Below are 72089 nucleotides of genomic sequence, written 5' to 3' on the forward strand. Positions count from 1 at the left end.
TCCCCATCTCATTCTGTCTGGCCTAACAGTCAGCTTTACTATAGTTTGGATGGTTCCGTGGTCCCCATCACATTCTGTCTGGCCTAACAGTCAGCTGTCCTATAGTTTGGATGGTTGCCCAGTCCCCACCCCTTTCTGTCTTGCCTAACAGTCAGCTATACTACAGTTTGGATGGTTCCCCAGTCCTCATCTCATTCTGTCTGGCCTAACAGTCAGCTTTACTATAGGTAGGTTGGTTGCCCAGTCCCCATCTCATTCTGTCTGGCATAACAGTCAGCTTTACTATAGTTTGGATGGTTCCCCAGTCCCCATCTCATTCTGTCTGGCCTAACAGTCAGCTTTACTATAGTTTGGATGGTTCCCCAGTCCCCATCTCATTCTGTCTGGCCTAACAGTCAGCTTTACTATAGTTTGGATGGTTCCCCAGTCCCCATCTCATTCTGTCTGGCCTAACAGTCAGCTGTCCTATAGTTTGGATGGTTGCCCAGTCCCCACCCCTTTCTGTCTTGCCTAACAGTCAGCTATACTACAGTTTGGATGGTTCCCCAGTCCTCATCTCATTCTGTCTGGCCTAACAGTCAGCTTTACTATAGTTTGGATGGTTCCGTGGTCCCCATCTCATTCTGTCTGGCCTAACAGTCAGCTGTCCTATAGTTTGGATGGTTACCCAGTCCCCACCCCTTTCTGTCTTGCCTAACAGTCAGCTATACTATAGTTTGGATGGTTCCCCAGTCCTCATCTCATTCTGTCTGGCCTAACAGTCAGCTTTACTATATTTTGGATGGTTCCCCAGTCCCCATCTCATTCTGTCTGGCATAACAGTCAGCTTTACTATAGTTTGGATGGTTCCCCAGTCCCCATCTCTTTCTGTCTGGCCTAACAGTCAGCTTTACTATAGTTTGGATGGTTCCCCAGTCCCCATCTCATTCTGTCTGGCCTAACAGTCAGCTTAAATATAGTTTGGATGGTTGCCCAGTCCCCGCCCTTTCTGTCTGGCCTAACAGTCAGCTGTACTATAGTTTGGATGGATCCCCAGTCCCCATCTCATTATGTCTGGCCTAACAGTCAGCTTTACTATATTTTGTTTGGTTCCCCAGTCCCCATCTCATTCTGTCTGGCATAACAGTCAGCTTTACTATAGTTTGGATGGTTCCCCAGTCCCCATCTCATTCTGTTCCGGCCTAACAGTAATCTTTACTATAGATTAAATGGTTCCCCAGTCCCCATCTCATTCTGTCGGGCCTAACAGTCAGCTTTACTATAGTTTGGATGGTTCCCCATTCCCCAACTCATTCTGTCGGGCCTAACAGTCAGCTTTACTATAGTTTGGATGGTTCCCCAGTCCCCATCTCATTCTGTCTGGCATAACAGTCAGCTTTACTATAGTTTGGATGGTTCCCCTGTCCCAATCTCATTCTGTCTGGCCTAACAGTCAGCTTTACTATAGTTTTGATGGTTCCCCAGTCCCCATCTCATTCTGTCCGGCCTAACAGTCAGCTTTACTATAGTTTGGATGGTTCCCCAGTCCCCATCTCATTCTGTCGGGCCTAACAGTCAGCTTTGCTATAGTTTGGATGGTTCCTAAGTCCCCATCTCATTCTGTCTGGCCTAACAGTCAGCTTTACAATGTTTTGGATGGTTCCCCAGTCTTCATCTCATTCAGTCTGGCCTAACAGTCAGCTTTACTATAGTTTGGATGGTTGACCAGTCCCCACCCCTTTCTGTCTTGCCTAACAGTCAGCTATACTACAGTTTGGATGGTTCCCCAGTCCTCATCTCATTCTGTCTGGCCTAACAGTCAGCTTTACTATAGTTTGGATGGTTCCCCAGTCCCCATCTCTTTCTGTCTGGCCTAACAGTCAGCTTTACTATAGTTTGGATGGTTCCGTGGTCCCCATCACATTCTGTCTTGCCTAACAGTCAGCTATACTATAGTTTGGATGGTTCCCCAGTCCTCATCTCATTCTGTCTGGCCTAACAGTCAGCTTTACTATATTTTGGATGGTTCCCCAGTCCCCATCTCATTCTGTCTGGCATAACAGTCAGCTTTACTATAGTTTGGATGGTTCCCCAGTCCCCATCTCTTTCTGTCTGGCCTAACAGTCAGCTTTACTATAGTTTGGATGGTTCCCCAGTCCCCATCTCATTCTGTCTGGCCTAACAGTCAGCTTAAATATAGTTTGGATGGTTGCCCAGTCCCCGCCCTTTCTGTCTGGCCTAACAGTCAGCTGTACTATAGTTTGGATGGATCCCCAGTCCCCATCTCATTATGTCTGGCCTAACAGTCAGCTTTACTATATTTTGTTTGGTTCCCCAGTCCCCATCTCATTCTGTCTGGCATAACAGTCAGCTTTACTATAGTTTGGATGGTTCCCCAGTCCCCATCTCATTCTGTTCCGGCCTAACAGTAATCTTTACTATAGATTAAATGGTTCCCCAGTCCCCATCTCATTCTGTCGGGCCTAACAGTCAGCTTTACTATAGTTTGGATGGTTCCCCATTCCCCAACTCATTCTGTCGGGCCTAACAGTCAGCTTTACTATAGTTTGGATGGTTCCCCAGTCCCCATCTCATTCTGTCTGGCATAACAGTCAGCTTTACTATAGTTTGGATGGTTCCCCTGTCCCCATCTCATTCTGTCTGGCCTAACAGTCAGCTTTACTATAGTTTTGATGGTTCCCCAGTCCCCATCTCATTCTGTCCGGCCTAACAGTCAGCTTTACTATAGTTTGGATGGTTCCCCAGTCCCCATCTCATTCTGTCGGGCCTAACAGTCAGCTTTGCTATAGTTTGGATGGTTCCTAAGTCCCCATCTCATTCTGTCTGGCCTAACAGTCAGCTTTACAATGTTTTGGATGGTTCCCCAGTCTTCATCTCATTCAGTCTGGCCTAACAGTCAGCTTTACTATAGTTTGGATGGTTGACCAGTCCCCACCCCTTTCTGTCTGGCCTAAAAGTCAGCTTTACAATTGTTTGGATGGTTTCCCAGTCCCCATCTCATTCTGTCGGGCCTAACAGTCAGCTTTACTATAGTTAGGATGGTTGCCCAGTCCCCATCTCATTATGTCTGGCATAACAGTCAGCTTTACTATAGTTAGGATGGTTGCACAGTCCCCATCTCATTATGTCTGGCATAACAGTCAGCTTTACTATAGTTTCGATGGTTCCCCAGTCCCCATCTCATTCTGTCGGGCCTAACAGTCAGCTTTACTATAGTTTGGATGGTTCCCCAGTCCCCAACTCATTCTGTCGGCCTAACAGTCAGCTTTACTATAGTTTGGATGGTTCCCCAGTCCCCATCTCATTCTGTCTGGCATAACAGTCAGCTTTACTATAGTTTGGATGGTTTCCCAGTCCCCAACTCATTATGTCTGGCCTAACAGTCAGCTTTACTATAGTTTGGATGGTTCCCCAGTCCCCATCTCATTCTGTCCGGCCTAACAGTCAGCTTTACTATAGTTTGGATGGTTCCCCAGTCCCCATCTCATTCTGTCGGGCCTAACAGTCAGCTTTGCTATAGTTTGGATGGTTCCCCAGTCCCCATCTCATTCTGTCTGGCCTAACAGTCAGCTTTACTATGTTTGTTATGGTTCCCCAGTCCCCATCTCATTCAGTCTGGCCTAACAGTCAGCTTTACTATAGTTTGGATGGTTCCCCAGTCCCCATCTCATCCTGTCGGGCCTAACAGTCAGCTTTACTATAGTTTGGATGGATGTCCAGTCCCCATCTCATCCTTCTGGCCTAACAGTCAGCTTTACTATAGTTTGGATGGTTGACCAGTCCCCACCCCTTTCTGTCTGGCCTAAAAGTCAGCTTTACAATTGTTTGGATGGTTGCCCAGTCCCCATCTCATTCTGTCGGGCCTAACAGTCAGCTTTACTATAGGTAGGATGGTTGCCCAGTCCCCATCTCATTATGTCTGGCATAACAGTCAGCTTTACTATAGTTTGGATGGTTCCCCAGTCCCCATCTCATTCTGTCTGGCCTAACAGTCAGCTTTACTATAGTTTGGATGGTTCCCCAGTCCCCATCTCATTCTGTCTGGCCTAACAGTCAGCTGTACAATAGTTTGGATGGTTGCCCAGTCCCCACCCCTTTCTGTCTTGCCTAACAGTCAGCTATACTATAGTTTGGATGGTTCCCCAGTCCTCATCTCATTATGTCTGGCCTAACAGTCAGCTTTACTATATTTTGGATGGTTCCCCAGTCCCCATCTCATTCTGTCTGGCATAACAGTCAGCTTTACTATAGTTTGGATGGTTCCCCAGTCCCCATCTCTTTCTGTCTGGCCTAACAGTCAGCTTTACTATAGTTTGGATGGTTCCCCAGTCCCCATCTCATTTTGTCTGGCCTAACAGTCAGCTTTAATATAGTTTGGATGGTTGCCCAGTCCCCACCCCTTTCTGTCTGGCCTAACAGTCAGCTGTACTATAGTTTGGATGGATCCCCAGTCCCCATCTCATTCTGTCTGGCCTAACAGTCAGCTTTACTATAGTTTGTTTGGTTCCCCAGTCCCCATCTCATTCTGTCTGGCCTAACAGTCAGCTTTACTATAGTTTGGATGGTTCCCCAGTCCCCATCTCATTCTGTTCCGGCCTAACAGTAATCTTTACTATAGTTTGTGTCACGGTTTCGGCCGAGGCTGCTCCTCCTCCTGGTTCGGGCAGGCTTCGGCGGTCGTCGTCCCCGGAGTACTAGCTGCCACCGATCGATGTTTCATGTTCGTTTGGTTTTGTCTTTATGTTGTACACCTGTGTCTTGTTAGTCCTCGTTAGTGTCCTATTTAGTTCTCGTTGGTTGTGTTTGTCTTTGTGTGTGATTGCTCATCTGTTTTCGTGTTGGAGCTACGTACTTCCCTCCAGTGTTTTGGAGAGGGTTTTCGCACATGTTAGTGCGCCGTTTGTTTGACGCCTGTGTGCGCCGTGATTTCGCCTTCGGGCTTATTGTGCTTATTTTCTACGTGATTATTGCACTAAAGTCTTTTGGACTGAGCTTCTGCGTCCTGCGCTTGATTCATGCACCACACCCACCTTCAGCACCCCTTAACAGAATCACACACCAGAATGGAATCAGCAGGATCTGCAGTTACGCCTGAGTCGCTCGAGGAGCATGTCCGCGGCCAAGATGACCAGATACGACAACTGGGGACCGCTCTACAGGACGTCATCAACACCTTGCACCGATGGGAGGCCAGCGGGGTACCCACGCCTCCACCTACTCTGCCAACTCCATCGGCCGGTCCACCAGTCCCAGATCCGGAACCCACGGGGATTCGGCTCTCGCTCCCGAGGGCGTATGACGGAACAGCTGCCGGGTGTCAGGGGTTCCTCCTGCAGGTGGAGCTCTACCTGGCCACTGTACACCCGGTGCCCTCGGGACACGAGAGCGTTTCCGCCCTCATCTCCTGTCTCACGGGCAAGGCGTTGGAGTGGGCTAACGCCGAGTGGAGGAAGATGGACGCCAACACCATCTCCTACGCCGAGTTCTCCCGTCGCTTCAAGGCCGTGTTCGACCATCCACCTGAGGGCAAAGCGGCGGGGGAGCGTCTAGTCCACTTGAGACAGGGGAGGAGGAGCGCACAGGCGTTTGCTCTAGAGTTCCGGACTCTAGCGGCAGACGCAGGGTGGAATGAACGGGCCCTCATTGACCATTTTCGATGTAGCCTACGGGAGGACGTTCAACGTGAGTTGGCCTGCAGGGATACCCATCTTACCTTCGACCAGTTGGTCGATATGTCCATCCGTCTGGACACCCTGCTGGCCACCCGTGGACGTCCCGAAGGGGGTCCGTCCATTCCGCCCTCCGGCACCTCAGAGCCGAGCCCTATGGAGCTCGGGAGTGCCGGCGCTAGAGAAAGGAGGAGGAGGAGCCCGAGGGGGCCTGTCTCCTGCACCAAGTGCGGTCGTGGAGGGCACACTGCGGCCAGGTGCTGGGGAGGGTTCTCCGGGGGAGAAGACAACAGGCCACGCACTGGGGGGGCCTCCCAGGTGAGTAGACGTCCCACTTACCCAGAGCTTTCTGTTGCGCACTTTTGTATACCTGTCTGTTTTCCACAGGTTGCACCTCATTCCCAGCATAAGGCGCTAGTAGATTCAGGCGCAGCTGGGAATTTTGTTGATCGGAAGTTTTGTGTAGATTTAGGGATCCCTTTCCTACCTGTTGACAAACCTTTTCCCGTTCATGCCTTAGATAGCCGCCCGTTGGGGTCGGGGTTGATTAGGGAGATCACAGCGCCACTTAGGATGTGTGCGCAGGGGGGTCATGAAGAGACTATACAGCTGTATCTGATCGACTCTCCTGCGTACCCAGTGGTGCTGGGAATTCCCTGGTTAAGCACCCATAACCCTGCTATTTCGTGGCAACAGAGGGCTCTCGATGGGTGGTCTGCTCAGTGCGAGGGGCGATGTCTGGGTGTTTCCGTGGGGGCGACTTCGGTGGAAAGTCCAAACCAAGTGCCCGCACTGCACATTCCGCCTGAATATGGGGATTTAGCTCTCGTGTTTAGCAAGACTAGGGCGACGCAGTTGCCTCCTCATAGACAGGGGGATTGTGCGATTGATCTCCAGGCAGGAGCAGCGCTCCCACGGAGCCATGTGTATCCTTTGTCTCAAGAGGAGAGAAAAGCTATGGAGACTTACATAGCCGAATCTTTGAGACAGGAATACATTCGGCCCTCCACTTTTCCCGCCTCCTCGAGCTTCTTTTTTGTGAAAAAGAAAGATGGAGGGTTGCGTCCGTGCATTGATTACCGTGGTCTCAATCAGATTACTGTGAAATACAGTTATCCACTCCCTCTGATTGCGACCATGACGGAGTCATTGCATGGAGCGCGGTTTTTCACAAAACTGGATCTCAGGAGCACGTATAACTTGGTGCGCATTAGGGAGGGCGACGAATGGAAGACAGCGTTTAGTACCACGTCAGGTCATTTCGAGTATCTTGTCATGCCATATGGGTTGATGAATGCTCCATCAGTCTTCCAATCCTTCGTAGATGACATTTTCCGGGATATGCAGGGACAAGGGGTGGTCGTGTATATTGATGATATTCTGGTGTACTCGTCTACCCGAGCCGAGCATGTAACCCTGGTGCGTCGTGTATTGAGGAGGCTGTTGGAGCACGACCTATATGTCAAGGCAGAGAAATGTCTGTTTTTCCAGGAGTCGGTCTCCTTTTTGGGTTATCGGTTGTCCGCGTCAGGGGTGAGAATGGAGGTGGATCGTGTGTCCGCTGTGCGTAATTGGCAAACCCCAACCACTGTAAAAGAGGTGCAGCAGTTCTTGGGCTTTGCGAATTACTACCGGAGGTTTATCCGGGGTTTTGGACAGGTGGCAGCTCCCATCACGTCCCTTCTGAAAGGGGGTCCGGTGCGCCTGCAGTGGTCAGCTGATGCGGACAGGGCCTTTGGGAGACTGAAGGACCTGTTTACGTCGGCTCCGGTGCTGGCGCATCCGGATCCCGCATTACCCTTTCAGGTTGAGGTGGACGCGTCTGAGGCAGGTATAGGGGCCGTCCTCTCTCAACGGTCCGGCTCGCCACCTAAACTCCGCCCCTGTGCTTTTTACTCAAAAAAGCTCAGCCCGGCGGAGCGTAACTATGACGTTGGGGACAGGGAGCTGTTAGCTGTAGTTCAAGCCCTTAAGGTGTGGAGGCATTGGCTTGAGGGGGCTCAACACCCTTTCCTCATTTTGACTGACCATTGGAACCTGGAGTACATCCGGGCAGCGAGGAGACTGAACCCTCGCCAGGCTCGATGGAGTATGTTTCTCACCAGGTTCGTATTTAAAATCACGTACATCCCTGGGTCCCAGAATGGTAAGGCAGATTTACATTTACATTATTTTTTTTTTGTCATTTAGCAGACGCTCTTATCCAGAGCGACTTACAGTTAGTGAGTGCATACATCATTCTTTTTATTTTTTACTTTTTATATATATATCTTTTTTTTTACTGGCCCCCCGTGGGAATTGAACCCACAACCCTGGCGTTGCAAACGCCATGCTCAACCAACTGAGCTACATCCCTGCCGGCCATTCCCTCCCCTATCCTGGACGATGCTGGGCCAATTGTGCGCCGCCCCATGGGTCTCCCGGTCACGGCCGGCTACGACAGAGACTGGATACGAACCAGGATCTCTAGTGGCACAGCTAGCACTGCAATACAGTGCCTTAGACCACTGCGCCACTCGGGAGAATGCACTGTCCCGGCGGTATGACACGGAGGAGAGGTCCGTTGAGCCTACTCCCATACTACCGGAGTCTTGCCTTGTGGCACCGGTAGTGTGGGAGGTCGATGCCGAAATCGAGCGAGCGTTGCGTACCGACCCCAGCCCTCCACAGTGTCCTGAGGGTCGGAAGTACGTTCCGCTCGAGATTCGGGATCGACTCATTTACTGGGCTCACACGTCACCCTCCTCTGGACATCCGGGTATTGGCCGGACAGTGCATTGCCTTAGCACTAAATACTGGTGGCCTACTTTGGCTAGGGATGTGAGGGTTTATGTCTCCTCCTGCTCGGTGTGCGCCCAGTGTAAGGCGCCCCGACATCTGCCCAGGGGTAAGTTACAACCCCTGCCCGTTCCACAACGACCATGGTCCCACCTCTCGGTGGATTTTGTGACAGACCTTCCCCTCTCTCAGGGGAATACCACCATCCTGGTCGTTGTGGACCGGTTCTCAAAGGCCTGTCGTCTTCTCCCTATGTCGGGTCTTCCTACTGCCCTACAGACCGCTGAGGCCCTATTTACCCACGTCTTCTGGCATTACGGGGTACCCGAGGATATAGTGTCTGATCGAGGCCCCCAGTTTACCTCCCGTGTTTGGAGAGCGTTCATGGAGCATTTGGGGGTCTCGGTTAGCCTTACCTCAGGGTATCACCCGGAGAGTAACGGGCAGGTAGAACGTGTCAACCAGGATGTGGGTAGGTTTCTGAGGTCGTATTGCCAGGACCGGCCTGAGGAGTGGGCAAGGTACATTCCCTGGGCCGAGATGGCCCAGAACTCTCTCCGCCACTCCTCTACCAACCTAACCCCCTTCCAATGTGTGTTAGGTTACCAGCCGGTTCTGGCACCGTGGCAGCAGAGCCAGATCGAGGCCCCTGCGGTGGATGATTGGATGAGGCGCTCGGAAGAGACGTGGAACGCTGCCCACGTCCACCTGCAGCGGGCCGTCCTTCGTCACAAGGCGAGCGCCGATCTCCACCGCAGTGAGGGGCCGGTGTACGCACCTGGAGATCGAGTCTGGCTCTCTACCAGAAACCTACCCCTCCGCCTGCCCTGCCGGAAGCTGGGTCGGCGGTTTGTGGGGCCCTTTAAAGTCCTGAGAAGATTGAACGAGGTGTGTTATAGTTTACATCTACCTGTTGAGTATAAGAATATTAACCCCTCGTTCCATGTGTCTCTTCTCAGGCCGGTGGTAGCTGGTCCACTCCAGGACAATGAGATAGAAGAGACTCCTCCGCCCCCACTGGACATCGAGGGGGCTCCGGCGTACACCGTTCGGTCCATCTTGGACTCCAGACGCCGGATGGGGGGTCTCCAGTATCTCGTGGAGTGGGAGGGGTACGGCCCGGAGGAGCGGTGCTGGGTGCCGCGGAGGGACATCCTAGACCCATCTCTCCTGTCGGAGTTCCACCGGGACCATCCCGCGCGCCCTGCTCCGCGTCCTCCTGGTCGTCCCCGAGGCCGGGGTCGGCGCACGGCTGGAGCCGCACGTCAAGGGGGGGGTACTGTTTCGGCCGAGGCTGCTCCTCCTCCTGGTTCGGGCAGGCTTCGGCGGTCGTCGTCCCCGGAGTACTAGCTGCCACCGATCGATGTTTCATGTTCGTTTGGTTTTGTCTTTATGTTGTACACCTGTGTCTTGTTAGTCCTCGTTAGTGTCCTATTTAGTTCTCGTTGGTTGTGTTTGTCTTTGTGTGTGATTGCTCATCTGTTTTCGTGTTGGAGCTACGTACTTCCCTCCAGTGTTTTGGAGAGGGTTTTCGCACATGTTAGTGCGCCGTTTGTTTGACGCCTGTGTGCGCCGTGATGTCGCCTTCGGGCTTATTGTGCTTATTTTCTACGTGATTATTGCACTAAAGTCTTTTGGACTGAGCTTCTGCGTCCTGCGCTTGATTCATGCACCACACCCACCTTCAGCACCCCTTGACAGTTTGGATGGTTCCCAAGTCCCCATCTCATTCTGTCTGGCCTAACAGTCAGCTTTACTATGTTTTGGATGGTTCCCCAGTCCCCATCTCATTCAGTCTGGCCTAACAGTCAGCTTTACTATAGTTTGGATGGTTCCCCAGTCCCCATCTCATTCTGTCGGGCCTAAAAGTCAGCTTTACTATAGTTTGGATGGATGTCCAGTCACCATCTCATCCTTCTGGCCTAACAGTCAGCTTTACTATAGTTTGGATGGTTGCCCAGTCCCCACCCCTTTCTGTCTGGCCTAAAAGTCAGCTTTACAATTGTTTGGATGGTTGCCCAGTCCCCATCTCATTCTGTCGGGCCTAACAGTCAGCTTTACTATAGTTAGGATGGTTGCCCAGTCCCCATCTCATTCTGTCTGGCCTAACAGTCAGCTTTACTATAGTTTGGATGGTTCCCCAGTCCCCATCTCATTCTGTCTGGCCTAACAGTCAGCTTTACTATAGTTTGGATGGTGCCCTGGCCTAATAGTCCCCATCTCATTCTGTCTGGCCTAACAGTCAGCTTTAATATAGTTTGGATGGTTGCCCAGTCCCCACCCCTTTCTGTCTGGCCTAACAGTCAGCTGTACTATAGTTTGGATGGATCCCCAGTCCCCATCTCATTCTGTCTGGCCTAACAGTCAGCTTTACTATAGTTTGTTTGGTTCCGCAGTCCCCATCTCATTCTGTCTGGCCTAACAGTCAGCTTTACTATAGTTTGGATGGTTCCCCAGTCCCCATCTCATTCTGTCTGGCCTAACAGTCAGCTTTACTATAGTTTGGATGGTTCCCCAGTCCCCATCTCATTCTGTCTGGCCTAACAGTCAGCTGTACTATAGTTTGGATGGTTGCCCAGTCCCCACCCCTTTCTGTCTTGCCTAACAGTCAGCTATACTATAGTTTGGATGGTTCCCCAGTCCTCATCTCATTCTGTCTGGCCTAACAGTCAGCTTTGCTATATTTTGGATGGTTCCCCAGTCCCCATCTCATTCTGTCTGGCCTAACAGTCAGCTTTACTATAGTTTGTTTGGTTCCCCAGTCCCCATCTCATTCTGTCTGGCCTAACAGTCAGCTTTACTATAGTTTGGATGGTTCCCCAGTCCCCATCTCATTCTGTTCCGGCCTAACAGTAATCTTTACTATAGTTTGGATGGTTCCCCAGTCCCCATCTCATTCTGTCTGGCCTAACAGTCAGCTTTACTATGTTTTGGATGGTTCCCCAGTCCCCATCTCATTCAGTCTGGCCTAACAGTCAGCTTTACTATAGTTTGGATGGTTGCCCAGTCCCCACCCCTTTCTGTCTTGCCTAACAGTCAGCTATACTATAGTTTGGATGGTTCCCCAGTCCTCATCTCATTCTGTCTGGCCTAATAGTCAGCTTTACTATATTTTGGATGGTTCCCCAGTCCCCATCTCATTCTGTCTGGCCTAACAGTCAGCTTTAATATAGTTTGGATGGTTGCCCAGTCCCCACCCCTTTCTGTCTGGCCTAACAGTCAGCTGTACTATAGTTTGTTTGGTTCCCCAGTCCCCATCTCATTCTGTCTGGCCTAACAGTCAGCTTTACTATGTTTTGGATGGTTCCCCAGTCCCCATCTCATTCAGTCTGGCCTAACAGTCAGCTTTACTATAGTTTGGATGGTTCCCCAGTCCCCATCTCATTCTGTCGGGCCTAAAAGTCAGCTTTACTATAGTTTGGATGGATGTCCAGTCCCCATCTCATCCTTCTGGCCTAACAGTCAGATTTACTATAGTTTGGATGGTTACCCAGTCCCCACCCCTTTCTGTCTGGCCTAAAAGTCAGCTTTACAATTGTTTGGATGGTTGCCCAGTCCCCATCTCATTCTGTCGGGCCTAACAGTCAGCTTTACTATAGTTAGGATGGTTGCCCAGTCCCCATCTCATTCTGATTGGCCTAACAGTCAGCTTTACTATAGTTTGGATGGTTCCCCAGTCCCCATCTCATTCTGTCTGGCCTAACAGTCAGCTTTACTATAGTTTGGATGGTTCCCCAGTCCCCATCTCATTCTGTCTGGCCTAACAGTCAGCTTTACTATAGTTTGGATGGTTCCCCAGTCCCCATCTCATTCTGTCTGGCCTAACAGTCAGCTGTACTATAGTTTGGATGGTTGCCCAGTCCCCACCCCTTTCTGTCTTGCCTAACAGTCAGCTATACTATAGTTTGGATGGTTCCCCAGTCCTCATCTCATTCTGTCTGGCCTAACAGTCAGCTTTACTATATTTTGGATGGTTTCCCAGTCCCCACCCATTTCTTTCTGGCCTAACAGTCAGCTGTACTATAGTTTGGATGGATCCCCAGTCCCCATCTCATTCTGTCTGGCCTAACAGTCAGCTTTACTATAGTTTGTTTGGTTCCCCAGTCCCCATCTCATTCTGTCTGGCCTAACACTCAGCTTTACTATAGTTTGGATGGTTCCCCAGTCCCCATCTCATTCTGTTCCGGCCTAACAGTAATCTTTACTATAGTTTGGATGGTTCCCCAGTCCCCATCTCATTCTGTCTGGCCTAACAGTCAGCTTTACTATGTTTTGGATGGTTCCCCAGTCCCCATCTCATTCAGTCTGGCCTAACAGTCAGCTTTACTATAGTTTGGATGGTTGCCCAGTCCCCACCCCTTTCTGTCTTGCCTAACAGTCAGCTATACTATAGTTTGGATGGTTCCCCAGTCCTCATCTCATTCTGTCTGGCCTAATAGTCAGCTTTACTATATTTTGGATGGTTCCCCAGTCCCCATCTCATTCTGTCTGGCCTAACAGTCAGCTTTAATATAGTTTGGATGGTTGCCCAGTCCCCACCCCTTTCTGTCTGGCCTAACAGTCAGCTGTACTATAGTTTGGATGGATCCCCAGTCCCCATCTCATTCTGTCTGGCCTAACAGTCAGCTTTACTATAGTTTGTTTGGTTCCCCAGTCCCTATCTCATTCTGTCTGGCCTAACAGTCAGCTTTACTATAGTTTGGATGGTTCCCCAGTCCCCATCTCATTCTGTTCCGGCCTAACAGTAATCTTTACTATAGTTTGGATGGTTCCCCAGTCCCCATCTCATTCTGTCTGGCCTAACAGTCAGCTTTACTATGTTTTGGATGGTTCCCCAGTCCCCATCTCATTCAGTCTGGCCTAACAGTCAACTTTACAATAGTTTGGATGGTTGCCCAGTCCCCACCCCTTTCTGTCTTGCCTAACAGTCAGCTATACTATAGTTTGGATGTTTCCCCAGTCCTCATCTCATTCTGTCTGGCCTAACAGTCAGCTTTACTATATTTTGGATGGTTCCCCAGTCCCCATCTCATTCTGTCTGGCCTAACAGTCCGCTTTAATATAGTTTGGATGGTTGCCCAGTCCCCACCCCTTTCTGTCTGGCCTAACAGTCAGCTGTACTATAGTTTGGATTGATGTCCAGTCACCATCTCATCCTTCTGGCCTAACAGTCAGCTTTACTATAGTTTGGATGGTTGCCCAGTCCCCACCCCTTTCTGTCTGGCCTAAAAGTCAGCTTTACAATTGTTTGGATGGTTGCCCAGTCCCCATCTCATTCTGTCGGGCCTAACAGTTAGCTTTACTATAGTTAGGATGGTTGCCCAGTCCCCATCTCATTCTGTCTGGCCTAACAGTCAGCTTTACTATAGTTTGGATGGTTCCCCAGTCCCCATCTCATTCTGTCTGGCCTAACAGTCAGCTTTACTATAGTTTGGATGGTTCCCCAGTCCCCATCTCATTCTGTCGGGCCTAGCAGTCAGCTTTACTATAGTTTGGATGGTTCCCCAGTCCCCATCTCATTCTGTCTGGCCTAACAGTCAGCTGTACTATAGTTTGGATGGTTGCCCAGTCCCCACCCCTTTCTGTCTTGCCTAACAGTCAGCTATACTATAGTTTGGATGGTTCCCCAGTCCTCATCTCATTCTGTCTGGCCTAACAGTCAGCTTTACTATATTTTGGATGGTTCCCCAGTCTCCATCTCATTCTGTCTGGCCTAACAGTCAGCTTTAATATAGTTTGGATGGTTTCCCAGTCCCCACCCCTTTCTTTCTGGCCTAACAGTCAGCTGTACTATAGTTTGGATGGATCCCCAGTCCCCATCTCATTCTGTCTGGCCTAACAGTCAGCTTTACTATAGTTTGTTTGGTTCCCCAGTCCCCATCTCATTCTGTCTGGCCTAACAGTCAGCTTTACTATAGTTTGGATGGTTCCCCAGTCCCCATCTCATTCTGTTCCGGCCTAACAGTAATCTTTACTATAGTTTGGATGGTTCCCCAGTCCCCATCTCATTCTGTCTGGCCTAACAGTCAGCTTTACTATGTTTTGGATGGTTCCCCAGTCCCCATCTCATTCAGTCTGGCCTAACAGTCAGCTTTACTATAGTTTGGATGGTTGCCCAGTCCCCACCCCTTTCTGTCTTGCCTAACAGTCAGCTATACTATAGTTTGGATGGTTCCCCAGTCCTCATCTCATTCTGTCTGGCCTAATAGTCAGCTTTACTATATTTTGGATGGTTCCCCAGTCCCCATCTCATTCTGTCTGGCCTAACAGTCAGCTTTAATATAGTTTGGATGGTTGCCCAGTCCCCACCCCTTTCTGTCTGGCCTAACAGTCAGCTGTACTATAGTTTGGATGGATCCCCAGTCCCCATCTCATTCTGTCTGGCCTAACAGTCAGCTTTACTATAGTTTGTTTGGTTCCCCAGTCCCCATCTCATTCTGTCTGGCCTAACAGTCAGCTTTACTATAGTTTGGATGGTTCCCCAGTCCCCATCTCATTCTGTTCCGGCCTAACAGTAATCTTTACTATAGTTTGGATGGTTCCCCAGTCCCCATCTCATTCTGTCTGGCCTAACAGTCAGCTTTACTATGTTATGGATGGTTCCCCAGTCCCCATCTCATTCAGTCTGGCCTAACAGTCAGCTTTACTATAGTTTGGATGGTTCCCCAGTCCCCATCTCATTCTGTCGGGCCTAAAAGTCAGCTTTACTATAGTTTGGATGGATGTCCAGTCCCCATCTCATCCTTCTGGCCTAACAGTCAGATTTACTATAGTTTGGATGGTTACCCAGTCCCCACCCCTTTCTGTCTGGCCTAAAAGTCAGCTTTACAATTGTTTGGATGGTTGCCCAGTCCCCATCTCATTTGTCGGGCCTAACAGTCAGCTTTACTAAAGTTAGAATGGTTGCCCAGTCCCCATCTCATTATGTCTGGCATAACAGTCAGCTTTACTATAGTTTGGATGGTTCCCCAGTCCCCATCTCATTCTGTCTGGCCTAACAGTCAGCTTTACTATAGTTTGGATGGTTCCCCAGTCCCCATCTCATTCTGTCTGGCCTACAGTCAGCTGTACTATCGTTTGGATGGTTGCCCAGTCCCCACCCCTTTCTGTATTGCCTAACAGTCAGCTTTACTATAGTTTGGATGATTGCCCAGTCCCCACCCCTTTCTGTCTGGCCTAAAAGTCAATTTTACTATTGTTTGGATGGTTGCCCAGTCCCCATCTCATTATGTCTGGCCTAACAGTCAGCTTTACTATAGTTTGGATGGATGTCCAGTCCCCATCTCATTCTGTCTGGCCTAACAGTCAGCTTTACTATAGTTTAGATGGTTCCCCAGTCCCCATCTCATTCTGTCTGGCCTAACAGTCAGCTTTACTATATTTTGGATGGTTCCCCAGTCCCCATCTCATTCTGTCTGGCCTAACAGTCAGCTTTACTATAGTTTGGATGGTTCCCCAGTCCCCATCTCATTCTGTCTGGCCGTAACAGTCAGCTTTACTATAGTTTGGATGGTTCCCCAGTCCCCATCTCATTCTGTCCGGCCTAACAGTCAGCTTTACTATCGTTTGGATGGTTCCCCAGTCCCCATCTCATTCTGTATGGCCTAACAGTCAGCTTCACTATATTTTGGATGGTTCCCCAGTCCCCATCTCATTCTGTCCGGCCTAACAGTCAGATTTACTATAGTTTGGATGGTTCCTCAGTCCCCATCTCATTCTGTCTGGCCTAACAGTCAGCTTTACTATAGTTTGGATGGTTCCCCAGTCCCCATCTCATTCTGTGTGGCCTAACAGTCAGCTTTACTATAGTTTGAATGGTTCCCCAGTCCCCATCTCATTCTGTCCGGCCTAACAGTCAGCTTTACTATAGTTAGGATGGTTCCCCAGTCCCCATCTCATTCTGTCGGGCCTAACAGTCACCTTTACTATAGTTTGGATGGATGCCCAGTCCCCATCTCATCTGTCTGGCCTAACAGTCAGCTTTACTATAGTTTGGATGGTTCCCCAGTCCCCATCTCATTCTGTTTGGCCTAACAGTCAGCTTTACTATAGTTTGGATGGTTCCCCAGTCCCCATCTCATTCTGTCTGGCCTAACAGTCAGCTTTACTATAGTTTGGATGGTTCCCCAGTCCCCATCTCATTCTGTCTGGCCAAACAACATCATTGGAGGAGACAGCACATAAAGGACTAAAATACATTTCCTCAGGGCAGAACATCAAATACGGTTTGCTTGAGATACAAAGACATTGCCAGTGAGTGTGCCCTTTGAAATGTTTTGGAACTTGCCCTATTTTAGGAGGCAGAAAATTGGCTGTTGCATTCTCATTTGTCTGACCACTTTGCTGAGTCGAACCTCCTCAGACGGAATAAACTGCCCTGAAGAGAAACAGACTTTACCCAGACAGTCACAGGTGTGCTGTACCATAGAACATGACCATGATGAAACACAACTGTTATTCACCACACAGAATAAAAATTGCTGGCAACTAAGGCGGTCCACTAGCCAGCTATCTATAATACTAAGACAGTCAACCAGACATCTATAGGTCAACTCAGACAGTCAACCAGACAGCTATCTATAGTACTTAGACAGTCAACCAGCCAGCTATAGGTCAACTCAGACAGTCAACAAGACAGTTATCTATAATACTTAGACAGTCAACCAGACATCTATAGGTCAGCCAGACATCTATAGGTCAACTCAGTCAACCAGACAGCTATCTATAATACTAAGACAGTCAACCAGACAGCTATAGGTCAACTCAGACAGTCAACCAGACATCTATAGGTCAACTCAGACAGTCAACCAGACATCTATAGGTCAACTTAGACAGTCAACCAGACAGCTATAGGTCAGCCAGACATCTATAGGTCAACTCAGACAGTCAACCAGACATCTATAGGTCAACATAGACAGTCAACCAGACAGCTATAGGTCAGCCAGACATCTATAGGTCAATTTAGACAGTCAACCAGACAGCTATAGGTCAGCCAGACATCTATAGGTCAACTTAGACAGTCAACCAGACAGCTATAGGTCAGCCAGACATCTATAGGTCAACTCAGACAGTCAACCAGACAGCTATAGGTCAGCCAGACATCTATAGGTCAAGTTAGACAGTCAACCAGACAGCTATAGGTCAGCCAGACATCTATAGGTCAACTTAGACAGTCAACCAGACAGCTATAGGTCAGCCAGACATCTATAGGTCAACTCAGACAGTCAACCAGACATCTATAGGTCAACTCAGACAGTCAACCAGACATCTATAGGTCAGCCAGACATCTATAGGTCAACTCAGTCAACCAGACAGCTATCTATAATACTAAGACAGTTAACCAGACAGCTATAGGTCAACTCAGACAGTCAGCCAGACATCTATAGGTCAACTCAGACAGTCAACCATATATAATAGTGGAACAGCTAAATCAGTGTATGTATTTTCAAACCCAGTCAACAACTACTAATTAGATCAACAAAACACTTAATTGAAGAACTATTTTGAGTAAGTAAGTAATCTATCACGTAAATAGATGATGTAATCAGGTGGGAGGGAGAGAGAGAGCACCTCTTGTCCTTTTCTTCCTGAAGTGTCTGGGCTGCATTGGAAAAGAGACAGCTCTATAAGCTTGCTACACAAAGCAGTTTTCCCAGGTTGCACCTCTCTCTCTGCCCCGCCTGTCTGTCTGAGAAGAAAGAGTGTAGCAGAACAGAGGAGTCCTTGACTGAATTGTGGAAGTGCTGACACCGTGCCACTTGTGATGCCTATATCAGTCTGCCGGGATCTCTGCTGAGATAAACTAGCTTTTGGTCACTAATGATTCTGAATAAATGTGGCATGTTCTTGATTAAGGACCCAGTGTCTTTTTCCAGTGTTAGAATGAGTAATTTCCCCCCAACAACTTCATTACAACCCCAAGGACAAACTCTCACCACACCCCATACTTCAACACTGTCCTTACCACATAATAAACACAACCCCAGGCACAGTGCCTAGTGCCTACACAGTTTGACAGACACACCGCCATCAAAGCAAGAGAGGTGCAGCTCAGGCAGTCCAAACAGCAAAGCATTAAAAAAAGAACCCCCTTTCAATTGTAAAATACTGAATTAATCTATTTTGCCCGTTCTTGAAGAAAAACAGCAGCAAGCCAAGGTGACACTTCTTGTGGATCTCTACTGACCAATGGGGAAAAGGAGAAACACAAAATGTTGTGGTCACATCAACTGTTGTTCGTGGCACTCGGAACAGACAGAAGCATGTAAATCTGCCACTGCTGTTGAATACTGAAAGAAAATGAATAATTGATTGAAAAAGCTCTTATTCTCTAAATGTTAAATGCCCCGCTATATCAAAAATAACTTCTTTATAAGGGGAGGCTAAAAGGGCTGCACGCAATGGGGCGACCCTGTCTGACACAGCTCTTCTAAAAGGTTGCAATGTCAATATCAATCAAATCAATGGATTGAATAAATGATCATGTAAAATGAGGAAACTGCATTTTATTCTGTGTCTGTCTTTTCCACTAACACACTGATGTAGCACAGGAGGTTGGTGGCACCTTAATTGGGGAGGATGGGCTCATGGTAATGGCTGGAGTGGAATAGGTGGAATGGTATCAAATACATTAAACTCATGGTTTCCATGTGTTTGATGCCATCCCATTCGCGCCATTCCTGCCATTATTGTGAGGCATCCTGCCCTCAGCAGCCTCCACTGTGATGTTGATTGAACATGCCTGGGCATATCTAATAGCTATTACAACACACATGCAGTTGATGAGGCATACACAATAAGAATAGCATGAGGTCTTGTAGAGTCTGCTCTGATGAGGAGACAGGCCTAGCTCTTGTCCAGGGCGTTTGTGCCTGTTCACGTTCCTACACTAACGTTGTGGACCAGAGCTATGGAAACCCAAACTGCCACCATGAGTAGCAGGTGCAGTAGGCTACTAATCAGATGGTTTAGCCAGGCCTGCTGTGTGAGGGTACAATTGTTCCATGAAGGCTACATATTAAAAGTAGGCCTAGTATATTCAAGGTAATTCATTCCTAACTCATTACTCTTGCCAGTAGAAAGGTCTGATAAAAGAAAATCGATTCAGTTGATTGACAATTAGCGATATTGAGTCATTTCGGCCGGCCAAACTCTCCCCTAACACGGACGACACTGGGCCAATTGTGCGTCGCCCTATGGCACTTCCGGTCACGGCCAGTAATGACACAGCCTGGGATCGAACCCCAGCCCAGACTGTAGTGACGCCGCAACACTGCGATGCAGTGCCTTAGACCGCTGCGCCACTCGGGAGGCCCTAACAATGCTCATTCTTAACAATGGGCTAAAATATAGGGTAATTAATGTGCTTGTCAGAAAGAACACTACTTTTATTCCCCACATTTATTTTATTATTCAATTTCTTCCCAATTTTGCCACTGTAATCACATATTCGAAATCTGATATGCCTACTTTTGTCTTTGAAAATGAATTATTTGAGGCTATGTATTTTTGCAGCCATTCATGGACAGTCTTGAATAGGTCATACAAATAAGCATTGGATATTAAATGCTCCTGGAATCAAATATAATTTTTGACATTTTAATATTGTGCACATGCAAGGCAGAGATGGTTGGAGGACTCACAACTCATAAACATAATATTTTGTCTTTGTAGAGTAAGATGATGACAAGGATCTTCAACTAGTTGGCATAAACCACCTGAATATTGATATTAATTAGATTTTTCTTGAAGGTTGAGTGAATGTGAGAAGATAATTGTTATAACAAGAACATTGGCTTAATTTGGCCAAAGAAAATGGCTCAACAGAATGAAATAAACAACTGCGAACTGGTTTAAACCTTCACAAATGTTTTGAACAGGGTATATATTATAATATATATATATATATTGCAGCAATTACCAACAAAGTCAAGTGTCTACAGCACCCAATAAATGACAGAAATAGGCTAATGTTATTTATTTTACAACAGACCTACTTAAACTAAATATGGAGCACAGTTAAAATTGAATTGAATTTAGCCAATGAAAATGTCTCAACAGAATTAAACAAAACAGGGTTTAAAAAAAAATCTGGTTTTGATTAATAAATAGGCTTACAATAATAACAATGATATACAATAATAATAATGATAAAACAAATCATTATTAAAAATAAATGCAAGTTCCAAAATTGCATCCTACCTGAATAGGGAGTTGCACAGTAGCCTGCATTTGGCCATGCCAACATTCTTCTCATCTTCCACTACAATGTTAAAACTTATATTAAATCCCCCTTGTAGGCTTTTCACTATAGGCATACTCTTTTCCACTAACTTTTGTTTTACTTCAATGAAAAAGGCCTCCATTTTCACAATCAGCAGTGGCCTAGGCCAAGGCTCCTCTTTCTCTCTATCTCCTACCCAGCATGCTCAGCGTGCGCACAAGGCGTGAGAGAATAGTGCTGAAGCGTGAATTCGGGGTGTAGGCTACGATGGACAGCCTCTCCTGGACAATTTAGCCTGCTACAATTTTATTTATCCGCTTTTCATTTTTTTTATTGCCCAAAAGCCGCCAATTACCGGCTAGAAGAAACCCTGGATCATTTTCCCATCAGAGTTATGTTTCAATCAAATTGACTTGTTGCGGATAAAAGTCTGTGAGTAAATACATAGGGCACATCAAAATAACTTTTGCGGTTAAATTCCCATGTACTGAATAAAAAATACAAGTTAAATGGCATTTTCAACTCTAAGCCTACTGATGGTTTTGTCACAATAAATGTTGCGTAGGTATAGCAAATGTGCCCACTTTGGCATTGGCACGTGCGCTCCAGCCAACAGCTTGCAGATACAGTGGAGGTATAGCCTACTACATGATGAGATTATTATGATTTATTTTTATTTGTCAAATGGCAGCCAAGCATCGAAAATCATGTCACCAGAATAAGACCCTCCATATTTATTGAAATGAGCATCAACCTCATCACTGTGCACTTTCACCACCATGTGAAGTTCATCGTAAATTATTTCATCTGTAGCCTAATGAACTGACTGCTTTCCCATGATGTCATGACATGTTTTATCCAACATGTAGGTAACCAAGCACACAACATGTTGGATGGAAACCTGGTTAATGTCAAGCCATTTTGAGGATGCTGGAATTATATTTTGGATGAAGGTGCACATACCTACAAGCGACTTTTGAAGTAGCCTTACCAGATTAAAATGTTGTGACTGGTTGTGTTTATGTCACATACTGTATAAAAGGTAATACATTTTAAAAGTGAAATGATGAATATTTAGGCTATATTGAAGCATTAGGCTCTAGGTGCCAGAGGAATATGACCCCTCTGGAGGAGGCAGAGCACGTGTTAAGGTTTCCTGAATAACTGGGCCTGCCGGGAGCATATGTGGCCACATTATTATAGGACGACTTGGGAAAATGATGATCTGAAAGAGACAGCACATTCATTATCAGAAGTAAAGATACAGCCAGACTGGCCTGCTACTGTGCCTTTCTAGAGCTTATAAACTGTTGAGAGTAGACCCACAACTGATCCAAATGGAATGAAACGTTCAAAGCACAGGGCTTTCGCGCATTATTCAAATTACATTTTCACTGCAGCCTAGAGTAGAATTTTGTACTCACTTGAAAACAATAATGCAAGTATTAATTGTATTGTGGTGTTGTAGGCTACTATAATCTAGGTAGGACAACTGTACTGTCCCTAAACAAGATCAATAGGGGAGCTTTTTGAGCTGTGTGTTTCATTTCTTCACTGTCCTCTGCCTATCAGCTATTCCTATTTGTTCTTGTCGATTCATATTGAAAATTGATGCAGCTTTGAATGCTTTTATGGGTGGTATTATTGCTAGTTAGCCTATTGCAGATCTGGACAATCGTCCACCTACCACTATTGTCACTATGAATGGTGGATAGAGGGCAGGATAGATATTAGACTGATAGACTATACTGACCTGTATAGTACAAGTAAGCACAAGGAAAACTGAAAAGCCTATAGTGCATAAGGAAAGAACCAAAACACCTTGATATAGGGGAGGCGCATGCAAGCAATTGAGGACAAGTGGCTAGGATGGAATAAATTATATAGTAAAACCTGGAAAAGAGTGAATGTTAACCTTGAAAGAAAACATACTAGCCTCCCCTGTGCACACAACTCTCCCCAAAGCAAAACTATTTTGGACCACCGCTCCCCCCATTAAATTGCGATCTGTCCCTAATTTACAGTTTTTTACGATTGTTTACACACTAAAATTAAAATTTCCACACAATTAGCAAAATTGGACTCCAATGAGCAAAACACCTCCACAGATTTGCACAACATTACACACAATGTCCGCCTCACCCTTTTTGCAAAACATTACACACAGTGATTTGTAAAACTCTACACACATTTTCACACCTTAGACACAGATAAGGATCGTGAGGTTACTTCCTTGTAATTACAAAGCACCGGATTGCCAATTACCACACTAATGAACGAATTGGATAAACACATCTACCAGGTGTGGAAGCACACATGTGCTAATTTGAAAACGCAGCACTCAGGTGTGCTATAAAAGGCAGCAGGTGAGTTCACCTGTCTTCAACAAAAATGGAAGGAGTTAGAAGAAGAAGAGGAGTGAGAATGAGAGGGGGAGCTCAAAGAGGAGATGAAGGCGGTAGAGGAAGAGGAGAAGGAGGTAGAGGAAGAGGCATAGGTAGAGGAGAAGAAGGTAGAGGAAGAGAAGGAGGTAGAGGAAGACACCTAGGTAGAGGAAGAGGTAGAGAAGGACTTGAAGAGTTGATAGAACCTGAACAAAGAAGACGAGGACCAAATTTGACTCGAGAAATCCGTGCAACACTTATTGACCATGTTATCAACCATGGACTGACACTGATGGAAGCTGGACAAAGAGTTCAACCAAATCTCAGCAGAAATACTGTTGCGTCAGTAATTCGGACATTTCATCGAGAAAACAGGTAAGCTAACCACACAGTATACATTGAAACTGAAGCTTGTATAATCAATATTGTTTACTGTGACATTTGACAGTAGGCTGCATATATATATATATATATTTATTTATTTTTATCTTATTTTGTTTTTACATAGGATTGAGGGTCGAGGACACCAAGGTGGAAGGGGCCCTATGTTTAGTCGTGCACAAGAGGCCGCCATTGTGAACATGGTTTTGGCCAATAATTGTATCAGGCTACGAGAAATCCAAGCCAATATCATCAATGATGACAATATTTTCAATAACATCCAACGAGTCTCTCTGTCAACATTAGGCCGAATCCTAAAGAAAAATCAAATATACATGAAGTAACTGTATCGGGTACCATTTGACAGAAATTCAGAGAGAGTGAAACATCTGTGCAATGAGTATGTGGAGGTATGCATTGTTCATCTGACTATGGTGTGGTATCATGCACTGCTCATAATGTTCTGTCACAAAAAAAATACTGTGCTATAGATATTGAATAGCATCCTATTTTCTTTAATGTGTTTCAGAGAGTCTTGAAAATGGATGCTGCTGAAATTCAACATGAATTTATATATGTGGATGAGGCTGGATTTAACCTTGCAAAAACAAGAAGAAGAGGGAGAAATGTAATTGGGCACAGGGCAATCACCAATGTGCCAGGGCAGCGAGGGGGTAACATCACCCTTTGCGCTGCTATCACACAAAATGGGGTCCTCCACCACCATGCAAATCTGGGACCCTATAATGCAAATCTGATACTTGCATTTCTTGACCGATTGCATGAGATTGTCACAGCATTACACCAAGTGGACCAGATGCGGTACATTGTCGTTTGGGACAATGTCTCATTTCATTGGGCTGCTCTAGTCCAGAACTGGTTCCATGATCACCCTGATTTTGAAGTTTTATACCTTCCCCCATACTCCCCCTTCCTGAATCCTATAGAATAATTTTTTTCAGCGTGGCGGTGGAAGGTATATGACCTGCGGCCTTATGACCGTTTGCCCCTCATTCAGGCCATGGAACAGGCATGTGATCTTATTAATAATAAATAATAATAATATGCCATTTAGCAGACGCTTTTATCCAAAGCGACTTACAGTCATGCGTGCATACATTTTGTGTATGGGTGGTCCCGGGGATCGAACCCACTACCTTGGCGTTACAAGCGCCGTGCTCTTATTGAAGCAGCTTCAGTGCAGGGGTGGATTCGTCACACAAGGCGATTCTTCCAACGGTGCCTTGCCAATGAAGACATAGCCTGTGATGTGGATGAAATGTTATGGCCTGATCCAGCCAGACGGAGAGACGGATAGTTACAGTATTCTTGTTGCTTTTACAGTAGTTTTCTTTCATTTCTGTTTACTTTTACTTTACTTTTCTTCAGAGTCAAAGTGTATGTACAGTAATTCATGCAGTAATTTTTATTTGTCTACGGATTTTATTTGTTTACAGTAATTGATATCATTGTTGGTTGATTACTGTAACTGATTATGGTAAGAAATACTGTAAGTATTGAAATAAATACTTGAAATATTCAGTCTGCAGCATCAAGTGTTGTGCAGTGCTTGGTAAGGTTATAGTAGGCCTACAGTATTTGTCTACATTCTCCTTATATCTCAAAACAAATCATGAATAATGTTGTGAGTTTCTCACTATTTTTTGTCACCTAAATTATATCTCACATACAGTAAGAATGTCTGGCCAAAAATCTTTTTTTTTTTTTTTTTTACAAATGTGTTTTTTATTTATCACAGCAGTGTGAAACTGGCTGCAATAGTGTATGATCATTGATGACTGTGTTGGTTAAATGAAAACAAATAGCATTTTCACAAATATGTGTATATGTTTTGACTGAAGTGTGTATGTTTTGACTGAAGTGTGTCATTTTGCAAACAATCTAGGAATTTTGCTAATTGATTGTGGTGTTTGGATAATTGTGATTATATTTTGACAAAAAGAACTCTGTTTTCAAAATCGCGTGTAAACAATTGAAAAAAACTGTAATATAGCCCTTGCCTTCATCGCTGGCATCAGCCCAGCCATTGTCCGCGTGAGACTCGCTATTCCTCCACGGTTCTGTTCCACCACGCCACATTCCTACGTATTGTGTCAATACGGAACTGTTGCTTGCTCCTCAGTACAACTACAGTATTCATACAGTACCGCGTTTTGCAATCCCAATATCCTCTTGCTCTCTCTGACAGTGTGATGTTTGGCAATAGTGGGCATGTGTTATAGCTGCCCTCAAAGTAGGCTACACGTCACATTAATCTAGAGCACTGAAGATCGACGATATCATGGAAGCAATAGGGGCCATTACCCGCAAAAGAAGAGCCACTATATCCTCTGGAAAAGGTGTTACTTTGAAACAAGTGAATGGACGGTCAGCGGTTGATGAAAGTATCAACGGCCCCGGTGACAGCGGCAACATTGTAACGAAGCGAAATGTAACCGATTTGCCTTCTACAACGTCAAAGGAAAGGAAGAAACGAATAGATGTTCCTAGTGATAGACAGAGGTGAGGCATAAACTAACAAAACCCGGACGTGTCCTTATAGTGGGGTGAATTTATGCCAGGGAAACAGCTCGTGACTGTATTTATTACTGCACCTACTTGTGAAATCTTCCCTTATATGAACACTATTTATAATGGCGTAGAATGAATTATGTGCATATTACTTTGAACCCTTTCGCATAGTCTATATGTCACCCATGCTGGTTCAGTAGGCTATATGTCATTTTGAATCTCGAAGGGAAGTCAGTGGTGTGTTGCGGAAGTCATTTGGGAAGGGTATTTCAGATCAGTTAACTATAGCTGTAGTATAGTAAATGAGTGCGCACGTATTCAAACTATCCATGTCTCTTCATGCCCCAGTTGCCACAGGTTGCAGGAGTCCCTGTTGAGCTCTGCCAGTGGTTACAGGAACTACAGAGGAGTCCTCAACTGGTGTGTTGTCATGCTGGTAAGTTTTCTTCTGCAACTTCATAATGAGAGTCTCAGTTAATGCACCAGTCTGCTCAACAACACTCAGGTCAGTGTAAACACTAAAATCACTGGCCAGGTTTCCCTCTACATCTTAATACCTAATCATTTTTTGGGGGGGACTATTTGTTGTTCCATGTAGTGAATCTGTTATACAATGCGTTTGTATGGGCTAATAGCAGGGAAGGCCAAATAAAATGATTAATCAAATAATGTTGTAAATAATAACATTTTTGATATCTTCAAGGGGTCTTAAAATTCAAAATCAAATAGAAAATTATCCTTGGTATGACCTTCTTAAAACAATTCCATATAGCTTAGTATGCCCCCCATTCCCCCGGCTTAGACTGGGCTTAGACTGTTTAGTGCCAGAAATAAGGGGTTAAATACATGTAAAAAAAACACCAACTAATGTTTCCTGATCTTTCTTACAGTAATCTCTCAGATTTAGGACAGACACTTCAGAACAAACTTCCTTGAGATTTTTTTGGGGGGACTATCTGTTGTTCCATGTAGTGAATCTGTTATTCAATGCGTTTGTATGGGATAATAGCAGTAAGCCCAAATAACATTTTTCATCAAATATTTGTTTTAGATATATTTTCTTATACTTCAAGGGGTGTATGATCCTTGGTATGACCTTCTTTAAAACAATTCCATATAGCTTAGAAGACCCCCCCCATTCCCCCGGCTTAGACTGGGCTTAGACTGTAATGGTTTAACACAAAGCAGCAGCAGATTCCCTACAAGAGGAGTTGATCAGAGAGCATCACTGGTGGTGGGTGTGTGCCCCCAGGCCTCACCAGAAGGCATGTTCATCCCACACTGGGCCTGAAACCAGAGTGTTTAAAGACACCTGACACTTATTCAGAACACCTCAAGAGGATTATATATCTAGCTCAAGGCTACTCTGTGTTCCTGTTCCTTTAGTTTAGCAAGATTACAGTGAAAGTGAGACAATATCATATTTCTCATCATATTCTTTTTGTCTTTTAATTATTTTGCTGCTAAAGGATGTGATGTGGATTGAGGTGAGGCCAAGGTCATACTGCTTTCATGTAGGGGACTTTTAATACTCTGATATTCTGAGAGATTCCTTTAGGCCTAACTTACTAGACACAGGATAGTTTAGGTACATTGCGCTTACTGTTGCTGGACTAGACCTGTCCAATCCTAAAGTGGGACACGTAATGATTAGCTATATAGTTAGCTAATCACTTTGTTAATAACCTTGTGTTTTGCTAATTCAGTTTGGCTTTGAAGTCAGTGTGTGAGAGGATGGGAAAACAGCAGGACATTCCCACTCCTCTCTAGCTCTCAGTGAGTCTCAATACAACCACATAAACCATTGTTTTACTCGTTAGAGAGAGATGTTGGAGTTCAAGGATGGTTTGATGATGCTAAGGGCAACATGGGGGTACCATTCCCTTAGAAAAACACACAGACATTTAGAAGTGTATCTTAAGTGGGGAAATATAGCATTGAGAGACTATCTAAAGTAATCATTCTCCAACAGCTAGTTAGTCAGTCTGAATTCACGTCAAATCTGGAGCGCCGCCAGCTTAGTCCCCTTCATCAAAGCCGTTGAGAATAAATTCGAATTTCTAAAACTGTTGATAATCCACTCTCTGAAACAAGATAATTTTGTCATCACAGTAGTTTGTTCATACTTGGAACCTCTTCTCAAATTCACATTGAACGTGGAGAAGTCTTTGTATTCCATAATAAGATGTTACAATCCAAAAGGAAACATTTTCAATGAGGGAAGGAAAGAATCGCAAGAAAGACCAAAAATATCTAGAGAGTGATTATCCTGACTTGCAAACACTTTATCTTTTAGCTGTCAAGATCAGTTCCACAAATAGTACCGTGTTTAGTATTTTATTAGGATCCCCATTAACTAGAGCCAAAGCTGCAGCTACCCTTCCTGGGGTCCACATAAAACATGACATTAATGGTCCTCTGTAGCTCAGCTGGTAGAGCACGGCGCTTGTAACGCCAAGGTAGTGGGTTCGATCCCCGGGACCACCCATACACAAAAAAAAATGTATGCACGCACGACTGTAAGTCGCTTTGGATAAAAGCGTCTGCTAAATGGCATATTATTATATTATTATAGACCAGTATAGCTGAAGGGCAGAGCTACTTAAAATGACATCACACATAACATTAATAGACCATTACAGCTGAAGGGCAGAGCTACTTAAAATGACATCACACATAACATTAATAGACCAGTACAGCTGAAGGGCAGAGCTACTTAAAATGACATCACACATAACATTAATAGACCAGTACAGCTGAAGGGCAGAGCTACTTAAAATGACATCACACATAACATTAATAGACCAGTACAGCTGAAGGGCAGAGCTACTTAAAATGACATCACACATAACATTAATAGACCAGTACAGCTGAAGGGCAGAGCTACTTAAAATGACACCACACATAACATTAATAGACCAGTACAGCTGAAGGGCAGAGCTACTTAAAATGACATCACACATAACATTAATAGACCAGTACAGCTGAAGGGCAGAGCTACTTAAAATGACATCACACATAACATTAATAGACCAGTACAGCTGAAGGGCAGAGCTACTTAAAATGACATCACACATAACATTAATAGACCAGTACAGCTGAAGGGCAGAGCTACTTAAAATGACATCACACATAACATTAATAGACCAGTACAGCTGAAGGGCAGAGCTACTTAAAATGACATCACACATAACATTAATAGACCAGTACAGCTGAAGGGCAGAGCTACTTAAAATGACATCACACATAACATTAATAGACCAGTACAGCTGAAGGGCAGAGCTACTTAAAATGACATCACACATAACATTAATAGACCAGTACAGCTGAAGGGCAGAGCTACTTAAAATTAAATAATACATAACATTAATAGACCAGTACAGCTGAAGGGCAGAGCTACTTAAAATGACATCACACATAACATTAATAGACCAGTACAGCTGAAGGGCAGAGCTACTTAAAATGACATCACACATAACATTAATAGACCAGTAGAGCTGAAGGGCAGAGCTACTTAAAATGACATCACACATAACATTAATAGACCAGTACAGCTGAAGGGCAAAGCTACTTAAAATGACATCACACATAACATTAATAGACCAGTACAGCTGAAGGGCAGAGCTACTAAAAATAACATCACACATAACATTAATAGACCAGTACAGCTGAAGGGCAGAGCTACTTAAAATTAAATCATACATAACATTAATAGACCAGTACAGCTGAAGGGCAGAGCTACTTAAAATGACACCATACATAACATTAATAGACAGGTACAGAACTACATACAGTACCAGTCAAAAGTTTGGACACACCTACTCATTCAAGGGTTTTTCTTAATTTTTTACTGTTTTCTACGTTGTAGAATATAAGTGAAGACTCAAAACTATGAAATAACACATATGGAATCATGTAGTAACCAAAAAAGTGTTAAACAAATCAAAATATATTTTATATTTGAGATTCTTCAAAGAATCTTCTCAACCAGCTTCACTTGTAATGCTTTTCTAACAGTCTTGTTCGCTGCTTTTCCTTCAATCTGCCGTCCATCTCATCCCAAACCATCTCAATTGGGTTGAGGTTGGGGGATTGTGGAGGCCAGGTCATCTGATGCAGCACTCCATCACTCTACTTCTTGGTAAAATAGCCCTTACACAGCCTGGAGGTGTGTTGGGTCATTGTCCTGTTGAAAAACAAATGATAGTCCCACTAAGCCCAAACCAGATGGGATGGCGTATCGCTGCAGAATGCTGTGGTAGCCATGCTGGTTAAGTGTGCCTTGAATTCTAAATAAATCACAGACAGTGTCACCAGCAAAGCACCCCCACACCATAACACCTCCTCCTCCATGCTTTACTGTGGGAAACTACACATGCGGAGATAATCTGTTCACCCACATCGCGTCTCACAAAGACACGGCGGTTGGAACCAAAAATCTCCAATTTGGACTCCAGACCAAAGGACACGTTACCTGCAAGGAAACACGTGCCGTCATCATTGCTTTGCACAAAAAGGGCTTCACAGGCAAGGATATTGCTGCTAGTAAGCTTGCACCTAAATCAACCATTTATCGGATCATCAAGAACTTCAAGGAGAGAGGTTCAATTGTTGTGAAGAAGGCGTCAGGGCGCCCAAGAAAGTCCAGCAAGCGCCAGGACCGTCTCCTAAAGTTGATTCAGCTGCAGGATCGGGGCACCACCAGTGCAGAGCTTGCTCAGGAATGGCAGCAGGCAGGTGTGAGTGCATCTGCACGCACAGTGGGGCGAATACTTTTGGAGGAAGGCCTGGTGTCAAGAAAGGCAGTAAAGAAGCCACTTCTCTCCAGGAAAAACAGCAGGGACAGACTGATATTCTGCAAAAGGTACAGGGATTGGACTGCTGAGGACTGGGGTAAAGTCATTTTCTCTGATGAATCCCCTTTCCGATTGTTTGGGGCATCCGGAAAACACCTTGTCCGGAGAAGACAAGGTGAGCGCTACCATCAGTCCTGTGTCATGCCAACAGTAAAGCATCCTGAGACCATTCATGTGTGGGGTTGCTTCTCAGCCAAGGGAGTGGGCTCACTCACAATTTTGCCTAAGAACACAGCCATGAATAAAGAATGGTACCAACACATCCTCCGAGAGCAACTTCTCCCAACCATCCAAAAACAGTTTGGTGACGACCAATGCCTTTTCCAGCATGATGGAGCACCTTGCCATAAGGCAAAAGTGATAACTAAGTGGCTTGGGGAACAAAACATCAACATTTTGGGTCCATGGCCAGGAAACTCCCCAGACCTTAATCCCATTGAGAACTTGTGGTCAATCCTCAAGAGGCGGGTGGACAAACAAAAACCCACAAATTCTGACAAACTCCAAGTATTGATTATGCAAGAATGGGCTGCCATCAGTCAGGATGTGGCCCAGAAGTTAATTGACAGCATGCCAGGGGGGATTGCAGAGGTCTTGAAAAAGAAGGGTCAACACTGCAAATGTTGACTCTTTGCATAAACTTAATGTAATTGTCAATAAAAGCCTTTGACACTTATGGAATGCTTGTAATTATACTTCAGTATACCATAGTAACATCTGACAAAATTATCTCATAACACTGAAGCAGTGAACTTTGTGAAGACCAATACTTGTGTCATTCTCCAAACTTTTGACCACGACTGTACTAATAACGGCTACACTGCAGTCATCCATTTTGTTACAGTTGCTTACTGTTACAATTGCAGGTCCTGATTCTAATCGCTCAGAACCAGTTGTTCTCTAAACACTAGCGAGAATTTCATAACATTAGGAACCACCCGTGTCCTTGGTTCTTCCGTTTGACGTTAATACTGTTCATAATCATAATGTGATTCATAGATGTTACTGAATGGAAGTGAATATGTAGACTTTTTAGAGATCAATCACTGCACAATGTGCAATAAATTGAACAGAGTTATCATTATCATCAGATAGGCTTCACCTACGTCCTTCGCCCTGTCTAGTGCATACAAATGAACTAAACCAAACTGCCAGTAAAGGGTTTACTGAGGTATAGTGTAACGTGTTAGTGTACTGCCCATAAAGGGTTTACTGAGGTATAGTGTAACGTGTTACAGTGTACCGCCCATAAAGGGTTTACTGAGGTATAGTGTAACGTGTTACAGTGTACCGCCCATAAAGGGTTTACTGAGGTATAGTGTAACGTGTTACAGTGTACCGCCCATAAAGGGTTTACTGAGGTATAGTGTAACGTGTTAGTGTACTGCCCATAAAGGGTTTACTGAGGTATAGTGTAACGTGTTACAGTGTACTGCCCATAAAGGGTTTACTGAGGTATAGTGTAACGTGTTACAGTGTACCGCCCATAAAGGGTTTACTGAGGTATAGTGTAACGTGTTAGTGTACTGCCCATAAAGGGTTTACTGAGGTATAGTGTAACGTGTTACAGTGTACTGCCCATAAAGGGTTTACTGAGGTATAGTGTAACGTGTTACAGTGTACCGCCCATAAATGGTTTACTGAGGTATAGTGTAACGTGTTACAGTGTACCGCCCATAAAGGGTTTACTGAGGTATAGTGTAACGTGTTACAGTGTACCGCCCATAAATGGTTTACTGAGGTATAGTGTAACGTGTTACAGTGTACCGCCCATAAAGGGTTTACTGAGGTATAGTGTAACGTGTTACAGTGTACCGCCCATAAATGGTTTACTGAGGTATAGTGTAACGTGTTACAGTGTACCGCCCATAAATGGTTTACTGAGGTATAGTGTAACGTGTTACAGTCAACTGCCCTTAACGGGTTTACTGAGGTATAGTGCGTGGCCTTTGGACTTATTCATAAAATTAATAAAGTCCCCTTGATATGGAGTTTCCTCTGGTTCTCTTATGGAGTTTCCTCTGGTTCTCTTATGGAGTTTCCTCTGGTTCTCTTAAGGAGTTTCCTCTGGTTCTCTTATGGAGTTTCCTCTGGTTCTCTTATGGAGTTTCCTCTGCTTCTCTTATGGAGTTTCCTCTGCTTCTCTTATGGAGTTTCCTCTGGTTCTCTTATGGAGTTTCCTCTGGTTCTCTTATGGAGTTTCCTCTGGTTCTCCTATGGAGTTTCCTCTGGTTCTCATAAACTTGTTTTGCATTTCCATTTTCATTCCCCGCACCACACTCGCAACCAGAGGCGTCAAAATAATAATAATACTTTGATAGTTAGGTGCATCTACACAGATATACATGTACACTCATCCACACACACACACATTCATGCTACACACACACCACAACTGCTGCTACCAGACTCTTATTATGATTGCTAAATACCTCACAATTTAAACACTTTTCCCCTTTTCCCCAAAACACGTGTATTATTATGCTAAAATGTTTATTCTACTGAGACATTTACTTTGTTTGTATTCTTATCTGTTATCATTTGTTGTTGTTGTTCCATTGTCGAAAAGGAACCTGCAAGTAAGCATTTAGTTGGATGATGTATACCATGTGTATCCCGTACGACTAATAAAACTTTAAACTTCAATGGAAAATAAACACTGTAATTTAATCCTATGATGAATGTATGCTTGTACCAAGTGAAACAAACTTTATTTTCAAGGATGCAATGAATTTACGAGCCCTCTTTTGCTGTAGGTCTTGAGCAATTCCCGTCTGTTCTTGGAAAACCTTTTAAAGTAAGTACGTTATGAGAAGCTTGACATAAAAGAGGAGGATAAAGGAGTGTGTTCTTTTCCAGCTGTTATTTGACGGTTGGAAGTAAAGGCCCAGTTTTCACAGAATGGAATGTAACGTCAGCCCCTTCACTGCTAAGACCATATGCTGTCCTGTACACTACTGCAAGCACGATGCCTCCTGTCTGTCCCCAGATGCCCACCACAGTAGCAGCCTGTAGGGAACAGCTTACTAAAGGCATACTGTGGTAAAGACGTGCTAGGAGGGTACATTGTCATGTATTACTGTAAAGGAACATAGGAGCTTCTGTGTCTGATTCACTCAAACACGCTGTATCATGTTTTACAGTATACTGCCAATGGAAACACTTGCAGCATTCTGAAAACTGAAAGGCTGAAATGTTTCAAGTGAAGTTTTAATGTCACATGCACAAGTACAGTGACATGCCTGTATTGCAAGCTCTAAACCCAACAATGCAGTGATCAACATCAATGTAGTACTAAAAAATAACAAGGTAGAACAAAAACACGAGAAATAAAAATAAGAATGTGGTTTGATTCAACTGAGCTCTGAGTGTCTAACCACAGTATTCTGTGTTTCTAGGTATGGCATTCTTGTGGACCCAATACAAGTGGTTTCTCTATTCATAAAGGACCCCTACAACATGCCGGCAGCATGCCTTGTTATCGGTACGTGGACTTTACTCTGCTCTAACATGGACTTTATGATCCTTTTGGATATACCCCCTCATTCCCCCTACGCACTAGATCACTCTCCTATCACACTATCACTATCACTCTCCCTATACACTAGATCACTCTCCCTACACACTATCACTCTCCCTACACACTAGATCACTCTCCCCACACACTATCACTCCACCTACACACTATCACTCCCCCAACACACTATCACTCCCCCAAACAATCTATCACACTCCCTATGCACTATCACGCGCCCTACATACTATCACTCCCCCTACACCCTATCACTATCACTCCCCCTACACCCTACACACTATCACTCCCCCTACACACTAGATCTGTAGGCAGGTCATTACAGGCTGTCCTGCTGCAGCTGTCACCTGAGGATCATCCACCTGGCTTATTTTATGGGCCTACAGTACTGAGAGTAGGCCTATGGGACAAGGGACTCCCTGTACTGTACAGTACTGGGGCGTAGCAGACAATGACGCCCTCCGAAGTCACTGGTTTTATATGCATTGCAGCATCTTTTTTTTATTAACACTTGCAGTCGTTGACGCGTGATTCGGTGTCTGTTTTATTGGCTGTAGTATCAGTTAAGCTCCGGTACTTCTTGTGCTTGTGAGCCAGGCACAGATAGTGCCAAGGCATTAGAGGCAGAAGACTATTGTATTTTTATTCTCTGTTTTATTGAGGCTTGGTTTCCATAGAAGTCCACCTCAACCTATTCCATCTGGCCTTTGACATTTTGAATACTGTAGGCCTTTAGAATTGATTCTATGATGTATCCTTCGAAACACAGCAGAAAAAACATTATTAACATTATTACAAATACCAGGTCACGATATGATATAGAGTGAGAGGCAGCCCTGCAGCTAGTTAGATAATCCGACGATTCAAAATAGTTTAGCCTTTCCGTGTTTTCTTTCTTTGTGTGTGTGTGTTCATGCTCATGCATACGCATGTGTGTTTGCGTCCGTTCTCATGTGTGTGTTTCATCTCCACTGCAGAGCTCCCCTGCCATTCCTGCAGTAGAACAGTATCAGTCCTGCAGTAGAACAGTATCAGTCCAGCAGTAGAACAGTATCAGTCCTGCAGTAGAACAGTACCAGTCCAGCAGTAGAACAGTATCAGTCCTGCAGTAGAACAGTACCAGTCCAGCAGTAGAACAGTATCAGTCCTGCAGTAGAACAGTAACAGTCCTGCAGTAGAACAGTATCAGTCCAGCAGTAGAACAGTATCAGTCCTGCAGTAGAACAGTAACAGTCCTGCAGTAGAACAGTATCAGTCCTGCAGTAGAACAGTATCAGTCCAGCAGTAGAACAGTATCAGTCCTGCAGTAGAACAGTAACAGTCCTGCAGTAGAACAGTATCAGTCCAGCAGTAGAACAGTATCAGTCCTGCAGTAGAACAGTAACAGTCCTGCAGTAGAACAGTATCAGTCCTGCAGTAGAACAGTAACAGTCCAGCAGTAGAACAGTATCAGTCCTGCAGTAGAACAGTATCAGTCCTGCAGTAGAACAGTATCAGTCCTTCAGTAGAACAGTATCAGTCCAGCAGTAGAACAGTATCAGTCCAGCAGTAGAACAGTATCAGTCCTGCAGTAGAACAGTATCAGTCCAGCAGTAGAACAGTAACAGTCCAGCAGTAGAACAGTATCAGTCCAGCAGTAGAACAGTACCAGTCCTGCAGTAGAACAGTATCAGTCCTGCAGTAGAACAGTACCAGTCCTGCAGTAGAACAGTATCAGTCCTGCAGTAGAACAGTATCAGTCCAGCAATAGAACAGTATCAGTCCTGCAGTAGAACCGTATCAGTCCTGCAGTAGAACAGTAACAGTCCTGCAGTAGAACAGTATCAGTCCTTCAGTAGAACAGTATCAGTCCTTCAGTAGAACAGTATCAGTGCAGCAGTAGAACAGTATCAGTCCTTCAGTAGAACAGTATCAGTGCAGCAGTAGAACAGTATCAGTGCAGCAGTAGAACAGTATCAGTGCAGCAGTAGAACAGTATCAGTGCAGCAGTAGAACAGTATCAGTCCTGCAGTAGAACAGTATCAGTCCTGCAGTAGAACAGTATCAGTCCTGCAGTAGAACAGTATCAGTCCTTCAGTAGAACAGTATCAGTCCTGCAGTAGAACAGTATCAGTCCTGCAGTAGAACAGTATCAGTCCTCCAGTAGAACAGTAACAGTGCAGCAGTAGCAGGTGGTCTGTGCAACACATATGCTGAGTTTGTGCTGCCTCATTTGTCCCAGAAGCTGATGCTGTGACAGCAGGTTTATCTTAAGAGGGCAGTGGGTGGAATCGTACTACACTGGCTCTGACGCTTGTCGGATGTGGCAGGGCTTGAAAACTATTACAGACTACAAAGGGAAGCACAGCCGCGAGCTGCCCAGTGACACAAGCCTACCAGACGAGCTAAACCACTTCTATGCTCGCTTCGAGGCAAGCAACACTGAAGCATGTATGAGAGCACCAGCTGTTCCGGATGACTATGTGATCACGCTCTCCGTAGCCGATATGAGTAAGACTTTTAAGCAGGTCAACATTCACAAGGCCGCAGGGCCAGACGGATTACCAGGACGTGTACTCCGAGCATGTGCTGACCAACTGGCAAGTGTCTTCACTGACATTTTCAACATGTCCCTGACTGAGTCTGTAATACCAACATGTTTCAAGCAGACCACCATAGTCCCCGTGCCCAAGGACTCTAAGATAACCTGCCTAAATGACTACCGACCCGTAGCACTGACGTCTGTAGCCATGAAGTGCTTTGAAAGGCTGGTCATGGCTCACATCAACAGCATTATCCCAGAAACCCTAGACCCACTCCAATTTGCATACCGCCCCAACAGATCCACAGATGATGCAATCTCTATTGCACTCCACACTGCCCTTTCCCACCTGGACAAGAGGAACACCTACGTGAGAATGCTATTCATTGACTACAGCTCAGCATTCAACACCATAGTGCCCTCTAAGCTCATCACTAAGCTAAGGATCCTGGGACTAAACACCTCCCTCTGCAACTGGATCCTGGACTTCCTGACAGGCCGCCCCCAGGTGGTAAGGGTAGGTAACAACACATCTGCCACACTGATCCTCAACACGGGGGCCCCTCAGGGGTGCGTGCTCAGTCCCCTCCTGTACTCTCTGTTCACCCATGACTGCATGGCCAGGCACGACTCCAACACCATCATTAAGTTTGCCGACGACACAACAGTGGTAGGCCTGATCACCGACAACGATGAGACAGCCTATAGGGAGGAGGTCAGAGATCTGGCCGTGTGGTGCCAGGACAACAACCTCTCCCTCAACGTGACCAAGACAAAGGAGATGATTGTGGACTACAGGAAAAAAAAGAGGACTGAGCACGCCCCCATTCTCATCGACGGGGCTGTAGTGGAACAGGTTGAGAGCTTCAAGTTCCTTGGTGTCCACATCACCAACGAACTATCATGGTCCAAACACACCAAGACAGTCGTGAAGAGGGCACGACAAAGCCTATTCCCCCTCAGGAGACTTAAAAGATTTGGCATGGGTCCTCAGATCCTCAAAGAATTCTACAGCTGCACCATCGAGAACATCCTGACTGGTTGCATCACCGCCTGGTATGGCAACTGCTTGGCCTCCGACCGCAAGGCACTACAGAGGGTAGTGCGTACGGCCCAGTACATCACTGGGGCAAAGCTTCCTGCCATCCAGGACCTCTATACCAGGCGGTGTCAGAGGAAGGCCCTCAAAATTGTCAAAGACTCCAGCCACCCTAGTCATAGACTGTTCTCTCTGCTACCGCACGGCAAGCGGTACCGGAGTGCCAAGTCTAGGTCCAAAAGACTTCTCAACAGCTTCTACCCCCAAGCCATAAGACTCCTGAACAGCTAATCATGGCTACCCGGACTATTTGCACTGCCCCCCCACCCCATCCTTTTTACGCTGCTGCTACTCTGTTAAGTATTTATGCATAGTCACTTTAACTCTACCCACATGTACATATTTTAATTTTTTTATTTTTTTATTTCACCTTTATTTAACCAGGTAAGCCAGTTTAGAACAGGTTCTCATTTACAACTGCGACCTGGCAACTGCGATATTACCTCAACTACCTCAACTAGCCGGTGCCCCCGCACATTGACTCTGCAACGGTACCCCCCTGTATATATAGCCTCCCTACTGTCACTTTATTTTACTTCTGCTCTTTTTTTTCTCAACACTTTTTTTGTTGTTGTTTTTACTTTTTTTGTTTAAAATAAATGCACTGTTGGTTAAGGGCTGTAAGTAAGCATTTCACTGTAATGTCTGCACCTGTTGTATTCGGCGCATGTGACCAATAAAATTTGATTTGATTTGTTAACTCGCCATGCTTGTCATGTGTTTGTTTGGTAACATTTATTTGATAACTGACATCATTTGTCTCGTCTTTCCTTCCAGTGTCCAACGTGTTTATTGTGGCAGCTTTGTACACAGAGAGAAGGCTCTCGGTGGTGAGTTTCATTCTGATGTACTTACCATTGTTGCTATTATTGTTATAAAAAAGTTTTGCCTGCGCTGCAGACGGCTATATCAGTCCACTAATACAGGACTATTAAATGTTATTATTTTTTTATTGTGATTTTTCAGGGGGAGCTGCAGTCCCCTCAGCACCCCTACTTCCTGCGGCTATGATCTGCCTTAACGTGCTGTTCTTCTGTCCATCCAGGGCTGCTTCAGTGAACGTGTTGGGCTGCTGGTTCATTCCATTAACCTGTCAATCACTCTGTGCTTCCCGGTGGCTATCGTACTGATGGTGAAGTCCATGACTCCAGGTACTGCATGTGTTCTTATCAGCCTACAGATGTAGGATCTTAATTTGATCGCCCTGTTGCAGGAGAACTTTCCATTTTGCATCATTATGATGATGTGACCGGTGACACATTGCTTCTTGAAAGTCCGATGTCTTGAAAACTTGACTACTGACATGCAAAACATTTTGGGACAGTATCAACTGTGGACTAATGAAATAAATATCAAAAGAGAGTTTCTGAGTGGAGTTTAACTTTAATCATAATCAACATAATAATTTACATTTCCTGTTGCTGCAGTATTGTTTTCCTGCAGTAGCAAACTGGCTCAAATTAAGATCTTACATATGTATAGCAAATCCTGCTTTTCAGAAAAAAACGAAACTGTATCTGAATCCAGTGTGTCTCTGTGTTTCCACATTATTAGTTTAGTTAGTGTGTGTCTGTGTTTCACTATTAGTTTGGTTAGTGTGTGTCTGTGTCTTCACTATTAGTTTAGTTAGTGTGTGTCTCTGTGTCTTCACTATTAGTTTAGTTAGTGTGTGTCTCTGTGTCTTCACTATTAGTTTAGTTAGTGTGTGTCTCTGTGTCTTCACTATTAGTTTAGTTAGTGTGTGTCTCTGTGTCTTTACTACATTAGTTTAGTTAGTGTGTGTCTCTGTGTCTTTACTACATTAGTTTAGTTAGTGTGTGTCTCTGTGTCTTTACTACATTAGTTTAGTTAGTGTGTGTCTCTGTGTCTTCACTATTAGTTTAGTTAGTGTGTATCTCTGTGTCTTCACTATTAGTTGAGTTAGTGTGTGTCTCTGTGTCTTCACTATTAGTTTAGTTAGTGTGTGTCTCTGTGTCTTTACTACATTAGTTTAGTTAGTGTGTGTCTCTGTGTCTTCACTATTAGTTTAGTTAGTGTGTGTCTCTGTGTCTTCACTATTAGTTTGGTTAGTGTGTGTCTCTGTGTCTTCACTATTAGTTTGGTTAGTGTGTGTCTCTGTGTCTTTACTACATTAGTTTAGTTAGTGTGTGTCTCTGTGTCTTCACTATTAGTTTAGTTAGTGTGTATCTCTGTGTCTTCACTATTAGTTGAGTTAGTGTGTGTCTCTGTGTCTTCACTATTAGTTTGGTTAGTGTGTGTCTCTGTGTCTTTACTACATTAGTTTAGTTAGTGTGTGTCTCTGTGTCTTTACTACATTAGTTTAGTTAGTGTGTGTCTCTGTGTCTTCACTATTAGTTTAGTTAGTGTGTATCTCTGTGTCTTCACTATTAGTTGAGTTAGTGTGTGTCTCTGTGTCTTCACTATTAGTTTAGTTAGTGTGTGTCTCTGTGTCTTTACTACATTCGTTTAGTTAGTGTGTGTCTCTGTGTCTTCACTATTAGTTTAGTTAGTGTGTGTCTCTGTGTCTTTACTACATTAGTTTAGTTAGTGTGTATCTCTGTGTCTTCACTATTAGTTTAGTTAGTGTGTATCTCTGTGTCTTCACTATTAGTTTAGTTAGTGTGTGTCTCTGTGTCTTCACTATTAGTTTAGTTAGTGTGTGTCTCTGTGTCTTCACTATTAGTTTAGTTAGTGTGTGTCTCTGTGTCTTCACTATTAGTTTGGTTAGTGTGTGTCTCTGTGTCTTCACTATTAGTTTAGTTAGTGTGTGTCTCTGTGTCTTTACTACATTAGTTTAGTTAGTGTGTGTCTCTGTGTCTTCACTATTAGTTTAGTTAGTGTGTGTCTCTGTGTCTTCACTATTAGTTTAGTTAGTGTGTGTCTCTGTGTCTTCACTATTAGTTTAGTTAGTGTGTGTCTCTGTGTCTTCACTATTAGTTTAGTTAGTGTGTATCTCTGTGTCTTCACTATTAATTTAGTTAGTGTGTGTCTCTGTCTTTACTACATTAGTTTAGTTAGTGTGTGTCTCTGTGTCTTCACTATTAGTTTAGTTAGTGTGTGTCTCTGTGTCTTCACTATTAGTTTAGTTAGTGTGTGTCTCTGTGTCTTCACTATTAGTTTAGTTAGTGTGTGTCTCTGTGTCTTCACTATTAGTTTAGTTAGTGTGTGTCTCTGTGTCAAATCAAATCAAATTTTATTGGTCACATGCGCCGAATACAACAGGTGCAGACATTACAGTGAAATGTTTACTTACAGCCCTTAACCAACAGTGCATTTATTTTAAACAAAAAAAGTAAGAATAAAACAACAACAAAAAAAGTGTTGAGAAAAAAACAGCAGAAGTAAAATAAAGTGACAGTAGGGAGGCTATATATACAGTAAAATAAAGTGACAGTAGGGAGGCTATATATACAGTAAAATAAAGTGACAGTAGGGAGGCTATATATACAGTAAAATAAAGTGACAGTAGGGAGGCTATATATACAGGGGGGTACCGTTGCAGAGTCAATGTGCGGGGGCACCGGCTAGTTGAGGTAGTTGAGGTAATATGTACATGTGGGTAGAGTTAAAGTGACTATGCATAAATACTTACTTAACAGAGTAGCAGCAGCGTAAAAAGGATGGGGTGGGGGGGCAGTGCAAATAGTCCGGGTAGCCATGATTAGCTGTTCAGGAGTCTTATGGCTTGGGGGTAGAAGCTGTTGAGAAGTCTTTTGGACCTAGACTTGGCACTCCGGTACCGCTTGCCGTGCGGTAGCAGAGAGAACAGTCTATGACTAGGGTGGCTGGAGTCTTTGACAATTTTGAGGGCCTTCCTCTGACACCGCCTGGTATAGAGGTCCTGGATGGCAGGGAGCTTTGCCCCAGTGATGTACTGGGCCGTACGCACTACCCTCTGTAGTGCCTTGCGGTCAGAGGCCAAGCAGTTGCCATACCAGGCGGTGATGCAGCCAGTCAGGATGCTCTCGATGGTGCAGCTGTAGAATTTTTTGAGGATCTGAGGACCCATGCCAAATCTTTTTAGTCTCCTGAGGGGGAATAGGCTTTGTCGTGCCCTCTTCACGACTGTCTTGGTGTGTTTGGACCATGATAGTTCGTTGGTGATGTGGACACCAAGGAACTTGACGCTCTCAACCTGTTCCACTACAGCCCCGTCGATGAGAATGGGGGCGTGCTCAGTCCTCTTTTTTTTCCTGTAGTCCACAATCATCTCCTTTGTCTTGGTCACGTTGAGGGAGAGGTTGTTGTCCTGGCACCACACGGCCAGATCTCTGACCTCCTCCCTATAGGCTGACTCATCGTTGTCGGTGATCAGGCCTACCACTGTTGTGTCGTCGGCAAACTTAATGATGGTGTTGGAGTCGTGCCTGGCCATGCAGTCATGGGTGAACAGAGAGTACAGGAGGGGACTGAGCACGCACCCCTGAGGGGCCCCCGTGTTGAGGATCAGTGTGGCAGATGTGTTGTTACCTACCCTTACCACCTGGGGGCGGCCCGTCAGGAAGTCCAGGATCCAGTTGCAGAGGGAGGTGTTTAGTCCCAGGATCCTTAGCTTAGTGATGAGCTTAGAGGGCACTATGGTGTTGAATGCTGAGCTGTAGTCAATGAATAGCATTCTCACGTAGGTGTTCCTCTTGTCCAGGTGGGAAAGGGCAGTGTGGAGTGCGATAGAGATTGCATCATCTGTGGATCTGTTGGGGCGGTATGCAAATTGGAGTGGGTCTAGGGTTTCTGGGATTATGCTGTTGATGTGAGCCATGACCAGTCTTTCAAAGCACTTCATGGCTACAGACGTCAGTGCTACTGGTCGGTAGTCATTTAGGCAGGTTATCTTAGAGTTCTTGGGCACGGGGACTATGGTGGTCTGCTTGAAACATGTTGGTATTACAGACTCAGTCAGGGACATGTTGAAAATGTCAGTGAAGACACTTGCCAGTTGGTCAGCACATGCTCGGAGTACACGTCCTGGTAATCCGTCTGGCCCTGCGGCCTTGTGAATGTTGACCTGCTTAAAAGTCTTACTCACATCGGCTATGGAGAGCGTGATCACATAGTCGTCCGGAACAGCTGGTGCTCTCATGCATGCTTCGGTGTTGCTTGCCTCGAAGCGAGCATAGAAGTGGTTTAGCTCGTCTGGTAGGCTTGTGTCACTGGGCAGCTCGCGGCTGTGCTTCCCTTTGTAGTCTGTAATAGTTTTCAAGCCCTGCCACATCCGACGAGCGTCAGAGCCAGTGTAGTATGATTCAATCTTAGACCTGTATTGACTCTTTGCCTGTTTGATGGTTCGTCGGAGGTCATAGCGGGATTTCTTATAAGCGTCCGGGTTAGAGTCCCGTTCCTTGAAAGCGGCAGCTCTACCCTTTAGCTCAGTGCGGATGTTTCCTGTAATCCATGGCTTCTGGTTGGGGTATGTACGTACGGTCACTGTGGGGACGACATCATCGATGCACTTATTGATGAAGCCAGTGACTGATGTGGTGTACTCCTCAATGCTGTCTGAAGAATCCCGGAACATGTTCCAGTCTGTGCTAGCAAAACAGTCCTGTAGCTTAGCATCTGCGTCATCTGACCACTTTTTTATTAACCGAATCACTGGTGCTTCCTGCTTCAGTTTTTGCTTATAAGCAGGAATCAGGAGGATAGAGTTATGGTCAGATTTGCCAAATGGAGGGCGAGGGAGAGCTTTGTATGCGTCTCTGTGTGTGGAGTAAAGGTGGTCTAGAGTTTTTTCCCTCTGGTTGCACATTTAACATGCTGGTAGAAATTAGGTAGAACGGATTTAAGTTTCCCTGCATTAAAGTCCCCGGCTACTAGGAGCGCTGCATCTGGATGAGCGTTTTCCTGTTGATTAATGGCCTTGTACAACTCATTCAGTGCAATCTTAATGCCAGCATTGGTTTGTGGTGGTAAATAGACAGCTATGAAAAATATAGATGAAAACTCTCTTGGTAAATAGTGTGGTCTACAGCTTATCATAAGATACTCTACCTCAGGCGAGCAAAACCTCGAGACTTCCTTAGTATTTGATTTTGTGCACCAGCTGTTGTTTACAAATATACAGAGACCGCCACCCCTTTTCTTACCGGAGTCTGCCGTTCTGTCCTGGTGATGTAGCGTATAGCCCGCTAGCTGAATGTTATCATTGTTGTCGTTCAGCCACGACTCCGTGAAACATAAGATATTACAGTTTTTAATGTCCCGTTGGTAGGATAACCGTAATCTTAAATCGTCAATTTTATTCTCAAAAGATTGAACGTTGGCTAATAGGATTGATGGGAGAGGCAGTTTACTCGCTCGCCGTCGGATCCTTACAAGGCACCCGGATCTGCGTCCACGATATCTCCGTCTCTTCCTCACGCGAATGACGGGGATCTGGGCCTTGTCGGGTGTCTGTAGGAAATCCTTTGCGAACGCCTCGTTGAAGAAAAAATCTTCGTCCAATGCTAGGTGAGTAATCGCTGTCCTGATATCCAGAAGCTCTCTTTGGTTATAAGAGACGATGGCAGAAACATTATGTACAAAATAAATTACAAATAACGCGGAAAAACACACATAATAGTACAATTGGTTAGAGGGCTGTAAAACGGCAGCCATCTTCTCCGGCGCTGTTCGCTGTTCTTCTATTAGTTTAGTTAGTGTGTCTCTGTCTTCACTATTAGTTTAGTTAGTGTGTGTCTCTGTGTCTTTACTATTAGTTTAGTTAGTGTGTGTCTCTGTGTCTTCACTATTAGTTTGGTTAGTGTGTGTCTCTGTGTCTTCACTATTAGTTTAGTTAGTGTGTGTCTCTGTGTCTTTACTACATTAGTTGAGTTAGTGTGTGTCTCTGTGTCTTCACTATTAGTTTAGTTAGTGTGTGTCTCTGTGTCTTCACTATTAGTTGAATTAGTGTGTGTCTCTGTGTCTTTACTACATTAGTTTAGTTAGTGTGTGTCTCTGTGTCTTCACTATTAGTTTAGTTAGTGTGTGTCTCTGTGTCTTCACTATTAGTTTAGTTAGTGTGTGTCTCTGTGTCTTTACTGCATTAGTTTAGTTATTGTGTGTCTCTGTGTCTTCACTATTAGTTGAGTTAGTGTGTGTCTCTGTGTCTTCACTATTAGTTTAGTTAGTGTGTGTCTCTGTGTCTTTACTATTAGTTTAGTTAGTGTGTGTCTCTGTGTCTTCACTATTAGTTTAGTTAGTGTGTGTCTCTGTGTCTTTACTATTAGTTTAGGTAGTGTGTGTCTCTGTGTCTTCACTATTAGTTTGGTTAGTGTGTGTCTCTGTGTCTTTACTACATTAGTTTAGTTAGTGTGTGTCTCTGTGTCTTCACTATTAGTTTAGTTAGTGTGTGTCTCTGTGTCTTCACTATTAGTTTAGTTAGTGTGTGTATCTGTGTCTTCACTATTAGTTTAGTTAGTGTGTATCTCTGTGTCTTCACTATTAGTTTAGTTAGTGTGTGTCTCTGTGTCTTCACTATTAGTTTAGTTAGTGTGTGTCTCTGTGTCTTCACTATTAGTTTAGTTAGTGTGTGTCTCTGTGTCTTTACTACATTAGTTTAGTTAGTGTGTGTCTCTGTGTCTTCACTATTAGTTTAGTTAGTGTGTGTATCTGTGTCTTCACTATTAGTTTAGTTAGTGTGTGTCTCTGTGTATTCACTATTAGTTTAGTTAGTGTGTGTCTCTGTGTCTTCACTATTAGTTTAGTTAGTGTGTGTCTCTGTGTCTTCACTATTAGTTTAGTTAGTGTGTGTCTCTGTGTCTTCACTATTAGTTTAGTTAGTGTGTCTCTGTCTTCACTATTAGTTTGGTTAGTGTGTGTCTCTGTGTCTTCACTATTAGTTTGGTTAGTGTGTGTCTCTGTGTCTTTACTATTAGTTTAGTTAGTGTGTGTCTCTGTGTCTTCACTATTAGTTTAGTTAGTGTGTGTCTCTGTGTCTTCACTATTAGTTTAGTTAGTGTGTCTCTGTCTTCACTATTAGTTTGGTTAGTGTGTGTCTCTGTGTCTTCACTATTAGTTTAGTTAGTGTGTGTCTCTGTGTCTTCACTATTAGTTTAGTTAGTGTGTGTCTCTGTGTCTTCACTATTAGTTTAGTTAGTGTGTCTCTGTCTTCACTATTAGTTTGGTTAGTGTGTGTCTCTGTGTCTTCACTATTAGTTTAGTTAGTGTGTGTCTCTGTGTCTTCACTATTAGTTTAGTTAGTGTGTGTCTCTGTGTCTTCACTATTAGTTTAGTTAGTGTGTCTCTGTCTTCACTATTAGTTTGGTTAGTGTGTGTCTCTGTGTCTTCACTATTAGTTTGGTTAGTGTGTGTCTCTGTGTCTTCACTATTAGTTTAGTTAGTGTGTGTCTCTGTGTCTTCACTATTAGTTTAGTTAGTGTGTCTCTGTCTTCACTATTAGTTTAGTTAGTGTGTGTCTCTGTGTCTTCACTATTAGTTTAGTTAGTGTGTCTCTGTCTTTACTATTAGTTTAGTTAGTGTGTATCTCTGTGTCTTCACTATTAGTTTAGTTAGTGTGTGTCTCTGTGTCTTCACTATTAGTTTAGTTAGTGTGTGTCTCTGTGTCTTTACTACATTCGTTTAGTTAGTGTGTGTCTCTGTGTCTTCACTATTAGTTTAGTTAGTGTGTGTCTCTGTGTCTTCACTATTAGTTTAGTTAGTGTGTGTCTCTGTGTCTTCACTATTAGTTTAGTTAGTGTGTCTCTGTCTTTACTATTAGTTTAGTTAGTGTGTGTCTCTGTGTCTTCACTATTAGTTTGGTTAGTGTGTGTCTCTGTGTCTTCACTATTAGTTTGGTTAGTGTGTGTCTCTGTGTCTTTACTACATTAGTTTAGTTAGTGTGTGTCTCTGTGTCTTCACTATTAGTTTAGTTAGTGTGTATCTCTGTGTCTTCACTATTAGTTGAGTTAGTGTGTCTCTGTCTTTACTATTAGTTTAGTTAGTGTGTGTCTCTGTGTCTTTACTACATTAGTTTAGTTAGTGTGTGTCTCTGTGTCTTCACTATTAGTTTAGTTAGTGTGTGTCTCTGTGTCTTTACTACATTAGTTTAGTTAGTGTGTATCTCTGTGTCTTCACTATTAGTTTAGTTAGTGTGTGTCTCTGTGTCTTCACTATTAGTTTAGTTAGTGTGTGTCTCTGTGTCTTCACTATTAGTTTAGTTAGTGTGTGTCTCTGTGTCTTTACTACATTAGTTTAGTTAGTGTGTGTCTCTGTGTCTTCACTATTAGTTTAGTTAGTGTGTGTATCTGTGTCTTCACTATTAGTTTAGTTAGTGTGTGTCTCTGTGTATTCACTATTAGTTTAGTTAGTGTGTGTCTCTGTGTCTTCACTATTAGTTTAGTTAGTGTGTGTCTCTGTGTCTTCACTATTAGTTTAGTTAGTGTGTCTCTGTCTTTACTATTAGTTTAGTTAGTGTGTATCTCTGTGTCTTCACTATTAGTTTAGTTAGTGTGTGTCTCTGTGTCTTCACTATTAGTTTAGTTAGTGTGTGTCTCTGTGTCTTTACTACATTCGTTTAGTTAGTGTGTGTCTCTGTGTCTTCACTATTAGTTTAGTTAGTGTGTGTCTCTGTGTCTTCACTATTAGTTTAGTTAGTGTGTGTCTCTGTGTCTTCACTATTAGTTTAGTTAGTGTGTCTCTGTCTTTACTATTAGTTTAGTTAGTGTGTGTCTCTGTGTCTTCACTATTAGTTTGGTTAGTGTGTGTCTCTGTGTCTTCACTATTAGTTTGGTTAGTGTGTGTCTCTGTGTCTTTACTACATTAGTTTAGTTAGTGTGTGTCTCTGTGTCTTCACTATTAGTTTAGTTAGTGTGTATCTCTGTGTCTTCACTATTAGTTGAGTTAGTGTGTCTCTGTCTTTACTATTAGTTTAGTTAGTGTGTGTCTCTGTGTCTTTACTACATTAGTTTAGTTAGTGTGTGTCTCTGTGTCTTCACTATTAGTTTAGTTAGTGTGTATCTCTGTGTCTTCACTATTAGTTGAGTTAGTGTGTGTCTCTGTGTCTTCACTATTAGTTTAGTTAGTGTGTGTCTCTGTGTCTTTACTACATTAGTTTAGTTAGTGTGTATCTCTGTGTCTTCACTATTAGTTTAGTTAGTGTGTGTCTCTGTGTCTTTACTACATTAGTTTAGTTAGTGTGTATCTCTGTGTCTTCACTATTAGTTTAGTTAGTGTGTATCTCTGTGTCTTCACTATTAGTTTAGTTAGTGTGTGTCTCTGTGTCTTCACTATTAGTTTAGTTAGTGTGTGTCTCTGTGTCTTCACTATTAGTTTAGTTAGTGTGTGTCTCTGTGTCTTCACTATTAGTTTGGTTAGTGTGTGTCTCTGTGTCTTCACTATTAGTTTAGTTAGTGTGTGTCTCTGTGTCTTCACTATTAGTTTAGTTAGTGTGTATCTCTGTGTCTTCACTATTAGTTTAGTTAGTGTGTGTCTCTGTGTCTTCACTATTAGTTTAGTTAGTGTGTGTCTCTGTGTCTTCACTATTAGTTTAGTTAGTGTGTGTCTCTGTGTCTTCACTATTAGTTTAGTTAGTGTGTAGACATATTATTTGATGATTTAAAGTGTTTAATCTTATCTGCACGAAATGACTTGGTCATTATTTTGTGTGGTATTCTATGATCTACTCCTGTAATGGAATCAGTTGCATTACAGAAGTTACAGTAGTGTAGTATTATATTATCCATGTGTGATTTTAGCTAAATGTAATCAGTTGGGCAGTGTTTGATCAGTCCCAGTTGGCTCACAGGGAGAGGAAGGAATGAGTGAGGTGAATATGAGGCCAGAAGAGGAGTGGCTGAGAGACAGGTCAATGTCAGGTCAGCTCTGCCTGTCTTCATCAAGCTGGTCGCTAGCCAGCATGGCATGTGGTGACATACAACAGCTAACAACCTCTCATGTAGGCTACACATGACTCAGAACTTAGGAAGCTGACCATAACCACAAGATGATATTAACTGTCTGTGATGTTGTTCTTTACCCACAGACTTACAGATGTAGGATCTTAGTTTGTTCACCCTGTAGCAGGAGAACATTCCTGCAATGAAGGACATTTAAAAGTTGTGTATTACTGAAGTTTGTCATTTCCACTTTGATATTTCAGACTTGATTTTCCCTTACGAAAAATGTATCAACACAAATGTCCATGAATTATATCCACATAATAATAATAATAATAATAATAATAATAATAATAATAATTTTCCCTTTGCTGCAGGATTAATTTCCTGCTGTAGCAAACTGGCTCAAATTAAGACCCTACATCTGTACATGCAAAAAGACAAAGGTGAACCTACAGTCATGAGTTTTTAGTAATAATTCTCTTAGAGGAGAATAGGAAGGTTTTGTTTCTTTAAGATCTTCATTTTACCTCTCACAAATCAGATCATCTTTCCCTGGACGTTGACTGCGTAGCTACAGTATCCTTCCTTACCTAAAAGTCTTTATTTTTCCTCATCTGCCGTCGCCACGGGAACTGACAAAGATGTACCATCTGTCTCTTGTACCTCATGCAGGGCCACTGTTTATACATCAAGGTCAGGGGAGTGGGCCACGGATGCTCCTCTTGGCGAGGGAGACAGTCTCTGTCTTTCTCTCTCTCTCTGTGCCCATGCCATCTACTAGGTAACCAGCACGGTCCGTTTCCATGCAGCATATGGCTGCTGTTGATAAAGCAATAGTAGTCTGTTAGAAGGACCTGGGGGCCTTGCCAGGTTTCCTTGGACCTCGGTCAGTAGCGCTGGTAGGTGGTTGAGCGTGAGTGGGCGTTTGTGTTTCCAGTCGTTCATCTTGTGTGATAGGCAGGGAGAGGATGGTGAGTGTTGTAACTCTTGACTGATATGGATAGCCCTAGATAAGGACAGTGAGAGCCAGGTGGGCAGCATTCCTCAGCTTCTTGTTAGGGCCTGCTTGTTAGCCGCACAACAAAGCCAACGTCTTCGCTAACTGGGAAACGGAGGGTTTAATTCATTCTGTCCTTGACATAGTTTGAGGTGAGACAGCTTTTCTGTTATACAGTGTGATGTGCATGTTGAATACCTCATGTTGACTGTCCGATAATATATTACACTGCACACTGTGCTACTACACATCAAGATAATTTACAACCACCCACACCCACGGCATTAACTCCATTTGATGGGATAATGGGTATTGTACTGTTGTGCATACAACACTTAATATGATTGACTATGAATTCTAACAGCAAATATTGCATAAATATTGCTCATCATTAACATTGCACATTTGTCCTTGTCCTCAGCGGGTGGAGTGTCTGCTCTGGGAGTGTACACCATCCTGTTCCTGAAGCTCTACTCCTACAAAGATGTGAACAAGTGGTGTAGGGAGATGAGCCATGCTAAAGCCCGTAGCCTGGCCCGCTCCCTCTCATGTAAGTCCTCCACGGTCCTCTATGCCCCCTACCAGCAACTGGGCAACGACAGCACTGCTACTCTTTAACTACTTCGGATGTACTGCTTTTGCTATCGATACGGCTCAGGCTTTCTGGGCTTTTCACTGCTTCGGATTTTACTGATACTTCTGTTCTTGAGGTTTGTGCGGTGTGAGGGAGATTTTTCAAATACTTTATATTTGATTAAGTCTGCCTGGAGTGCCAGATGGGCGGAGTATGTACTTTTGGGACTATTCCTTTTTATCCATTGCGCCAGGCAATCAAGTATTTGAAAGAAAACTAATATTGTTATACCAGGTTTGCTTTCAACCCTTGCCCTCTCAGCTCTTCAGTGACGACTCCCAGAGTTGCTTTGCCTAGAGAGTTTGTGTCACCTGGATTCTACACTGACCTTTGACTAGTAATAAAAGGGCTTAATGAGGTTTCTGACTGGCCTCCACGGAAATGGCAACTGTGATCTCATTTTTCATAGGCGGCGATGCTGGGTGTTTGTATATGTACCCTTAATGGAAACCGTTTTCCTGTTGGTGAAAACTTGTGATATTTGACCCTCTACACATAAAAGTTAACACACACACTTACAATACTACTATCCACATCGCTCCTTAACTGCTGCACTGCCACCTGCTGGTTGACTGTACACATTAAGCTGTTCTTTAAGTAGAGTGACTGAGAATCATACATGTTTAATTGCTGACTCTCCTCTACAGGTTCCTCTATACCGCAGTCTAAGGGAAGTGGAGTGGACTATCAGGTCTCCTACCCTGGAAATCTGACCCTCAGAGGTCAGTAGAAGTTGACCATTCCATCCCAGGTAGACTCAGACCTGGGTTCAAATACAATTTTCAGGTACACATATTTGAACCCAGGTCTGGGTAGACCCCACTCTTACTACTGCTGCCTCAACCTATCCTGCTGTAGCATACCCTACTCTTATCACTGCTGCCTCAACCTATCCTGCTGTAGCAGACCCTACTCTTATCACTGCTGCCTCAACCTATCCTGCTGTAGCAGACCCTACTCTTATCACTGCTGCCTCAACCTATCCTACTGTAGCAGACCCCACTCATATCACTGCTGACTCAACCTATCCTGCTGTAGCAGACCCTACTCTTATCACTGCTGCCTCAAACTATCCTGCTGTAGCAGACCCCACTCATATCACTGCTGCCTCAACCTATCCTGCTGTAGCAGACCCTACTCTTATCACTGCTGCCTCAACCTATCCTGCTGTAGCAGACCCCACTCATATCACTGCTGCCTCAACCAATCCTGCTGTAGCAGACCCTACTCTTATCACTGCTGCCTCAACCTATCCTGCTGTAGCAGACCCTACTCTTATCACTGCTGCCTCAACCTATCCTGCTGTAGCAGACCCTACTCTTATCACTGCTGCCTCAACCTATCCTGCTGTAGCAGACCCTACTCTTATCACTGCTGCCTCAACCTATCCTGCTTTAGCAGACCCTACTCTTATCACTGCTGCCTCAACCTATCCTGCTGTAGCAGACCCTACTCTTATCACTGCTGCCTCAACCTATCCTGCTGTAGCCTGCTACTGGAGCTGTATCAGACTATAAACATACTCTCTCTTTCTTTCTCTATCTCCTCTCACTCTCTCTCTCTCTTTCTCCTTCTCTCCTCTCTCTCTTCCCATTGTGGTTTTAGATTTATATTATTTTGTTTTTGCACCAACCCTCTGCTATGAATTAAATTTCCCCCGGTCTCCACGGATTCGAATGAGCTTCCTGCTGAGGAGACTTTTTGAGATGGTGAGTTCTGTCCCCAATCATCCTTTATGCATTGGTTTGTTAATATGCTGCTTTATACTCTGTAAACTAGACTGAACAGTCGATGTGTCATGGTTCTGTCCTACTGATTATTTCCCAATGTGGTGCTATGGGTATAGAAGAGGAGGTACAACTTCCTGTTTAGCCCCATGTGAAGGAGCACATTATAGAAATACAATTACATAATAAGATCTATTCTCTTCAATACAATCTGACACAATCATCTACAGCAAACATGGATACAACAGATATAAGTAGCTTATTTAACAATGTCAACTTCCATTGTGAATTTCTCTGAACCCCCATTAGAAGATTAGCTTGGTTTATTGGTCTACTGTGGAGATGTGCACTCTGGTCCCAAGACTTATAATAATAATATGCCACTTATCAGACGCTTTTATCCAAAGTGACTTACAGTCATGTGTGCATACATTTTTGTGTATGGGTGGTCCCGGGGATCGAACCCACTACCCTGGCGTTATAAGCGCCGTGCTCTACCAGCTGAGCTACAGAGGACCACAAAGTCCAAAGCTAAAAGGCAGACAGCGTTTTTCCTACACACACAGACACTCAAGTATTGCTCTTTTGTTTGATTTACATTTACATTTACATTTTAATCATTTAGCAGACGCTCTTATCCAGAGCGACTTACAGTTAGTGAGTGCATACATTTTTCATTCATTTTTAGAGGAGAAATGCTAAGTAAACAAGTAATCTCTCTTCCCAGCTGTTCTTCACCCAGTTATTGGTCGGATTAACACAGCAGGTATGTTTTCTACTGACATTGACTTACATAGTGTGACAACATGCATCTACTGAGAATAAGCAGTGCATGTCATTGTATTGATGATTTGTACTGTTTATTCACCTCATCGGTCTCTTATTCTCCTCCAGTGGATGATACCCATAATTCAGAGTTCGATGAAGCCGTTCGAGGTAAAGTAGGATTACTGGTACATTTATCATTTACATTTAAAGCATTTGTACTATTTTCCTCTATCAATACAATCACTCTTTCTTCATTGATCCTGATCCTGTAGGATATGGACCTCCCAATGATGATGGAGCATCTACTCAGACTAGCCGTAAGTACACAAGAGAACACAGTGGTATTGTGGTCATGGTAATTGTGGTTCATAGTACCCTTGGGCCTTGAGAGATATGACATATACATAGTATTGGACAGTTCCGTTGTTCTATTGTTGTTTTATGTTGTCCTGGATACAAACAGTATTATTTCCCTGTCCTCTCTCTCCCATCAGGTGCCCAATCATTTTCTCTGGTTGATATTCTTCTACTGGTTCTTCCACTCCTCCTTGAACTTTATGGCTGAGCTCCTGCAGTTTGGAGACCGAGAGTTTTACAGAGACTGGTGGTAGGTGAAATTAGTACGGTCTATTTTGTTACGTTCCATTGTTTATTGCCAGTATGTTACTAAGAGGGAGAAGTGATCATTTCAGATGTACAAAAGCAAAATGTCGATATCATGTACTACTGTAAAATACATCACTTCACATGACTATGAGACTTTTCCCTTTCTTGAAGGAACGCTGAGACCATCACATACTTTTGGCAAAACTGGAATATTCCAGTACACAAGTGGTGCCTTCGGTGAGTAGATGCAATGCATTCTACACATAGTATATATAACATTGAGATCCTATAACTTATTCTATAGTATGGAATCAGTGTAATGAGGTTAATACTGAGCAGAAATGTTTTGGGGATGTATTGGTTATTTGTGACCTGGTTTAAAGCTGACGTGAGGTGTTTGATGATGTGCGACCTCCTGTCTCGCTCCCTCTCTCTCCCAAAGCCACTTCTACAAGCCCCTGCTGAAGTGTGGAGTCAGTAAGTGGCTTGGCCAATCAGCAGTGTTCCTGGCTTCAGCCTTCTTTCATGAGGTAAGGTGCTCTGCTCTTAGCCGGGTGAAACCAGACTGACCGCTGCGCACATGTTTAGTATCCCTTGTGAAGTGAAACAGAATGTTAGCTTTATCAGGCTGGTGTTTAATGAGGATACTCTGCTCCTACTGCAGCTCATATCATCACTGTCTGACGAAAACATCTAATCGCCAAAACAGAAACTTTTCAAGAAATTACAAAAATAACCATGTTTTCCCATGAACTAACATAGAATTATGACACTTAGAAGCTATTTTGAATACATTTTCTTGGTCCTAAAATCATGAAATGTTCAGAGTACATTGAGGTTAGTTACCACTTTCAATAAATGTAAAACCATTTAAATTGGAAAATATTGAGTTACAATTTTTTCATCAGACACCGACGATATACAGTATTTATACAATTTGTGAAGAAATCCTGCATTTTATCGGAATACAGTTTCATAAGTGCTGAGATTGCTAGTCAGATGATACTTTAAAGGCCACAGATATAGTTATTGCTTGACAGTACAGTGGCAATACTGCACAGTGGCTATACATTTAAAATAGGGCCCTTTCTGGGGATATTTCCCCATTGTCCAGACACACACACACACACACGGGTGCGCTTGGCTCATATCCAGCACTCTTCATCATTGACGAAGGTCAGTGTTAGAGGGAGGGTAGTGTAGCTTGGATGAGAGGAGGAGGAGGAGGAGGAGGAGGAGGAGGAGGAGGAGAGGAGTGTAACACAAGCCCATATCAGGCTACTGTGCTTCTGGAGGAGAAGATAAGAGGACTGTACGGTGAGGAGCCTGTTCAGTCAGCAGGTTCACAGAGATACGGCTCCCTCCCTCTCCCCGCCCCGGACAGACAGACAGACAGACAGACGGGGCTGCTGCTGCTGTTTTAAACGGTAACCTTCAGAGGACAGCGAGCGGAGCAGAGAGGAGCGGAGTGCCACAGGGCCCTGTGGGACACTAGTCCCCCCATCTCCTCTGAGTAATGACACACACACACACACACACACACACACACACACACGCACTCCCCTGAGTAATGCCATGAGGGATCTCAGGAGACTGGGATCTGTAGATCAGAGGGTCATACAGCAGGGTTCTGTCAGCTCCCCATCACTCAGAGCAATGAGGTGAGGCTTGATAGTCATCCAGCAGTCATTCCACAGGTTCGCTATCTGTCTGTTACCTCAGTTCTCTTTATGTCCTGTACAAACTGGGTGTCATTCCATAGGTTAGCTATCTGGAGTGGAGACATTATTTTCCTGTTCGCTGTGGATGAAGGAGATGGTTGTGTGGAAAACTGTTCTTGAAAACTAAAACCTAATGTTGCTGATGTTGTCTTCACAGTACCTGGTCAGTGTTCCACTGAAGATGTTGAGACCATGGGCTTTTATGGGCATGATGTCTCAGGTGAGATGTTGGAATGGAGAAATGATCATCCAGAAGCCTATTGTCTGAAGATGTTTTTGACTCATTAAAAATAATGTTGTGTTTGTTTACTCACTGAATGGAGTCTTTGGCTTTACAGCTTCCGCTGGCCTGGTTTGTGGCCCGTTTTCTCCGAGGTAACTATGGCAACGCAGCCGTATGGATCTCTCTCATCATTGGCCAGCCAATCGCCGTGCTCATGTACGTCCACGACTACTATGTACTTCACTACCGAGACGGGTCAGCGGGGGGTGGACCTGAATGACCCCCTCAGGGGGATATAGAGTACCAGCCTCTACAGGCCAGCCTTTTATAGGAAAGACAAATAGAGATAGAAATGTACTGTACTGTATGGTACTTTATGAAAGCACCTGAAAGGGGAATCAGCAGTAGCTACATTACTTTTTGGATGTATAAATGAATGATATGTAGCATTGATTCTTAAAGAATATAACTTATATAAATGCCTCAGGAGCTTAGTTCACCAGTCGTACCTCATCAGAACCTAAAATATAAGATTGTTTTACCAATGTTTGTAAACAAAGAAAATGTAAACAAACACTATATAGCCTCAAAACATGGTTAAAACTATAATTTTTATATAATGGATGGTCAATCCTTGCATCCATAGCTCTGTCCATTAATTTAAAAGTGATTACATTTCTCCAGCCCCATCCCTCAGCTTTTTACCGAACCAGGGGTGGGGAGGCGCTTTGTTATTGTTTCAACTGCTGATTTACTCTTTAAAGATAACAAACTTCTCATGGAAATAGTCAATATAGTTAGTGAATATTAGAATATGCCTTATTGAAACACGTCTGACAAAAGTGCCAGTTTCTCCAAAAATTTGCACAACCAGTACATGTGTGTTTGTGAAATTTATGTGTTTTGTGCCACTCAAGCCTCAATATTTTGTAATCTTGTTTTACTGGGGTATGTATAGAGGGATATGTATAGATATGAAAACGGCAGCTGTTGATTCTTGACTTTATTCCGTTAAATGTAAATTTTGCCATTATTATGTTGCCGACAGAACTACATCGACAAGTAAATATATTTCTCTATTTATTTGAATTATGTCCTATTTGACTTCTTGTTGTTACCACCATGTAATCATGTATTTCTCAGTTCCCTCTGCTTTATCTGCCACTGAGACTCATGGTCTTTGCGCCACAGTCAAAACACTGGAAAGAGGGCCACCTCTTGGCAGCTACTAGGAAGCTCATATGAAATAACAAAACTTGCACACAAAAAAGCTTCCATCTTGGTGTGCTAGTCTATTACTTCTTAATGTGGCAACATTTATCAAGTATAATTATATTCTATAGCATGTGTTGATGTATTTTAATCTCTCCTCTATCGTTTCTGGGCAAGAATCATCCAATCAGAGAGAATGTATGATGAATGGCTTCTGTAGCAGGAAGACTCCTGAAATGGCTACAGGTAATTCTACTTCCTGTCCCCGACCTACAATGTGACGCTGCTCAGATCGAGTCTGCAAGATGTTCTGCAGCTGATAGTGGTTTAGATTAGAACAGGAGTGCCGATTTGTTCTATTGCAGACCGCATAAAGTTGCATGCAGTTACACGTACAGTATAATGTGTATGATTTGAATAATTGTCAAGCTGCCTTTAAAAGAGTACAGTGTATTTGCTCTCACAAAAAGTAAATCTGCATTCCGTCTTAAACGTGAAGACCAAAACTGTTTATCTCCTTTCCAAATGAATTGAGAAGGATACCTTGCAGTGACTGCACTTGGCTCGTTTCCCAGCGGCCACCATGTAACTATGTTTATTCATTTAGTGACTGACGGCCCTAGAGACATGCACCTGTGAATGCAGAGGAGAGGAGACAGGCGGATAGCCTAGCGGTTAAGAGCATTGGGCCAGTAGCTGAAAGGTTGCTGGTTCGACTCCCCGAGCCAACTAGGTGACAAATCTGTCGATGTGCCCTTGAGCAAGGCACTTAACCCTAATTGCTCTGGATAAGAGCGTCTGCTAAATGTAGGGGTCGTGGGAAGGAGTGACAACAATGGCTGGCTCCCTGTATAATGCACTTTTGACCAGGGAATAGGGTGCCATTTTTGGGACGCAGACAACGTAACTCAGTGCTATTCAGAGATGATGGCTGTGTGTTTAACCTTGTTCTGTAACTCAGTGCTATTCAGAGATGATGGCTGTTTGTTTAACCTTGTTCTGTAACAGTGTTATTCAGAGATGATGGCTGTGTGTTTAACCTTGTTCTGTAACTCAGTGTTATTCAGAGATGATGGCTGTGTGTTTAACCTTGTTCTGTAACAGTGTTATTCAGAGATGATGGCTGTGTGTTTAACCTTGTTCTGTAACAGTGTTATTCAGAGATGATGGCTGTGTGTTCAACCTTGAATATCTGCCAACTGTAGCCTACAACCCCAACATCCCCCTAACTTAATCCCTGACAAATGAAACAGACACCTTTTAGACAAGCTGTTAGAAAGGTTCTGATAACATCCTGAAACTCCTCAGACTTTCATCCTCCTGTCCCATTCATCTTTCCTGTCCTGTATATCATGTGGTTCCCATTGGTTCAGCTGGAGGGCTTTGTCCCAAACGGCACCCTATTCCCTATGTAGTGCACTAAGTTTGACCAGAGCCCTATGGGTAATGGTCAAACGTAGTGCACTATATAGGGAGTAGGGTGTCAAAGTACTTCGGTATATAGGGATTGGGTGCCTTTTGGGACGCAGCTCTACTGTGTGTGAGTGATCCAGGGGTAGTGTATTTACTTACAATACTGTCATCATTTTCTGTGTTTTTATTCACACGCTCCGTCCGCACGGTGCTCACAGCTGCCTGGAGGAGAACCTCCACACGTATTTCATTGCAGCCTGTAGCTTTTACACCGTCGCTCTGAATTAGGGTTGCAAAATTCCGGGAACTTTCAATACATTTCCTGATTTTCCAGAAATCCTGGATCTGGAAAACCAGGGAATTTATTGAAAGTTCCTGGAATTTTGCAACCCTAGTTCTGATAGAAAGCAGAAACCTCAGACTGGGTCTTTACTGAACTGACGAAGGCAGAAGAAGAAGATGGAGTATTTTTCCGATGTCATTTTTTTGTGCAATGGGTTCAATGGGATGTGACCCAGTTGTCCTTAATCTTTTCACATGGTTTTCTATAAAAGGACGTTTCCATTGAGTGAAAGTCCCTCCTGGTTTTCAAGTGGGATAATGACTGAGATGATTAATGACATGTGGAAATCGTCTCTACCCCCTTACAGAGATAGTTCATCTAAATGCCAAAATTACATTTGTTTTCTGACCTCGAAACCAGTCTCGCAACTGTTCAGATAACCATGACACTTGTTGCTTAATGTTAAGGTATTGCTTCTAGGGCCCTTGGGGGTCATTTTTTTCCAGCCCCAGAAAATATAACTGCGTCCATACTCGCCCTACAGCCCAACAGTGTCTCACTGGTGTGGTATGAGATGTTTAATGTACCAGTTTGTTTTACCGTTCTCCAATCACTTACTTTGTTTATTGAAAGATCACAGGAGACTAAATGAATATTAAGTCATCCTGCAGCGAAGGGTCTGTCTAAACAACACTTAGAATGTTCTCAAACGTTAAATCCATGATGTCCAGTCAGAACCACTTGGACTGGAATTAAACAAACATTCAACCTGCATCTCTTGGATGTTGCAGTCAAGAGAGTTCTAATTCTATCTCAGAAGTAGAGATGCCAGCTTTAGATACAGTCCAGTATGTATACCTTAACTCAGGTCTTTAGATACACCCCAGTATGTATATATTTTTTGTTCTTTTTTATTTTTTTGTCATTTAGCAGATGGTCTTATCCAGAGCGACTTACAGTTAGTGAGTGCATACATTTTCATACTGGCCCCCCGTGGGAAACGAACCCACAACCCTGGCATTGCAAGCGCCATGCTCTACCAACTGAGCTGCAGGGGACTACCTTAACTCAGGTCTTTAAATACAGTCCAGTATGTATACCTTAACTCAGGTCTTTAAATACAGTCCAGTATGTATACCTTAACTCAGGTCTTTAGATACACCCCAGTATGTATACCTTTACTCAGTTCTTTAGATACACCCCAGGATAAAAAGTGATGGCACCGGAGAAGATGGCTGGCGTTTTACAGCCCTCTAACCAATTGTACTATTATGTGTGTTTTTTCGCGTTATTTGTAATTTATTCTGTACATAATGTTTCTGCCATCGTCTCTTATTTACATTTTAGTCATTTAGCAGACATTCTTATCCAGAGCGACTTACAGTTAGTGAGTGCATACATTTTGTTAAAAAAAATTATACTGGCCCCCCGTGGGACACGAACCCACAACCCTGGCGTTGCAAGCGCCATGCTCTACCAACTGAGCTACACAGGGCCTAAAGAGCTAACCAAAAAGAGCTTCTGGATATCAGGACAGCGATTACTCACCTCGTATTGGACCAAAAAAAATTCTTCAATGAGTCGGACGCGAAGGATATCCTACAGGCCCAAATCCCTGTCATTCGCAGGAGAAAAAGACAGAGATATCGTGGACGTAGGTCGGGGTGCCTCGTAAGGATCCGACGGCGAGCGAGTAAACTGCCTCTTCCATCAATCCTATTAGCCAATGTTCAATCATTGGAAAATAAATTAGATGACCTACGATTACGCTTATCCTACCAACGGGACATTAAAAACTGTAATATCTTATGTTTCACCGAGTCGTGGCTGAACGACAACATGGACAACATACAGCTAGCGGGCTAAACGCTACATCGGCAGGATAGAACGGCTGACTCCGGTAAGACAAGGGGTGGCGGTCTGTGTATATTTGTAAACAACAGCTGGTGCACAAAATCAAATACTAAGGAAGTCTCGAGGTTTTGCTCGCCTGAGGTAGAGTATCTTATGATAAGCTGTAGACCACACTATTTACCAAGAGAGTTTTCATCTATATTTTTCATAGCTGTCTATTTACCACCACAAACCAATGCTGGCATTAAGATTGCACTCAATGAGCTGTATAAGTCCATAACTAAACAGGAAAACGCTCATCCAGAGGCAGTGCTCCTAGTGGCCGGGGACTTTAATGCAGGGAAACTTAAATCCGTTCTACCTAATTTCTACCAGCATGTTAAATGTGCAACCAGAGGAAAAAAAACTCTAGACCACCTTTACTCCACACACAGAGACGCATACAAAGCTCTCCCTCGCCCTCCATTTGGCAAATCTGACCATAACTCTATCCTCCTGATTCCTGCTTATAAGCAAAAACAAAAGCAGGAAGCACCAGTGACTCGGTTAATAAAAAAGTGGTCAGATGACGCAGATGCTAAGCTACAGGACTGTTTTGCTAGCACAGACTGGAACATGTTCCGGGATTCTTCAGATAGCATTGAGGAATACACCACATCAGTCACTGGCTTCATCAATAAGTGCATCGATGACGTCGTCCCCACAGTGACCGTACGTACATACCCCAACCAGAAGCCATGGATTACAGGCAACATCCGCACTGAGCTAAAGGGTAGAGCTGCCGCTTTCAAGGAGCGGGACTCTAACCCGGACGCTTATAAGAAATCCCGCTATGCCCTCAGACGAACCATCAAACAGGCAAAGAGTCAATACAGGACTAAGATTGAATAGTACTACACCGGCTCTGATGCTTGTCGGATGTGGCAGGGCTTGAAAACTATTACAGACTACAAAGGGAAGCACTGCCGCGTGCTGCCCAGTGAGACAAGCCTACCAGATGAGCTAAACCACTTCTATGCTCACTTCGAGGCAAGCAACACTGAAGCATGCATGAGAGCACCAGCTGTTCCGGATGACTATGTGATCACGCTCTCCGTAGCCGATGTGAGTAAGACTTTTAAGCAGGTCAACATTCATAAGGCCGCAGGGCCAGACGGATTACCAGGACGTGTACTCCGAGCATGTGCTGACCAACTGGCAAGTGTCTTCACCGACATTTTTAACATGTCCCTGACTGAGTCTGTAATATCAACATGTTTCAAGCAGACCACCATAGTCCCCGTGCCCAAGGACACTAAGATAACCTGCCTAAATGACTACCGACCCGTAGCACTCACGTCTGTAGCCATGAAGTGCTTTGAAAGGCTGGTCATGGCTCACATCAACACCATTATCCCAGAAACCCTAGACCCACTCCAATTTGCATACCGCTGCAACAGATCCACAAATGATGCAATCTCTATTGCACTCCACACTGCCCTTTCCCACCTGGACAAGAGGAACACCTACGTGAGAATGCTATTCATTGACTACAGCTCAGCGTTCAACACCATAGTGCCCTCAAAGCTCATCACTAAGCTAAGGACCCTGGGACTAAACACCTCCCTCTGCAACTGGATCCTGGACTTCCTGACGGGCTGCCCCCAGGTGGTAAGGGTAGGTAACAACACATCTGCCACGCTGATCCTCAACACGGGGGCCCCTCAGGGGTGCGTACTCAGTCCCCTCCTGTACTCCCTGTTTACCCATGACTGCATGGCCAGGCACGACTCCAACACCATCATTAAGTTTTCCGACGACACAACAGTGGTAGGCCTGATCACCGACATCGATGAGACAGCCTATAGGGAGGAGGTCAGAGACCTGGCCGTGTGGTGCCAGGATAACAACCTTTCCCTCAACGTGACTAAGACAAAGGAGATAATTGTGGACTACAGGAAAAAAAAGAGGACTGAGCACGCCCCCATTCTCATCGACGGGGCTGTAGTGGAACAGGTTGAGAGCTTCAAGTTCCTTGGTGTCCACATCACCAATTAACTATCATGGTCCAAACACACCAAGACAGTCGTGAAGAGGGTACAACAAAGCCTATTCCCCCTCAGGAGACTGAAAATATTTGGCATGGGTCCTCAGATCCTCAAAAAGTTATACAGCTGCACCATCGAGAGCATCCTGACTGGTTGCATCACCGCCTAGTTTGGCAACTGCTCGGCCTCCGACCGCAAGGCACTACAGAGGGTAGTGCGTACGGCCCAGTACATCACTGGGGCCAAGCTTCCTACCATCCAGGACCTCTATACCAGGCGGTGTCAGAGGAAGGCCCTTAAAATTGTCAAAGACTCCAGCCACCCTAGTCATAGACTGTTCTCTCTGCTACTGCACGGCAAGCGGTACCAGAGCGCCAAGTCTAGGTCCAAAAGGCTTCTCAACAGCTTCTACCCCCAAGCCATAAGACTCCTGAACAGCTAATCATGGCTACCCGGACTATTTGCACCCCCACCCCATCTTTTTACGCTGCTGCTACTCTGTTAATTATTTATGCATAGTCACTTTAACTCTACCCACATGTACATATTACCTCAACTAGCCGATGCCACCGCACATTGACTCTGCACCGGTACCCCCCTGAATATATCCTCCCTACTGTTATTTTATTTTACTTCTGCTCTTTTTTTCTCAACACTTTTTTGTTGTTGTTGTTGTTTTATTTTACTTTTTTATTAAGAAATAAATGCATTGTTGGTTAAGGGCTGTAAGTAAGCATTTCACGGTAATGTCTACACCTGTTGTATTCAGTGCATGTGGCAAATAAAATTTGATTTGAGTATGTATACCTTAACTCAGGTCTTTAGATACACCCCAGTATGTATACCTTAACTCAGGTCCAGCAGAGTAGGGGTCTCGTTTTTGGTAGTGGGGGCGATTTGCTTTGGAGCATTCCTGCTCGTTGTCAGGAGGGACCGTTCAATGAAACACAGCTCCCTGGGCTTTGTCATGGTGACACAATGTTTAGGAGGCTGGGGACGAGGAGAACTGACTGGGACTGCATTAGGCTGGTGGCCTCTGATGCCCACAGACAGTTCATAGTAAAACACCCGGGGAAGATAGGTAACACTTGTGTTGCCATTATACCCGTGCAATAACACTGTAATTACACTAGTAACAATGTTGTATTAGCATGTTGTTACATAATACTTTAGTAAATTCTTTATATTGCAGTTTCAATAATGCAACTGATTTGATACCTCAAGATGAGTAAACACAGCTCACAGAAATAGATTTTCCAGCTCATTCTGCATACTTTTTGTGTGATACAGTGGGGGAAAAAAGTATTTAGTCAGACACCAATTGTGCAAGTTCTCCCACTTAAAAAGATGAGAGAGGCCTGTAATTTTCATCATAGGTACACGTCAACTATGACAGACAAATTGAGATTTTTTTTCTCCAGAAAATCACATTGTAGGATTTTTTTATGAATTTATTTGCAAATTATGGTGGAAAATAAGTATTTGGTCACCTACAAACAAGCAAGATTTCTGGCTCTCACAGACCTGTAACTTCTTCTTTAAGAGGCTCCTCTGTCCTCCACTCGTTACCTGTATTAATGGCACCTGTTTGAACTTGTTATCAGTATAAAAGACACCTGTCCACAACCTCAAACAGTCACACTCCAAACTCCACTATGGCCAAGACCAAAGAGCTGTCAAAGGACACCAGAAACAAAATTGTAGACCTGCACCAGGCTGGGAAGACTGAATCTGCAATAGGTAAGCAGCTTGGTTGGAAGAAATCAACTGTGGGAGCAATTATTAGGAAATGGAAGACATACAAGACCACTGATAATCTCCCTCGATCTGGGGCTCCACGCAAGATCTCACCCCGTGGGGTCAAAATGATCACAAGAACGGTGAGCAAAAATCCCAGAACCACACGGGGGGACCTAGTGAATGACCTGCAGAGAGCTGGGACCAAAGTAACAAAGCCTACCATCAGTAACACACTACGCCGCCAGGGGCTCAAATCCTGCAGTGCCAGACGTGTCCCCCTGCTTAAGCCAGTACATGTCCAGGCCCGTCTGAAGTTTGCCAGAGTGCATTTGGATGATCCAGAAGAGGATTGGGAGAATGTCATATGGTCAGATGAAACCAAAATATCAAAAACTCAACTCGTCGTGTTTGGAGGACAAAGAATGCTGAGTTGCATCCAAAGAACACCATACCTACTGTGAAGCATGGGGGTGGAAACATCATGCTTTGGGGCTGTTTTTCTGCAAAGGGACCAGGACGACTGATCCGTGTAAAGGAAAGAATGAATGGGGCCATGTATCGTGAGATTTTGAGTGAAAACCTCCTTCCATCAGCAAGGGCATTGAAGATGAAACGTGGCTGGGTCTTTCAGCATGACAATGATCCCAAACACACCGCCCGGGCAACGAAGGAGTGGCTTCGTAAGAAGCATTTCAAGGTCCTGGAGTGGCCTAGCCAGTCTCCAGATCTCAACCCCATAGAAAATCTTTGGAGGGAGTTGAAAGTCCGTGTTGCCCAGCGACAGCCCCAAAACATCACTGCTCTAGAGGAGATCTGCATGGAGGAATGGGCCAAAATACCAGCAACAGTGTGTGAAAACCTTGTGAAGACTTACAGAAAATGTTTGACCTGTGTCATTGCCAACAAAGGGTATATAACAAAGTATTGAGAAACTTTTGTTATTGACCAAATACTTATTTCCCACCATAATTTGCAAATAAATTCATTAAAAATCCTACAATGTGATTTTCTGGGGGTTTTTCTCCTCATTTTGTCTGTCATAGTTGACGTGTACCTATGATAAAAATTACAGGCCTCTCTCATCTTTTTAAGTGGGAGAACTTGCACAATTGGTGGCTGACTAAATACTTTTTTCCCCCACTGTAACAGAGTACTGACAGTGCAAGAGGAATGAGGTCCCTAACAGGAAATGTGGAAAAAGTTTAGACTCATTCTGGAAGATTAATGTGTCTTGAAGAGGTTCACTCATGGGCCATTACTTAGCTAGTACCAGAGACGGACTGGCCTAGGACAGTTCTGGCAAATGCCAGATGGGTTGTCCATCTTTAGCCCGGTGGGCCTGTCTGAATTGGGCTTTTTCCACCAAATGATCATTATTCTGGCTTATAATTGAGGCCTCGAGGGAAAAATGGGCCGGTGTGCCCCAGTCTGTCCCTGAGTGATACTGTACTGAAATTATGTTTTCCAGTCTAGAAGTTTCAAGCGGAAATATCAAACTAACTTCTCACTTCAAATGCTCTTCATTAGGATTCACTTTAGTTGTCCTTGCTAAATTAATGTCTGTATTGATGCAAATAATGGAATGTGTGTATTAAAGAGATCCCAAATCTAGAGTTGAAATGCAGTCATATGTGCCTCATGGCTGTTATAGGAGGATGGCACTTGATTTTTCTCATTTGTATGAAACCTCTGAAATCAGCTGTTATGAAAAAGACTTAACAATTTCCAGTTACTGTTGCCCTTTTCAGTCTCACAGGAATCAATCCCGGGATATTCCACAAGACGGTGTGCGTGTCCCAAATGGCACCCTATTCCCTTTATAGTGCACTATAGTGCCCCCTGGTCAAAAGTAGTGGGTGTAGGATAGGGTGCCATTTAGGAAACAGTATGTGGTACAGAGAGTCCTCGTTTAGTGATGTCACAGTTCATGTAAACTCAGGAAGACTTCCTCTCTAAGTATCCTTAGCTAAGAGACCGGGGAGCGGATTAGTAAGTGTGATGCTGAGCGGAAGAGCAGACAGGGAGGCTAAGGCACAGAGAGACAGAACTGTGGGGTTTCCTTCTAAATGTTTAGATATGGGAAGAGTAAGAGCGCAGAGCCGTATGCTGGGGAGCAGAGGACCAGAGGTAAACAGTGAAATGAGGCGTTGACACAGTAGAGGTATAAACTAGGAAGCTGTAGGGGCAGTGAGGTTCTGGACTGAGGAGGCCCTGGTCTCTCCACTAACCTCAAGGGGTCCAAGACGTCACCTCAGACTGGCCAACAGATTTATTGATCTCCTCACTTGGTGTTGAAGTAAGTAGGGATTTTTTTAGTTTTTTTTTTTAAACATGTTCTTTCTGACTGAGACGTGTCAGTGCAATATTGTTGGCAGATGATGATAGATGTTTTTTGCAACACTTACTAAGATTAACTTTAATGCAACATGATTATTCACTTTATGTAACAAACTCTGCCTGTTACTGACACTCTTGAAAATGGTTAGAGGCTATAGCCTTATATGATGTTTATGTAGATTAGGCTACATCGTGGGATCTCACCCATGTGATGCTACATCCTGCCTGAAACAAGACATGTTCAGAACTCACACAGGGATATTTATTTGTACAAGGTTTTTCTGATCTGTTGGGATCCCTGACTGAACTTAGTTTTGCTGTCTCTATATCAGGACATGACATCCTATGAACTTTTAAAGCCCCCATGCAGTCTTTTTAATTGTATTTTTAAATCATTACTGTATGTCTAATAAGTCCTTGAGTGGGTTAATTTAATTAAAATAACTCCAAAATATAATTTTTATCATTTAGTTCCCTGAGCCTCTTTTGGCCGTTGAAATGCTCAGTCTGATCGTGTGGGTGTAGGAAACAGATTTGAATATATTTACATACACAGCCCTGATTGGCTGTTGGTCTAGGGCACACCCCCTTAACCAGATCATTGGTCTATTATAAAGGAGATCAGATTGTGACACCATGATCTGGGCCAAAAACTCCATCCCACCTGAACAGGCTGAAATTCCAGGCATTCTTTTCAAACAGCTCTTACACGAAAAGGGCATTATCATAATTTTCACAATTTCATAGTGTTATTTGGCCCTCATAAGCTAGGTTTCCATCCAATTGGCGACAGCTTTTCATGTGAATATTCAAAAAACTGCATAAAACAATATGCACATTTTCCCACAAGAGATGTGTTTCCATTAAATGGACTTGTTGCGGATAGAAGGCTGTGCGTGATGACGTAGCACACATAAAAATTACTTTTGCGGTTAAAAAAATTATGAATGTATTGTTTAGTGTTGTGTTGTGTAGTGGCTTTGCTGGCATGCATCCCACTTTATTATTTTTTTGCCCCAACAAGATTTACATGCTAAAATCACCACCCTTTAAAGTTCATCACAACTTATTTCATCTGTAGCCTTATAAACTGCATGCTTTCCCGAGTCGTAGTGGGACCACATAACATATCATCGTGTGACTCCAAGTTTACTTCGATATGATGGTTATTATATAAATATTTGCCCATAAAAGCGTTTCCACTACCATTTCTCACATAATTAATTTTACAGACACAAAAAGATCCCACCTTGTCTAGCGTATTTTATTTCCATCTGGTTTGTCGTGAATTTTTTTATGCGACATGTACTTTACTCGTATAAAATGGTTAGATGGAAAACTGGTTAGTGTGTGGAAATATTTTCTTTTTTTATACAGGAAAATCCGTTTTTTAACTGCACTGTCCCTTTAAGTTAAAAGTCAGTCCTGTGGTATCTGACAATCATCTTATAAAGTCACTATCATAATGTAATCATTACTTATATCCTTCCCACTAGGCACACACTGGTTGAATCAATGTTGTTTCCACGTCATTTAAATACAATTGTTGTTTGTTGTTGTTTGTAGACATATCTACTGTATCTACATGCCTACATGTCTGTTTGTGTCACTTTGAGGTGCAATATCAGACCTCAATATACAATATATACAGTATATACAGTTGAAGTCGGAAGTTTACATACACTTAGGTTGGAGTTATTAAAACTCGTTTTTCAACCACTCCCCAAATTTCTGGTTAACAAACTATCGTTTTGGCAAGTCGGTTAGGACATCTACTTTGTGCATGACACAAGTAATTTTTCCAACAATTGTTTACAGACAGATTATTTCATTTATAATTCACTGTATCACAATTCCAGTGGGTCAAAAGTTTACATACACTAAGTTGACTGTGCCTTTAAACAGCTTGGAAAATTCCAGAAAATGATGTCATGGCTTTAGAAACTTCTGATAGGCTAATTGACATCATTTGAGTCAATTGGAGGTGTACAGTGGGGAATAAAAGTATTTAGTCAGCCACCAATTGTGCAAGTTCTCCCACTTAAAAAGATGAGAGAGGCCTGTAATTTTCATCATAGGTACACGTCCTACTATGACAGACAAAATGAGAAAAAAAATCCAGAAAATCACATTGTAGGATTTTTAATGAATTTATTTGCAAATTATGGTGGAAAATAAGTATTTGGTCAATAACAAAAGTTTCTCAATACTTTGTTATATACCCTTTGTTGGCAATGACACAGGTCAAACGTTTTCTGTAAGTCTTCACAAGGTTTTCACACACTGTTGCTGGTATTTTGGCCCATTCCTCCATGCAGATCTCCTCTAGAGCAGTGATGTTTTGGGGCTGTCGCTGGGCAACACGCACTTTCAACTCCCTCCAAAGATTTTCTATGGACAGAGGAGCCTCTTAAAGAAGAAGTTACAGGTCTGTGAGAGCCAGAAATCTTGCTTGTTTGTAGGTGACCAAATACTTATTTTCCACCATAATTTGCAAATAAATTCATTAAAAATCCTACAATGTGATTTTCTGGATTTTTTTTTCTCAATTTGTCTGTCATAGTTGACGTGTACCTATGATGAAAATTACAGGCCTCTCTCATCTTTTTAAGTGGGAGAACTTGCACAATTGGTGGCTGACTAAATAATTTTTTTCCCCACTGTACCTGTGGATGTATTTCAAGGCCTACCTTCAAACTCAGTGCCTCTTTGCTTGACATCATGGGAAAATCAAAAGACATCAGCCAAGACCTCAGAAAAGAAATTGTAGACCTCCACAAGTCTGGTTCATCCTTGGGAGCAATTTCCAAACGCCTGAAGGTACCACGTTCATCTGTACAAACAATAGTATGCAAGTATAAACACCATGGGACCACGCAGCCGTCATACTGCTCAGGAAGGAGACGCGTTCTGTCTCCTAGAGATGAACGTACTTTGGTGCGAAAAGTCAATCCCAGAACAACAGCAAAGGACCTTGTGAAGATGCTGGCGGAAACAGGTACAAAAGTATCTATATCCACAGTAAAACGAGTCCTATATCGACATAACCTGAAAGGCCGCTCAGCAACGAAGAAGCCACTGCTCCAAAACCGCCATAAAAAAAAGCCAGACTACGGTTTTCAACTGCACATGGGGACAAATATCGTACTTTTTGGAGAAATGTCCTCTGGTCTGATGAAACAAAAATAGAACTGTTTGGCCATAATGACCATCGTTATGTTTGGAGGAAAAGGGGGGGACTTGCAAGCCGAAGAACACCATCCCAACCGTGAAGCACGGGGGTGGCAGCATCATGCTGTGGGGGTGCTTTGCTGCAGAAGGGACTGGGGCACTTCACAAAATAGATGGCATCATGAGGAAGGAAAAGTATGTGGATATATTGAAGCAACATCTCAAGACATCAGTCAGGAAGTTAAAGCTTGGTCGCAAATGGGTCTTCCAAATGGACAACTTATTTTTATTTTTATTTCACCTTTATTTAACCAGGTAAGCCAGTTGAGAACAAGTTCTCATTTACAACTGCGACCTGGCCAAGATAAAGTAAAGCAGTGCGATAAAAACAACAACACAGAGTTACATATGGGGTAAAACAAAACATAAAGTCAAAAAAAAATATATATATATACAGTGTGTGCAAATGTAGCAAGTTATGGAGGTAAGGCAATAAATAGGCTATAGTGCAAAATAATTACAATTAGTATTAACACTGGAATGATAGATGTGCAAGAGATTATGTGCAAATAAAGATACTGGGGTGCAAATGAGCAAAATAAATAACAATATAGGGATGAGGTAGTTGGGTGGGCTAATTTCAGATGGGCTGTGTACAGGTGCAGTGATCGGTAAGGTGCTCTGACAACTGATGCTTAAAGTTAGTGAGGGAGATAAGAGTCTCCAGCTTCAGAGATTTTTGCAATTCGTTCCAGTCATTGGCAGCAGAGAACTGGAAGGAATGGCAGCCAAAGGAGGTGTTGGCATTGGGGATGACCAGTGAGATATACCTGCTGGAGCGCATACTACGGGTGGGTGTTGCTATGGTGACCAATGAGCTAAGATAAGGCGGGGATTTGCCTAGCAGTGATTTATAGATGGCCTGGAGCCAGTGGGTTTGACGACAAACATGTAATGAGGACCAGCCAACAAGAGCGTACAGGTCACAGTGGTGGGTAGTGTATGGGGCTTTGGAGACACAACAGATGGCACTGTGATAGACTACATCCAATTTGCTGAGTAGAGTGTTGGAGGCTATTTTGTAAATGACATCGCCGAAGTCAAGGATCGGTAGGATAGTCAGTTTTACGAGGGCATGATTGGCAGAATGAGTGAAGGAGGCTTTGTTGCGAAATAGGAAGCCGATTCTGGATTTAACTTTGGATTGGAGATTCTTAATGTGAGTCTGGAAGGAGAGTTTACAGTCTAACCAGACACCTAGGTATTTGTAGTTGTCCACATACTCTAGGTCAGACCCATCGAGAGTAGTGATTCTAGTCGGGTGGGCAGGTGCCAGCAGCGTTCGATTGAAGAGCATGCATTTAGTTTTACTAGTGTTTAAGAGCAGTTGGAGGCTACTGAAGGAGTGTTGTATGGCATTGAAGCTCGTTTGGAGGTTTGTTAACACAGTGTCCAATGAAGGGCCAGATGTATACAAAATGGTGTCGTCTGCGTAGAGGTGGATCTGAGAGTCACCAGCAGCAAGAGCGACATCATTGATATACACAGAGAAAAGAGTTGGCCCAAGAATTGAACCCTGTGGCACCCCCATAGACTGCCATAGGTCCAGACAACAGGCCCTCCGATTTGACACATTGAACTCTATCTGAGAAGTAGTTGGTGAACCAGGCGAGGCAGTCATTTGAGAAACCAAGGCTATTTAGTCTGCCAATAAGAATGCGGTGGTTGACAGAGTCGAAAGCCTTGGCCAGGTTGATGAAGACGGCTGCACAGTACTGTCTATTATCGATCGCGGTTATAATATCGTTTAGGACCTTGAGTGTGGCTGAAGTGCACCCATGACCAGCTCGGAAACCGGATTGCATAGCGGAGAAGGTACGGTGGGATACGAAATGGTCGATGATCTGTTTGTTAACTTGGCTTTCAAAAACTTTCGAAAGGCAGGGCAGGATGGATATAGGTCTGTAACAGTTTGGATCTAGAGTGTCACCCACTTCGAAGAGGGGGATGACCGCGGCAGCTTTCCAATCTCTGGGGATCTCAGACGTTATGAAAGAGAGGTTGAACAGGCTAGTAATAGGGGTTGCGACAATTTCGGCGGCTAGTTTTAGAAAGAAAGGGTCCAGATTGTCTAGCCCAGCTGATTTGTAGGGGTCCAGATTGTGCAGCTCTTTCAGAACATCAGCTATCTGAATTTGTGTGAAGGAGAAGCGGGGGGGGGGGCATGGGCAAGTTGCAGCGGAGGGTGCAGAGCTGGTGGCCGGGGTAGTGGTAGCCAGGTGGAAAGCAAGGCCAGCCGTAGCAAAATGCTTGTTGAAATTCTCGATTATTGTAGATTTATCGGTGGTGATAGTGTTTCCTAGCCTCAGTGCAGTGGGCAGCTGGGAGGAAGTGCTCTTATTCTCCATGGACTTTACAGTGTCCCAAAACCTTTTGGAGTTAGTGCTACAGGATGCAAATTTCTGTTTGAAAAAGTTAGCCTTTGCTTTCCTAACTTCCCTGAAAAGTTGCATATCACGGGGGCTATTTGATGCTAATGCAGTACGCCACAGGATGTTTTTGTGCTGGTCAAGGGCAGTCAAGTCTG

At 43.9% G+C, this 72089-nt stretch overlaps 1 protein-coding gene across 1 annotated transcript; it reads left to right on the top strand.

Annotated features, from left to right (window-relative positions):
* Window positions 1-25531: 25531 nt before the first annotated feature.
* Window positions 25532-56548, top strand: LOC311140547 (diacylglycerol O-acyltransferase 1-like). The gene is made up of 17 exons (XM_084175651.1): window positions 25532-25958; window positions 26316-26403; window positions 33580-33620; window positions 34222-34307; window positions 38753-38805; window positions 39021-39126; window positions 50208-50336; window positions 51068-51142; window positions 52026-52129; window positions 52875-52913; window positions 53042-53083; window positions 53188-53232; window positions 53410-53522; window positions 53693-53758; window positions 53964-54051; window positions 55400-55462; window positions 55581-56548. The coding sequence occupies exons 1-17, from the start codon at window positions 25738-25740 to the stop codon at window positions 55743-55745; spliced, it is 1524 nt and encodes a 507-aa protein (XP_084031777.1). The 5' UTR covers window positions 25532-25737; the 3' UTR covers window positions 55746-56548.
* Window positions 56549-72089: the final 15541 nt, after the last annotated feature.

The sequence above is a fragment of the Coregonus lavaretus genome, assembly GCF_964263955.1.
Source record: "Coregonus lavaretus genome assembly, chromosome: 13".
Taxonomy (NCBI): domain Eukaryota; kingdom Metazoa; phylum Chordata; class Actinopteri; order Salmoniformes; family Salmonidae; genus Coregonus; species Coregonus lavaretus.

Bases quoted from the DNA above. Each gene is read 5' to 3' on its own strand.
- LOC311140547 (XM_084175651.1), top strand. From the start codon at position 25,738: ATGGAAGCAATAGGGGCCATTACCCGCAAAAGAAGAGCCACTATATCC. The intron at 33,621-34,221 runs GTAAGTACGTTA...CTGTGTTTCTAG, and splicing joins TTCTTGGAAAACCTTTTAAA to GTATGGCATTCTTGTGGACC. The intron at 52,130-52,874 runs GTGAGTTCTGTC...CTCTCTTCCCAG, and splicing joins TGAGGAGACTTTTTGAGATG to CTGTTCTTCACCCAGTTATT.